Source organism: Lolium rigidum, chromosome 3 (genome assembly GCF_022539505.1).
Source record: "Lolium rigidum isolate FL_2022 chromosome 3, APGP_CSIRO_Lrig_0.1, whole genome shotgun sequence".
In the NCBI taxonomy this organism is placed as follows: Eukaryota; Viridiplantae; Streptophyta; class Magnoliopsida; order Poales; family Poaceae; genus Lolium; species Lolium rigidum.
This window is the reverse complement of record NC_061510.1, coordinates 17,364,305-17,436,393: the sequence shown is the minus strand read 5'-3', so window position 1 is coordinate 17,436,393 and position 72,089 is coordinate 17,364,305. Positions and strand designations below refer to the sequence as shown.

Here is a 72,089-nt window from a genome sequence, read left to right as displayed (position 1 = left end):
TTGTGGCAGCCCTCCAACCAAAGACTCGAATTTTCTGCGGGACATTTGCTTTCCAAATACTATCCCAAACAGGTCGATCACCCAAAGGATCAGAGCTAGATTGGCCTGATGCGAGGTGATTTAAACACGGATGCAAAGCCAATCGATATGCTGATATGACTGTAAAAAGTTCATTGTTTTCCATATTCCAGGTAATAAAATCGTCCGTGGGCCGCTGTGTGAGCTTGATTGCAAGGATCGCTTCTGCGTCATGTGGGTAGAAATATTTTTGGATTACATCTCCTCTCCATGTTCTCGTCACTGGGTCTATGAGGTCTGAAACCCATCTCAGCCTATTCTCCTTTTTCTTACCCGATACTTTTAGTGAGTCAGCTCTCGGAAGCCAATTGTCCCTCCAAATGCGGACTTGGGACCCTGTACCGATCCTCCAGATGGCACCCTTTTTCAGAAGCTCTAATCCATGTACAACACCCTGCCATGACGGTGAAGGGTTACGAATAAACGCAGTGTCTAATAAATTCCCATTTGGAAAGTATCTGGCTTTAAGAAATCTTGCACATAAACTATCCGGTTTTTCAATGAGTCTCCAAGCTTGGCGAGCTAGAAGGGCCTGATTAAAAAGGTGGAAATCACGGAACCCCATCCCTCCGTGTGCTTTAGGTCGCGTAACTTTCTCCCACGATATCCAATGTAAACGCCTCCTATTATGCTCATCGCCCCACCGTAAGTTTCGACAATTTGATTGAGCTCCTCAATGAGGCCACTAGGAAATCTGAACACCCCCATAGCATATGTGGGAAGTGATTGGAGAATTTCCTTTACCAAAATTTCTTTAGCGCCGCTGGACATATATTTTTCAATCCAATCACTAGCACGTTTCACAAACTTCTCCTTGATCGGTTGAAATTTACCATTCTTCATTCTGCCTTCAGGGACCGGCAATCCGAGATACTTCTCCTCAAAGCACTGTGTTTCATACTTCAGAATTTCTTGCATGGAATGTTGTGTATCTGCAAAACATTTATCACCAAAGAGGATGGAGCACTTGCCCAGACTGACAAGCTGACCAGTCCCTTTCTCATACTTATCAAGAATAGATTTAATCACCAAAGTTTGCTGCACATTGCCTTAAAAAAACAGAAGACAATCATCTGCAAAAAGGAGATGTGAAATACCAGGGCCTCTACGGCATATGTGAAGCTCCCGTAGGGAAGCACTTTCGATTTCCTGTCTTATCAGAGTAGATAGGCCATCCGCAACGAAGAGAAATGAATAGGGTGAAAGTGGATCACCTTGGTGCAGCCCATGTGATGGAGAAAAGGAGTCCAACAAATGACCATTGAAGCGAACCGAGTAGCGTACAGTGGTAACACACGTCATCACCCACCGTATCCATTTGCTATGAAAGCCCAATTTCGCTAAAACTCCCTCAAGAAAACTCCAGTCAACACGGTCATAAGCCTTGGCCATGTCCAATTTATAAGCGCAAAAATCTCCTCGAGATCCTGTCTGTATAGAATGAATACACTCGAAAGCAATGAGTGCATTATCAGTAATTAATCTTCCAAGAATAAAAACACTTTGATAAGGTCCAATAATATCCTGTAGCAGAGGACGCAAGCGATTGACCAAACACTTGGAAACAATTTTGAATAGAACATTGCACAGGCTTATTGGCCTATAATCCTTCAGTTCCTCTGGGTTATTTTTCTTTGGAATGAGCACTATAGATGTATCATTTACCTCATGTGGCATTATTCCTTCATCAAAGAAGCGTTGAACTGCAGACACTACATCATTTTTCAGTGTACCCCAATTCCTTTGAAGAAATCTAGTCGGGTAACCATCCGGGCCGGGAGCCTTTAATGGTCTAATTTGAAACAAAGCATCTCCAATCTCCTTTTCTGAAAATGGTGCCGTAAGATTCTCATTCATTTGATCATCAACTTTTGCTTGGAGATGATCAATGATAACAGACGCTGTCACACTTGCATCTTTTGTGAAAAGGTTCTGGAAAAAACATGTAGCTAGTTGCTCCATCTCCTCACAGTTAGTTGTTACTGTCCCATCTGGCCGTTTCAGATTACGAATTTTATTTTTTTGTTGTCTGCGCAACGCTCTACGGTGAAAGTACTGAGTATTGCGATCCCCGGCACGGAGCCAATCAACTCGAGACCGATGCAACCATGATAGTTCTTCTCTATACAACATTTCATCCATCTCCTCAGTCAACTTCTTTTTCAGCCTGATGCTTTTTTCATCGGTCAAATCAGCCAAAGTCTGTAGTTCTTTCCTTAGCTTCTCCAGTTCCCGAATCGATGGAAATTTCTTTGACTTCCAGCTGTACAGTGAACCCATCATGGAACCAAACGCTCCACTAATGGCCCCCAGACTTGGTCTATGCTCCTGTTCCACCCCACATGCGGTCGATCCATCCTGTTGGCCCTGACTAGGCCACATTGAAGACGCAACACGCCTGCTCCAAGCTTCCTCAATTGCCGCAGCAAGCGATGGTTCTCTCTCCCAGGCTAACTCATACCGCCGAATAGCCCTTCTCTCACGCACGGGCCTATCGTGGTCAGCAACAAGCAACAGGGGTGTGTGATCGGAGCGAGACGACTGTATATGTTGCACTCGCATCCCTGGGAATAAGGTATTCCACGCCGGTGATGCCACAGCCCGATCAAGACGAACACACGCATTACTATCTCCCTTCCTATGATTGTCGTATGTCCATGGGGTGCCCACAAAGCCGAGATCATGCAGATCACAGTGTGAAAGGACTTCACGAAATTTACTCATCAAGCGCTAAGACCTCCTCGAGCGGGAGAAGTGTTCTCCCTGCCACATCACCTCATTGAAGTCCCCAATCATTATTAACCAAGGATAAGAAGATCTAGGCATAATTCGTCGTAAGAGGGTCCACATAAGATGACGATCATATGGCTTTGGTTCCCCATATACAAAGGTACCCCGCCATCGTGTGTCATAAGGCCCTCCCTCAATATGGGCATCAATATGTTTGTGGCTGCAGGACAACACATTCACTGATACTTCCTCTGTCCAGTATAAAGCAATACCTCCTCCAGAGCCAGTTCCTGCACCAGGAACATGGTAGCAACTATTCATTCCAAGTCTAAATCTCAGATTCTTAGCTCTATCCGCACTCTGCCTCGTTTCACTGATGAAAACAAGGCTAGGCCTATGTGTCTGCACTAGGCAGACTAATTCCTGAACCGTCCGGGGCGTCCCAAGACCCCGGGGGTGACAAGGTATTAACTTGTCAATGCCTACAGATAGTAGACTAGGGTTTCGTTGGATGTAGAGGGCAAGCAGATCTCGAAGGTTTCAGCCGAAAAGTACTCGACGATGTAGAAACTAGGGTTTATGAGACAATGATTCGATGCTTTCTTTATCCCTCGACTCCCCCTTATATAGGAGGTAGAGCCGAGGGATTCGTATTGTACAAGTTACAGAGTCCGGGAGGGTTTCTAACTCATCCCGCAAGATTACAAACATCATTTCCTAATACAACTCTAGCTTTCCTTAATAACAACTTGGGCTTCCGATTCTTCTTATTCTTCGAGTCGTGGGCCTTCGAGAAACCCCCGGTACTATCTTCTGGCAGGCCCATTGGGGATGCCTATGTCAAGTAGCTCCCGAGATTTTGCTTGAATCGCAGAGTCGTGGAAAATCTCCACCGTTTATATTTACTCTACAACTTTAAACTTCTCTATATTTCTTCATATGAATTTCTATATTGTACAGGGATAATGGTAATTGGGGCTAGTTCATCTGACGGATCAGGTACTAGTTAACTGCTCTAGTGGCAATCCGCAAAAACCTACTTCAAGATCACGTCCCCAGACATGATCTCGGCATACTGGTGTAAACTTCGACAGGTGACATAGGCATCCCGAATGGGCCTGCCAAAGATGGTACCCGGGGTTTAATGAAGGCCCACTACCCGAAGAATAAGAAGGTTCGAGAGCCCAAGATATATTAAGGAAGGTAGAATTGTAATAGGAAGTGTTGATTGTAAATTTGGCGGGATGAGTTAGAAACCGTCCCGGACTCTGTAACTTGTACAAAACGAAACCCTCGGCTCCACCTCTTATATAAAGGGGGAGTCGAAGGACGAGGAAATCATCGAATCATTGTTCACAAACCCTAGTTTTCATAATCATCGAGTACTTTTCGGCTGAAACCTTCGAGATCTACTTACCCTCTACTTCTAACTAAACCCTAGCCTATCACCCGTAGGCATTGACAAGTTGATACCTTGTCAATTGGCGCCGTCTGTGGGGATTAGAGGCGTAAGGATCTGATCTCGATGGCACGTTCAAGATCTCCGACATCGTCAACCGCAAGCAACACTATGGATCGAGGTAAACAGATCGCTGCTGGTCTTGTTGATTTTGTTCCTCACCCACCCTCCCGTTTGGATGCATATGCGTATCTGGCGGAGCCTGCGGAGATGACGTTCGGAAGGTTTCACTTTCGCGTCGAGAAGGAAGGATCGTATCGTGTCGAAATTCCGATTTCGTCGGGATCGTCGGCGGTCGATTCCGATTTTTCAAGCTATGCATCGTCAACCGAGTCGGAGAAGGAGAAACTTCGGCAACACGTTACGTCAGCACCGAACAAGAGAGAAACTCGCCAAGATCTTCAGCGACACATCGTTTGAGTCATCTCGCGGACTCATATATAAGCGATGGCTCAAGCGATGTCGACAGCTTACGACTTCATCGACAAATCTATCACAATGGGCAAGGTCTTCATCAATCTCAACAATGATGTCACCAAACCCAACATAGATCCGAGAACAAAATATCATCAGATTTATGCTATCGAAAATCAGGAGGAAACATCGGAGGCTTTCGACGATTTGGGTAATCCCTATGTCGATCCCTCAGATCTAAGGAGAGGTATGGGCACTAAATATGTCGGGCCCACACCACGTGTCAGAGTTCAACTTCCACAAGCAGCCTGGGATAGAGCTGCAAAAGCTCTAGATGGTACGGAGCCAATGACGACAACAGCCACGGCTCAAGAACTGCAAGCTTATCAATATAGACTCGCACGAGCTGCCAGAGAAATAGAAAAACAGACAGCTGAGTTGAACAGGAGAAAGGAGGCAGCTTCTGCATCCAGCAGGAGAAGGGCAGACCTAAGTCGACAATCTAGAACTTCGGGTGACAGCCACAGGGAGTCTCGGAACAGAGGAAGATCAAGATTACAACACATACCCGAAGCAGAAAGAGAGCACTTGATCCAAAACCTCGACATGTCCTTTATGTCGATAGATACAAGAGGAAACATTATCCCTAAGACACCAGAAGCTGGGTATATGGCGACACAAGCTTACATCCTCGCATCTAGGCCACCCCCAGGTGATCCAAGGGAAACATTATACAATATGGCGTTAGCAGGGGTTGGAGCTATGGGGACAGCGTTTGTATCAACGCCTCCCGAAGGAGCGGCAAGGCAAAATAGTCCACGACCTGCAGCAGCAACGGCGGCAGCCCCTGAAGGACCAAGCGGAGCAAGGGACACAGCAGCACATGCAAGGGTCGATAGAGCGCGGCAAAGCAGAAGGGATCATCGGCAGTCCCCAGAGCTTAACGATGAGGATATGTGCGGTCTACCATGCTTCACGAGGAGAGTACGAAAAACTCGAGTCCCTTCGGGATTTAAGTTGCCTGATCACTTCAAAAAATTCGACGGCTTGCAAGATCCAGAGGATTGGCTAATTGATTACCTCGAGACGGTGAAGTTAACTGGAGGAACTAGAGCAACAGCCATGCAAAGTATTCAGGTGCACTTAAGTGGAGCCGCACGATCTTGGATCAAAAAGCTTCCGCCAGGATCTATCGACAGCTGGGAAAGTTTCGAGGATATATTCGTCAAGAACTTCATGTCCACGTGCAAAAACCCGCGTCGTTAGAAGAGCTGAGGGCATGTCGACAAAAGCCGGATGAGTCAATGAGAAAATACATCCAAAGGTGGAACATCATAAAAAACTCTGCCAGAAAATATATCTGACGAGAGAGCAATAGATGCGTTTGTTGCAGGAATTAGGCGTGGAGATTTTGTCGAGGACTTGGGAAGGACCAATCCAAAAACAGTATCCGCGTTGATGGAGATAGCAAATAGATGGGCAGATGGAGAAGACGCTGTCCACAATAAACGACACAGGTCGCCAGAGGAGGACCGTAGTCGAAATTATCAATCGAGGCGACGTTTTCCTCGGCAGTATCCGAACTATGACGCCCCAGGCCAAATTTCGGCAGGATTTCGGGCAAACACAGGAGGAAACAACAGAGATGATTATCAGAGAAGCAATGAGCAGCGAAGCGATAATAGAGACGACTCCCGCAATAGACAAAATAGTAGGCCAAGGTTTCCAAGACCTTTCGTGTCCCCCGAAGAAATGCTAAACGGACCGTGCCAGATGCACTTTTTCCTCGACAGCAACGGGAAAAGACAGTCAGGGCACCTGCAGAAAGACCGTCGAAATTTTCGTGCAATGTTCGAGTACGCAGAAAATGCTCATGCTCGAGCAAAGCACGAGAAACCCTCGGGAGCCTAGGAGCGAAGTTCATCTACCACCACCTCCCGCGATTACGTACGACAATCGGCATCAGCTCGGAATAGCGGCAGCACCTCCACCACCACCTTATGTTGATCCTAATTCAAATGGAGCGGTGTCGATGATTCGAAGGGAAGGCCATCCAACGAACTCAAAAAGTAATCTCGAGACAGGTGTTCATGGCAGTAGAAAATGCCTCCACCAACAAGCTGAGTACCTCAATTGGTCGGGGCAAGACATCGGCTTCACCATAGCGGATCACCCGCAGCAAGTTCCTCGACCAGAGGCGGCCAGCACTTATTCCGCTGCCAGCTATTGCGGGTTTTGATGTTTCTCGAGTATTCATAGATGGTGGCAGCAGCTTAAACCTTATGTATGCGGATACATTGAGGAAGATGAACATATCCTTAGCAAACCGAAGCCAACGGACACAAGGTTCCACGGCATCACGCCGGAGAAACCAAGTTACCCATTGGGAAAGATCAACCTCGACGTTCGCCTTGGAACCCGAGAAAATTATAGAATCGAGAAACCGGAGTTTGAAGTCGTGGATTTTCCATCGCAAGCACCACGCTTTGTTGGGACGACCAGCATATGCTAGATTTATGGCAGTACCACACTATACATACCTGTTGTGGAGATTGCCTGGACCCAAGGGACCAATCACGGTCAAAGGGAGTTTCGCCTTAGCCGATAAGTGCGACAAGGATTTCCATCGGTTATCGAAACTTTCGGGATGCAAGCCGAGTATTTGGCGTCAAAAAGCATGACCGATTACGACGTACCGCCGTACGTTGGAAGGCCAAATAAAGAATCTACTTTCAATACGAGAGAAAAATTCTAAGGAGGTGCAGATTCACCCGACAGTACCCGAAAAAGACGACATCTATTGCAAACAACATGGATATCGCATAGGAAAGCGCGCTCGTCGAGTTCCTCCGTGAGAACTGGAAAATCTTCGCATGGTGTCCAGCCGACATGCCAGGAGTACCCAGGGACCTTGCCGAGCACCACCTAAATTTGGATCCATCACCGAGACCAATCAAACAACCTTTGCGGCGTTTTTCGGAACCAAACCGCAAAGCTATGCTGTCAGAAATCAATCGACTACAAGAAGCTGGTTTTATCAAAGAGATATTCACAGAAGCCACATGGGTAGCAAATCCCGTGATGGTGCCGAAGAAACACACGACAGTCCTTCGCATGTGCGTCGACTTTACGTGTCTCAATAAACATTGTCCTAAGGATCACTTTCCCCTCCCAAGGATCGATCAAATCATCGACTCCACGGCAGGATGCGAACGTCTTTCCTTCCTGGATGCATACTCTGGTTATAACCAGATCAGATTGAAAGAAGATGACGAAGCCAAAACAGCGTTCATCACACCGTATGGTGTATTCTGCTATAAAACAATGCCTTTCGGGTTGAAAAACGCGGGAGCAACATATCAACGGATGATGCAGAAGTGCTTGGCAACACAGATTGGGAAAAATGTGCAAGTATACATCGACGACGTCGTCATCACATCAAAAAAGGGGGCAACATTAATTGAGGACTTGAAGGAAACCTTCGACAACCTCGACAAATTCTGCCTCAAGCTCAACCCGACGAAATGCTCTTTTGGCGTTCCAGCAGGAGAACTTCTTGGGTTCCTAGTTTCAGCAAGAGGGATTGAAGCAAATCCCGACAAAATACAAGCTATCGTAACAATGAGAAAGCCAACAAAGTTGAAAGAGATACAACAGCTAACTGGGCGGGTCGCCGCTTTGAGCAGATTCGTCGCCAGTCGGGAGAAAAAGCGTTACCATTTTACGCCCTGATAAAGCAAGGAGACAAATTCCAGTGGAACGAGGAGGCCGATAGAGCTTTCGAAGATTTGAAGCGCAAAATCTCGACACCACCAATTTTGGTGGCGCCGAAAGACAAGGAACCTCTCCTGTTATATATCGCAGCCACGCCCCAAGTGGTGAGCACGGTGCTAGTTGTCGAAAGAGAAGAAGAAGGAAAACTCCATGGAGTACAGAGGCCAGTATACTTCGTCAGCGAAGTTTTATCGCCATCAAAACAAAGGTACCCTCAGTACCAAAAGCTAGCATATGGAGTATTCACAACAGCACGAAAATTGCGCCACTATTTTTCGGCACACCCGATCATAGTGGTCAATGAAGCTCCTTTGTCAAATATACTAAACAACCCGTAAGCTACGGGTCGTGTCTCCCTTTGGGGAATAGAACTTTCCCTCGGGACATCACGTATGAAAAAAGAAAAGCAATCAAGTCGCAAGTTTTACCGGACTTCATCGCGAGAATGGATGGAGCCGCAAAACACAGGACCCCGGACTTGTCGAGAACCCGGACCATGAATTTCGACGGGTCAAAGAGAGTAGAAGGAGCTGGCGCGAGAGTAGTACTTATATCACCTGAAGGCGACAAATTGAAGTATATCCTTCGGATGACGTTCCCTAACGCATCTAACAATGAAGCAGAATATGAAGCCCTCATACACGGGATGAAGATGGCGAAAGCATGCGGTGCAACTCGACTAAAAATCTTTGGCGACTCACAATTGGTGGCCCAGCAAGTTATGAACCAATGTGATGCGATCAATGATAGCATGGTAGCATACAAGGAGGTGTACAATGAACTCGAGAAGCTATTTGATGGATGCGAGGTAAATCACATCGATAGATTAAGCAACGATGAAGCCGACGTCCTCGCAAACATCGGGTCGCGAAGTGCCTCCCGAGTCCCGCCAGGAGTGTTTTGGGAAGAAATATCGGAGAGATCTACAAAGCCGAAAAAGGCGCGAAAAAAGAAAAAACTTCGACACCCCTCACAGAAACCACGGAGGATGAAGAGGAGCAAGAGCTTGTGATGATGGTACAGGTTCCTTGGATGCAAGCATATATATCATACATCCTCAGGAAAGAAATACCCGACGATCCAGTTGAAGCAAGGCGAGTAATTCGACGATCTAAAGCTTTCACAGTGATCAAAGGAGAACTGTACAAGCGAAGTATTTCAGGCGTCCTGCAAAGGTGTGTAACACCCGAAGAAGGAAGAATAATTCTGAAGGATGTACACGAAGGAATATGCGGCCACCACGCAAGTAGTCGAGCCATCGCAGCCAAGGTTTTTCGGGCAGGATTCTACTGGTTGACAAAGCAATCGAGGACGCCAAAGAAATAGTAAGGACTTGCGATGCGTGTCAAAGGTTCGCCGCAAAACCTCACTCTCCAGCAGCAGAACTAGCACCAATACCTTTGTCATGGCCCTTTGCACAATGGGGACTCGATATGGTGGGCAAGTTACACAAATCATGGCCAGGAGGAAAGGAATACATGCTAGTAGCTGTTGACAAATTCACAAAGTGGATAGAAGCGAAGCCGATAAATTCGCCAGATGGAGCATCCGCAGTAAAATTCATAAAAGGCCTCGTCTTCAGATTTGGAGTGCCGCATAGCATCGTCACGGACAATGGCAGTAACTTTACATCCAACGAATTCAAAGATTACTGCAAAGAAGTGGGTATTAAGCTGCACTTTGCGTCAGTTGCACATCCTCAAACCAACGGGCAGGTCGAGAAAGCCAATGGTATTATCTGCAACGGCATCAAGAAACGCCTGGTGGGACCACTGGAAAAAGCTCGGCATACCTGGCCTGAAGAACTACCAAGTGTGTTGTGGAGCATCCGAACAACACCAAATACAGCGACACAGGAGACCCCGTTTTTTCTGGTCCATGGCGCGGAGGCAGTACTACCAATAGAAATAGAGCACGATTCCCCGAGAGTCACAACGATATGATGAAGAAGCTTCGAGGATAGCATTGGAAGACGACGTAGACGCACTCGACGAAGCTCGAGACGAAGTATTATCAAGGGTCACCAAATATCAACAGGACTTGAAGAATTACCACAGTCGACGTTTGCGGCCAAGATCCTTTCAAGTGGGAGACTTAGTTCTTCGGCTCACGCAAAAAAGTCATGAAAAACTCGAGTCACCATGGCTTGGTCCCTATATCGTCACAGAAGTAATCGGAGGAGGAGCATACAGGATAAAGGACAAGAAGACAGGGGTAGAGGAGCAAAACCCCTGGAACGTGGCGCAACTCAGGCGGTTCTACGCCTAGAGCTAAAATATAGTCCTTGTAAAACTTCAATGTACTGAAACGCCCGCGAGTTTTCAGACGCACTCTTTTCCTTTTTCGGGGCACCGAGTGGGGCCGGGAAAGGTTTTTAATGAGGCGGGCTCGTGGTGCTGCAATATAATAAAGATAGTGGAGATATACTTCTTACTTTTCGACACGCTCGGGGGCTCAACGCCTAAGTCTTAAAATACATACAATATAGACTCACTGAAATATTTCGCCTTGGTACATTAATACCTCGCCAAATATAAAAAACGGAAGCCAGTAATCATAAATATAGTGTACACATCAAAATCTTAAGTGCTTTGGTCTAAAAACCTCGCAATACAAAATATAGAATTTCGACATCAAAGGTACTCGAAGATTGGCAGTCCATCCAAGGGACAGGCAAGGACGTCTTATTACAACAGAAAAAATAGATTTCAAGGAGGAAAAAATAGTGCAACCTTCGCCCAGTCAGGCTCGGGGGCTTCAACAACATAGAGGACCTCAGCAACATACAATAAATTCCTTCGGAAATATAAAAAAGAGGAGGGAAAACAAAAAGAGTGAGATACAAGGTTTCCAATATAATACAAGTCAGTTAAATCCCAAGATAGTATCTACGGACAAACCCCTGGTTGTTTTATGCTCAGCATAAGAACCCTTGGTAAAGAACTCTGAGTCCATCCGAAGAAGTTCATCTATCATCGATTCGGCCACGGGAGCTACCATCGCATCGATTGAATCAATATCATTTTTCCGACGCGTTTTCTTGGCCAGGCAACCAGCAACAATCTTCGTCAGGTCCAACTTTGGATAACAGATGTTTATCATAATCATGGCAAATCTCGCTCCAGCAGTGAGTTGAGCCCGCACAAAGTTATGAATGCGGGGAGCATCTCTGAATACCTCTAATAATCCAGGAAGAGTTTTTGGAACCTCGTTTCGAGGAAATAAATTCCTATAGACAAGGGTTAATGTCGCCGTGCAAAAACTGAGAAAGTCGCGCACTTGGCAAGCACGATCTTGGAACCTAACAATTTGTCGGGTTCGTTCAGGAGTGGCCCAGAACAAACAGCCATGATTAAGGGAAAGATTGACAAGAAGATTTGTTCTCTCATTCACTCTCTGATCTTCGGCAGCAGAATCAAGAACTGAGCCTGTTAAAGCGACAGGGCAAGAAATTGGAAGAAAGGCACAGCAAAATAAAGAGAAGGCATCATAAGATCGCAAAAACGTACCTAACATGTCTGTGCTAGCTTCCAGCATTAGCTCGAGCATGCTATTTTCTCGGGTCGTGGCTTCCTTCGCTTCTAATACAGCAGCATCCTTAGCAGCCATAGCCTCTTTGGCTTGTTGAAGAGCAAGTTCTTCTCGTTCAGATGCTTTCCGAGATTGTTCCATCATGGCCAAAGTTTGTTTCTTCATAGAGTGAAGTTGTTGTCGAAGTTCTTGCAAATCTTCCGACAAATGTTTGCTTGACGAACTTTCGAGGGGATTATGGTCGATTAATACTTTCTTCGAGAAGGAAGATGCAGGTGAAGCAGCGGCAGAAGAAGGAGTGGTCGAGTAATTATCAAATATTAACTGGAAAAGAAAGGCCCAGGATCAATGATAAGCACGAAGAGGGATTTCATTACTTTCTAGAAAATTTACATGGACATTACAAAAGAAGTTCTCCAGAGGGACTAGCAGAGTAATTGTCGCCAAGGCTAAAATGGCGACAAGAGCAAAAGAAACAGAAAGAAAAAAAAAAGGAGGCATGCAACTAGACCTCCGGCCTCGATGAGCTAGGAGTTGAAGCTGGCTTGATCCCGAGATACGCCAAGATCTTCTTTGTGTTGGGCTTGGCCGCCTTAATCAGCGACTTCCATCTTGACTGCTCTATTTGATCGGTGTCGCCAACCTTCATCCAGTCAAGAGTCTGTTGGCTGTCAGCAACCAGGGCAACAGTATTTTCGACAGCCACCTTCATATTTTCATGACGCATCTTCAGTCCAAGGTCTTCCGATGAATTGAAAAGCTTGGCAAGGGCAAGGAAAGTCGAGGGTTCCTCTTTCTTCGGGAAGAAGTAGGGGAACAACGCCGACAAACCTCGCACGCGGCATTGGCCACGCCTTCACGAATTTCGCGCCCATGGAACTCCAGAAGAGAAAGTGCGTCAAGGAGAGGGTCATTGACGGGATTCTCTAGATCAAAATCTTGGTTTGTTTGGGCTGCCACACGAGACAAAAACATTAGTCGAAAACCAAGAAACAAGAAGTACAATAAAATAGAAGGGATTGATGATATTACTCAGCGTACGTCGACTTTGCGACTTCAAACGCTTGATGATCCCTTGCTCACGTGCAGCTTGTGCAGCTTTCTGCTCGTCTAAGGCAGATTCAGCATCTTTGAGCCTTTTCTGCAGTTCCTCGACACTAGCGGCCTTTGCTTTGGCATCATCAGCCTCAGCTCTAGCTTCACTAGCGGCAAGTTCGGCTTTCTCGCGAGCCGCCTCACTGTGCTCTAGTTTGTGAGCAAGTGCGTCGGCACGCTTATTGGCCTCTGCAAGTTTCTCTATCGAGATAAAAAAGAAGAAGGAAAAATCAAAAATCGCGACAAACAACAGGAGCAAAAGCCAGGAAGAACGGCAAATATAGAGGTTGTTACCTTCGGTTCTGCTGGCATACTCGCGGTACCCAATAAATTGGGACCCGATGCGGATAAGATCCTTGATCATGGGCTGTCAAAGAAGAAGAACGAAGGGGAAAACATCGGCATTAAAAAAAGTAAGGGTTTACAAAAGCAAAATAGAAGAAATATAGACATCGACAAACTTACATCATCCAAGAGCTGCGACGAAGAGCTGCTCAATTGAGGAGGAGGCTCAATGATCATTTCAACCCTTGCCCTTTTTGGTGAAGGGACAAGGGGGCTTGATGGTGGAGTAGTGGTGACGACGTTTTGTTGAGGAGGCGACGTTTCTTCTTCTTCAACTAGCGTGTCTGAGGCAAGTACAGTACGTGACGTGCTTGTCCGAGGAGCCACGTCAGTAACTGGTACTTCTTCCTCCTCATCACTGTTGACCAAAAAATCGACAGTATAAAAAGCAAGACAAGATAAATATTTCGAGTACAAAAATAGGGAGAGATAAAGACGACTTACGAGCTGACGAGGGATTCAACATAAGGATCGTAAGCTGCCTTCGGATGAGAAGGAACAACTTCTTCAGCCTTAGAGGTGCCAGAATCCTCGCCATCAGTCCTTTTCCTTTTGTTCCTTGGAGAAACAGCAGGAGGAAGGGATTGCGTCGATTCACTGGCCTCAGACTCAACTTCTTTTTCATGAGAAGCCGCAGATTTGTGAGAACCCGCGACTTCACTTCCAGGAATAGAAGAACCTTGAGTATCTTCGGCAACGATGGCCTGTTCTTCGACTTCTCCACCCTCAGGAAGAGGAGGAAGGGAAGTCATAGTAGGATGGTTCTGTAAAAAATAGAGACCACAGGAAAAGTAAAGAGATGACAATACAATGAGATGCAGAGAAAGTGCGGAACAAGATAAACATTCGGGAAGACAAAATACCTCGGGGAGTGGATTGGCGGAGCTGTATGGTTCCACGCGACAAGAGGAAGGAACTGGGTCCTTGCCTAGGCGAGAAAGTCTTCGAACCAACTTCTCCAAGTCCTTGGTGGAAAGATCACCGGAGATTCTGTTGGCGTCATTCTTACCAGAGTATGTCCAAAGGGGATTTTTGCGAGCCTGAAGAGGCTGCACTCTAATCCTAAGGAAGTAGGCAGTGATTTGAACACCAGACAGCTCCTTGCCTCGAGTGTTTTGAAGCTGACGAATGCGAGACATGAGTGCCTCTGTCGCCTTTTTCTCTTCCTCAGAAGCTTCGGCATCCCAGGAGCGGCGGCGCTGAATTTTTGCGTTTCCGTCGAAAGGGACTATGTTGTGTTCCACGGAATTGGCGCTTTCTTCGTGTATATAGAGCCACCTTTTGCGCCATCCTTGGACAGAATCAGGAAACTTGACGTCGAAATAGTCGACATCAGTACGAACACAGATAACAACGCCACCTATGTTATAAGTGACGTTGTGGGAGCCATTGCGGCGGAGGCAGAAAATGCGTTTCCACAGAGCCCAATTAGGAGGGACTCCAAGGAAGCATTCGCAAAGCGTGATAAAAATAGAAATATGAAGGATGGAATTGGGGGTCAGCTGATGCAGCTGAATCCCATAGACAAAGAGAAGACCGCGGAGGAAATCATGGATTGGGGTAGAAAGGCCGCGGATGAGATGATCAACGAAACTAACCCGGTACTCCATTGGAGGGTTGGGGTAGCTTTCTTCGCCGGGAAAGCGGATGGCGTCTTCCTTCTTCATCAGCCCGAGCCTCTTCAGCATATTGACATCTTGGTTCGAGATTTTGGATCTCTCCCACTCAAGATCCTCAGCGGCCATCTTGGATTCTGGAGTGCTGTGGCGAGTCAGACGCGCGCGTGGTGGCATCAACGGCAATGGGCGAGCAATGTATGCGAGTGCGGAAAATCAGAGAGAGTTGGGCGCAGGGGAAGTTTTGCGAAGAGGAACAGGTGAGCGGCGCAAGCGAGGGGATGACCGGAGGTTGAAGAAAGGTTTATATAAGAATCGGGTGAAGCAGTGTGCCGTTGGATGAAGAAATCGTGTGGTGAGAATAGATCTTCTAGATACAAGGGCAAAAAAGTATTTTTACTGAGATAGGCGTTACCGTACGTGCGCCAGAAAAAGCGGAGGACGTGTGTCCCCCACTTGCACGACGTGTCAACGTGGTGAAAGCAATGGACCCACAGGGAAGAAAAATCACGACTATTCGAGAAGGATGAAGTAAAATTGATTAAGAAAAATATGTCGACAAGAAAAATAAAAGGATAATGGCGACAGGAGAAGTTATTTGAATACTTCGGGAGCCTTTGGTCAGAAACAAGTTTTTGCCCAAATGCTCGGGGGCTACTTCGATAAAAGGAAAAATTTCGACTATGGCAAATATAGAAATTGTGGGAGCCTACAACCAAGCACAAGTTCTTGGCTGTAGCCTCGGGGATTACTCCCATCGGGAGCGCTGTTCGCGCACCCGAGATATAAAAAGAAGAAGAAAGAAAAAAGAGAATATCGGGAAATAATGGCAATATAGCGACATGATGGACTAAAATGTTGAGCCTACAACCAAGCACAAGTTCTTGGCTGTAGCCTCGGGGGCTACTCCCATCGGGAACGCTGTTCGCGTGCCCGATGAAATTTAAAAAGGAAAAAGAAAGAAAGATAGAAAAGCAAGAGAGTATATTTCGAGTTATAATTAACTCTGCATATACTCCCATCGGGAGATTAATATAAGTCATATTTGACTCGATAAAATGTGCCATTCCAACAGCCGGAAAAGCACTCGACAATATATTCTCGAACGCCAAAGTTGCGATCAATTTCTGAATGCCGCAAATTTGCGAAGGTAAGACCCCGCATCCATTCTCGCCGGGCGTGGCATCGCCGAAGACTGCGCTCTGCTACTTTTATCCGTATCAACAGATACGAAGAAAAATCCTAACGGACGCGTTAGGTACCCGATAAATTTGACTGGGACTCGACAGAATGGTAAGACCTTAAGCGGCACCTGTCGAAGTTTACACCAGTATCCCGAGATCATGTCCAGGGACGTGATCTTGAAGTAGGTTTTTGCGGATTGCCACTAGAGCAGTTAACTAGTACCCGATCCGTCAGATGAACTAGCCCCAACTACCAATATCCCTGTACAATATAGAAATTGATATAAAGAAATATAGAAAAGATTAAATTGTCGAATAAAATAAACAGTGGAGATTTTCCCTGACTCTACGATTCAAGCAAAATCTCGGGGCTATCGACATAGGCATCCCGAATGGGCCTGCCAAAGATGGTACCCGGGGTTTAATGAAGGCCCACTACCCGAAGAATAAGAAGGTTCGAGAGCCCAAGATATATTAAGGAAGGTAGAATTGTAATAGGAAGTGTTGATTGTAAATTTGGCGGGATGAGTTAGAAACCGTCCCGGACTCTGTAACTTGTACAAAACGAAACCCTCGGCTCCACCTCTTATATAAAGGGGGAGTCGAAGGACGAGGAAATCATCGAATCATTGTTCACAAACCCTAGCTTTCATAATCGTCGAGTACTTTTCGGCTGAAACCTTCGAGATCTACTTACCCTCTACTTCTAACTAAACCCTAGCCTATCACCCGTAGGCATTGACAAGTTAATACCTTGTCAACAGGTGCCGCTTAAGGTCTTACCATTCTGTCGAGTCCCAGTCATATTTATCGGGTACCTAACGCGTCCGTTAGGATTTTTCTTCGTATCTGTTGATACGGATAGAGGTAGCAAACCGACGTCAGAGACGGCGCCACGCCACTCGGAACGGATCCGGGGTCTTACCTTCGCAAAATTTTGCGGCATTCGAAATTGTTCGCAACTTTGGCGTTCTGAGAATATATTGTCGAGTGCTTATTCGGCTGTTGGAATAGCACATTTTATTGAGTCAACGGATGACTTATATTGCTCTCCCGATGGGAGTATATGTAGAGTTACCTTAACTCGAAATATACTCTCTTGTTCTTCTATCTTTCTTTTTTATAATTTCATCGGGCACGCGAACAGCGTTCCCGATGGGAGTAGCCCCCGAGGCTACAGCCAAGGACTTATATTTGGGTGTAGGCTCCACGCTTTATGCCGCTATATTTTCTTTCTCTCCCGAAATTTCCAAATCTCTCGGGTGCGCGAACAGCGCTCCCGATGGGAGTAGCCCCCGAGGCTATGAGCAAATATTTTGTATTTGATCATAGGCTCACACCATTTCTATTTTGTCTTTCTCAAACTTTTCATTTTTTCCAAAGTAGCCCCCGAGCATTTGGGCAAAAATTTGTATTTGATCAAAGGCTCTCGAAATAATCAACAATCTTCTGCTGTCGCCATTCTTACAAACCTTCGTAGCCGAAATTTTCTCTTGTCAAGGTGACATCATTGCTGACGATAGCCATGATCACTGTACCGAGAAAACGCGAGAACTTCTCTCCCTCTGTCTCATGGGCCCAAATTTTTACCACGTTGGCACGTCGTGCAAGTGGGGGACACACGTCCTCCGCTTTTCCTGGCGCACGTACTGTAACTCCCCCAGGGTGAAATTACTTTTTTATCCCTGTTCCACGTGTACATCATCTGCCGCACACTTTTTCCATCCAACGGTACGCCGCTTCGCCGCACCTCTATTTAAGGTCCCCTTCTTCTTCCTCCAGCACTTTCGCTCGCGCCGCTCCCCTGTTCTCCTCTTGCAAAAATCTCCTCTTGCGCCCCACAGTTCCCTGAGCTCAACTTCTCTCGAGCTGCACTCCTGCGCCATTGTTGATGCCACCGCGCGGTCGACCGAGCACCAGCACGCCGGAATCAACGATGGCTTCCACAGATCTGGGTAGCGCTGAGTGGGAGAGATCCAAAATCTCTGCCCAAGACATCAACCTCCTGAAGAAACTGGGGATCAGCAAGAAGCCGAAGGCGCTGTGCTTCCCCAGCGAAGAGAGCTACCCAACCCCTCCAATGGAGTATCGGGTTAGTTTCGTCGATCATCTCATCCGCGGCCTTTCCGCCCCCATTCACCCTTTTCTTCGGGGGTTGCTTTTTGTTTATGGACTGCAGCTTCATCACCTCACACCCAACTCTATCCTCCACATTTCCATTTTCATCACCCTTTGCGAGTCCTTCCTCGGCGTCCAGCCTAACTGGGCGTTGTGCAAGCGTATCTTTTTCTGTCGCCGCAATGGCTCTCCCAATGTCGCCTATAACATAGGCGGCGTTGTTATCTGCGTTCGCCCTGATGTCGAGTACTTCGACGTCAAATCCCTGACTCAGTTCAAGGATGGCGCAAAAAATGGCTGTACATTCATGAGGAAAACCATGGGTGTGTTGAAGACAACATCCCTCCTTTTGATGGTGCCGAGAAAATCTTCCGCCGCCGCTCCTGGGATGCAGAGGCTACCGACAAAGAAAAGACGGCGACGGAGGCATTGATGACCCGCATCCACGATCTGCAAAACACCCACGGCAAAGAACTGTCGGGTATCCAGATCACGGCATATTTCCTTAGAATCAGAGTGCAGCCTCTGCAGGCTCGCAAAAATCCCCTCTGGAAGTATACTGGCGACAATGATGTGGATCGTTTGTCGGTGGATTTATCGGTCAAGGATTTGGAAAAACTTGTCCGTAAAATCTCCTCCCTCAGCAAGAAAGATCCTGTCCCTTCTTCTTGTCGCGTAAAACCATATAGCGCCACCAATGCGCTTCCCAAGGTAACCTTTGTCGATTTTCTCATATTTGTTTGACATCCTTTCCATAACTCTTTTATTGACATCTCCCTTTGCTTATTATATATTTTTTTTTATAGAACCATCCAAGCCTTGTCTCTCTTCCCCCCCTTCCTGAGGGTGGAGAAGTCGAAGAATGAGCCGTTGTCACTGATGACAACCAAGATGCTCCTTCCTTTGAGAATGAACCCGCAGGTTCTCGAAAATCTGCGGGATCCTCTGAAAAGGAAGCTGCCTCTGAAGCTACCGCATCGGCACAGTCTCCTCCTCCTGCTGTTTCTCCAAAGAACAAAAGGAAGAGGACAGACGTCGAAGATTCCGGCACCTCCAAAGCCGAAGAAGCTGCTCCTTCACGTCGGAAGGCAGCTTTCGATCCATACCTTGACGCCCTCGTCAGTTCTTAAGTTACTCCTTGGCTCTCGTTGTTTTAATTCTTGAAAGTTTTCGTCTATCTAGCTTCTTATACTTCCGCAATTTAATTGTAGTGGTGACGAGGAAGAAATGCCAGCTATTGATGCGACTGCTCGAACGAGTACGTCGCATACTCTAGTTGTTTATGAAGTGCCTATTGAAGGAGAAGAATCTTCGCCTCCTCAACAAAACAACGACGCACCTACTCCTCCTGCAAGCCCTCTTGTCCCTTCACCAAAAAGGGCAAGGGTTGAAACAATCACGGAGCCTACCTTGCAATTGGGTAGCTCCTCGACTCCTCTTTTGGATGATGTAAGTCCTCAACTGCTTTCTGATGCTGTCGATGCTTTCTCTGTTTGCTTCTTTTTGATTTTGTGCTATCACACTTTTTTTCCCCTACCGACGCTTTCTTTCTCTATCTTTCTTTTAACAGCCTTTGATTAAGGAATTCATCCGCTTCGGTGCCAAATTCGTTGGGTACCGCGATTATGCTAGCAAAGCTGAAGGTAATGTCTTTCTGCTTCTCTTTACCCTTGCCTTCTCACTCCTTTCTTGTCGTGATTTTAACTAGATATAACTATCTTGGCGTGAAAATCGAGCGGAGGCCAACGAGCGTGCCAACACACTTGCTCAAAAATTAGAGCAAAGTGAGGAGGCTCGTAAGAAGGCCGAATCAGATGCTAGTAAGGCTAGGGCAGAGGCTGACAATGCCAAAGCTGACGCTGCTGGTGTCGAAGAACTTAGGAAGAGGCTTCACGACACCGAGACTTCGCTGAGCGAGCATATACCCGTACAATCTGCTCGCGAAGAGGCGATTATTAAACGTCTGAAGTCGCAAAACCGTCGCTTTGTCAGTGAGTACTTGAACCATTTTGTATTTTTTGGACTTGCTTTTCTGTACTCGTTTGTTGATTAATAAATTTCTGTCTCGACAGATACAACATCTCAGGAATTTGAACTTGAAGATCCCGACAATGATCCTCTTCTTGACGCACTTGCGTTCCTTGAGTTTCATGGAACAGAAACACGCGACGGCATTGGTCAGGCCAAGGAAGGACTGTCGCGGCTCTTCCCCTACTTCTTCCCGAAGAAAGAGGAACCCGCGACTTTTCTTGCTCTTGCCAAATGCTTTAATCCACCAGAAGATCTTGGACTGAAGCTGCGCCAAGAAAATATGAAGGTCGCTGTTGAAAGCATCGTCGCCCTGGTTGCCGACGACCAACAAAACATCGATCGGACCAAAGTTGGCGACACACAAGAGATGGAGACCACGAAGTGGCGATCGCCGATCAAGGCTGCGAAGCCCAACACAAAGAAGATCCTCGCTTATCTTGGATTCAAGCCTACTCCTGCCCCTAGCTCGTCAAAGCCGGAGGTCTAGTAGAATGCCTTATCTTTTTCTGTTTTTTATTTTCTTGTTCCTTCTGGAGTTGTCGCTACAGTAGCTTTAGCTATAACTGTTGTAGTAATTCTTTTGAAAACTCCTCCTGTAATATCTGTGTAAATGTCCCGAAGATCAATGGAATTCTATTTTGCGTGATCATTGATACTGAAATTTTCTTTTCCAGTTGATATTTGATAACTACTCCGCAAATCCTCATCCTGCCGACACTTTTCCTGTTTCCTCCTTCTCGAAGAAAATACTTGTCGCTGATGACCTTGTCGAAGGTTCTTCAAGTAAACACTCCCCGCAAGATTTGCAAGAACTTCGCCAACAACTTCAGTCCATGAAGAAACAAACACTTATGATGATGGATCAGTCCCAAAAGTCATCCGAAAGGGAGAAAATTGCCCTTCAACAGGCTCGAGATGCCATAGCTGCCAAAGAAGCTGCTCTAGCTGAAGCCGCGAAAGCTGCTTCTCGAGAAAACACCCTGCTTGAATTGATGATTGAGGCAAGCTCAGAAATGGTGGGTATACTTCTTGGGCTAATCCTTCTCTCCCTTTTTGTACTTTGCCTGTTTTCTGCCTTTAACTGATGTACTGTCACCAAGTAGGTCCCTTTTTGGATGCTGAGGCCGAGGATCAAAGAGTGGATACAAGATCAAATTTGCTTATTAACTTAGGTCTTGATCATGGCGTCCTCTTCTGGGCCACCCCTGAGCGCACCCGGCAAATTGTAAGATTCCAAGACCGCTCGTGCCAAGTTCGGGGATTTCTTGAGTTTTGTTCCAGCACTTTATCTAAGATTTTCAATGCTATGTTTCCTCGAAATGTTCAACCAAAATCTCTCCTTGAACTGATGGAGAAATTTAAGGATGTGCAGAAGATCCATGGCTTTGTAAAAGCTCAACTGGTAGCTGGTGCCAAGGTTACCCTTATTATGCTTCAAATCTACCACCCCAAACTTGATATGACAAAGGTGGTGGAGACTGTTCATACTAAGCTGAGGCACCGGCGAAGAGGTATTGATAAAATCAATGCACGGATCACCCCAGTAGCTGAGGAAATAATTGATGACCTTCTTCGGATGGACGCCGACTTTTTTTCAGACGGCCATTATGCCGATTTTTTGGGTGCTGCTCCCGAAGAAGCCAGAGTAAACATTGACGACTTGTTGGGTCGCAACTGAGTTTGCAGTTTGTCGATAAGAACTATATCTTTGCTGTATGTACATTGTAAGTTGTATATATTTTTCTTCCTTCAAGCCCCCGAGTGTTTCGGTGGTGAATCCTTGTGTTGTGTATGTGAGGTTTTAAACCAAAGCAACCAAGTTTTTATACTATATTTGCGGGTACTAGCCCCCGAGTGTTTTGTCTTTGATTGCTATCTTTTAACTTCATTTTATCTGGCGAGGTATTCGGTACCAAGGCGAGATAATTTTATCAGTTAAACTCATCTATATTGTAACTTCAAGGCGTAAGCCCCCGACCGTGTCGAAGAACAGATATATATTTCCACTATCTTTATTATATTGCAGCACCGCGAGCCCGCCTCATTAAAAACCTTTCCCGGCCCCACTCGGTGCCCCGAAAAAGGAAAAGAGTGCGTCTGAAAACTCACGGGCGTTTCAAGTACATTGTATTTTTACAAGGAGGACTATATTTTGACACTAAGCGTAAAACGCCTTAGCCGTGCCACGTTCCAGGGGTTTTTCTCGGGAGTCCCCGTCTTCTTGTCCTTAATCCCGTACGCTCCTCCTTCTATGACTTCTGTAACGACGTAAGGGCCAAGCCATGGCGACTCGAGTTTTTCGAATACGCTCTTGATTGAATCGCAAAACTAGGTCTCCAACTTGAAAGGATCTTGGTCGCAAACGTCGATCGTGGTAGTTTTTCAGGTCCCGCTGATATTTAGTTACCCTTGACAATACTTCGTCTCGAGCTTCGTCGAGTGCGTCGACGTCGTCTTCCAATGCTTTCCTGGAAACTTCTTCGTTGTACTCTGTGACTCTGGGGGAGTCGTGCTCTATTTCTATCGGCAGTACTGCCTCTGCTCCATGGACCAGGAAGAACGGAGTCTCCTGTGTCGCTGTATTTGGTGTTGTTCGGATGCTCCATAACACACTTGGTAACTCTTCTGGCCAGGTATGTCGAGCTTTTTCCAGTGGCCCTAACAAGTGTTTCTTGATGCCATTGCAGATGATACCATTGGCCTTCTCGACTTGACCATTGGTTTGACGATGTGCGACTGACGCGAAGTGCAATTTGATGCCTACCTCTGCACAGTACGCCTTGAATTCTTTGGATGTGAAATTACTGCCATTATCCGTGACGATGCTGTGAGGTACGCCAAACCGAAAAACGATGCCCTTCACGAATTTTATTACTGATGCTGCATCTGATGAATTTATCGGCTTTGCTTCTATCCATTTGGTGAATTTGTCGACAGCAACCAACATGTACTCGTATCCTCCTGGCGAAGCCTTGTGTAACTTTCCCACCATGTTGAGACCCCACTGAGCAAAGGGCCAAGATAAGGGTATGGGCATCAATTCCGCCGCCGGAGAGTGGGGTTTTGCGGCAAATCTCTGGCATGCGTCACAAGTTCGCACTATCTCCTTCGCGTCCTCAATTGTTGTCAACCAGTAAAATCCAGCTCGAAAAACCTTGGCCGCGATAGCTCGACTACTTGCGTGATGGCCACATACTCCTTCGTGTACGTCCTTTAGGATTATCCTTCCTTCTTCGGGTGTGACGCACCTTTGTAACACACCCGAAATACTTCGTTTGTACATCTCCCCTTTGACCACCGTGAAAGCTTTGGATCGTCTAATAACTCGCCTTGCTTCAACTGGATCGTCAGGTATTGTCTTTCTTAGGATATATGATATGTACGCCTGCATCCATGGGATTTGCACCATCAGTACTAGATCCTGTTCCTCTTCTTCTTCTTCCAATGTTTCTTTCGTAGTCCCCGAGGGTTTCTCGTTCTTCTCCTTTTTTGCAGATTTTTTCGGCTTTGTGGATCTTTCTGTTATTTCCTCCCAGAACACACCTGGGGGATTGCGAGGCACTGCGACCCGATGTTTGCAAGAACGTCGGCTTCATCATTGCTCAACCTACTGATGTGGTTTACTTCGCATCCATCAAACAGCTTCTCCAGCTCATTATACATTTCCTTGTACGCCACCATGCTATCATTGACTGCATCACATTGGTTCATGACTTGCTGAGCCACCAATTGTGAGTCGCCAAATATTTTTAATCGAGTTGCGCCGCAGGCTTTCGCCATCTTCATCCCATGTATAAGAGCTTCATATTCTGCCTCATTGTTAGATGCGTTTGGGAACGTCATCCGTAAGACATATTTCAATTTGTCGCCTTCAGGTGATATGAGTATCACCCCTGCTCCAGCTCCTTCTAACCTTTTGGACCCGTCAAAGTTCATAGTCCAGGTTCTCGATAAATCTGGAGGTCCTGTGTTTTGCAACTCCATCCACTCTGCGATGAAGTCTGGTAGAATTTGCGACTTTATTGCCTTTCTTTTTTCATACGTGATGTCCCGAGGAGAAAGTTCTATTCCCCAAAGGGAGACACGGCCTGTAGCTTCTGGATTGTTGAGTATATTGGATAAAGGCGCCTCATTGACCACTATTATCGGATGCACCAAAAAATAGTGCCGCAATTTTCTTGCGGTTGTGAATACTCCATATGCTAGCTTTTGGTACTGCGGGTACCTCTGTTTTGAAGGCGATAATACTTCACTAATGAAATATACTGGCCTCTGCACTCCATGGAGTTTTCCTTCTTCTTCTCTTTCGACCACTAGCGCCGTGCTGACCACCTGGGGTGTAGCCGCAATGTATAGCAGGAGGGATTCCTTCTCTTTTGGCGCCACCAAGATCGGTGGTGTCGAGATTGCGCGTTTAAGATCCTCGAAAGCTCTATCTGCTTCTTCGTTCCACTGGAACTTATCTCCTTGTTTGATTAGGGCGTAGAACGGTAACGCCTTTTCTCCCGACTCGGCGACGAATCCGCTTAAAGCCGCGACTCGCCCGGCTTAGTCGTTGTATTTCTTTCAACTTTGTTGGCTTCCTCATTGTTACGATAGCTTGGATTTTTTCGGGATTAGCTTCGATCCCTCTTGCTGATACTAGGAACCCGAGAAGTTCTCCTGCAGGGACGCCGAAAGAACACTTCGTCGGATTCAACTTGAGACAAAATTTGTCGAGGTTGTCGAAGGTTTCCTTCAAGTCCTCGATTAATGTTGCCCCCTTTTTTGATGTGATGACAACGTCGTCGATGTACACTTGTACATTTTTCCCAATCTGTGTTGCTAAGCACTTCTGCATCATCCGTTGATATGTTGCTCCCGCGTTTTTCAACCCGAAAGGCATTGTCCTGTAACAAAATACGTCATACGGTGTAATGAACGATGTCTTGGCTTCGTCATCTTCTTTTAATCTGATCTGGTTATAACCAGAATATGCATCCAAGAAGGAAAGACATTCACATCCTGCCGTGGAGTCGATAATTTGATCGATCCTTGGGAGGGGAAAGTGATCCTTTGGACAATGTTTATTGAGGCACGTAAAGTCGACACACATGCAAAGGACTTTCGTGTTTTTCTTCGGCACCATCACTGGGTTAGCTACCCAAGTGGCCTCTGTGGATATCTCTTTAATGAAACCAACTTCTCTGAGTCGATCAATTTCTGACAGCATGGCTTTGCGGTTTGGTTCCGAAAAACGCCGCAAAGGTTGTTTGATTGGTCTTGCTATTGGATCCAAGTTTAGGTGGTGCTCGGCAAGTTCCCTGGGTACTCCTGGCATGTCAGCTGGACACCATGCGAAGATTTTCCAGTGCTCACGGAGGAACTCGACGAGCGCGCTTTCCTATGCGAGGTCCATGTTTGTTGCGATGGACATCGTTTTCTTCGGATCTGTCGGGTGAATCTGTACTTCCTTAGAATCTTTTGCGGTATTGAAAGTTGATTCCTTGTTGGGTCTCCCTACATCGCGGCAGCATCATAATCGAGTCATGAGCCTTGACGCCGCATACTCCGCTTGCATCCCGAAGGTTTCTGATAGTCGATGAAAGTCCTTGTCACATTTATCGGCTAGCGCGAAGCTTCCTTTGACTGTGATTGGCCCCTTGGGCCCAGGCAACCTCCAAAGCAGGTATGTGTAGTGTGGCACCGCCATAAACCTGGCATACGCTGGGCGTCCCAACAAAGCGTGATACTGCGACGGGAAATCGACAACTTCGAATTCCAACCTTTCTATCCTGTAATTTTCTCGGGTCCCAAACTGAACGTCGAGATTGATTCTCCCCAATGGGTAACTTGGCTTCTCTGGTGTGATGTCGTGGAAACGTGTGTCGGTTGGTTTCAAATTTGCTATGGAGATGTTCATCTTCCTTAGCGTATCTGCGTACATAAGGTTTAAACTGCTGCCGCCATCTATGAACACTCGAGATACGTCGAATCCCGCAATTACTGCTGGTAAGATAAGTGCTGATTGCCCCGGTCGAGGAACTTGTCTGCGGGTGATCCGCTATTGTGAAGCCAATGTCTTGTCCCGACCAATTTAGGTACTCAACCGTTGGTGGAGGCATCTTCTCTCGCCATAAACACTTGCCGCGAGATTACCTCTCGAGCCCTATTAGATGGCCTAGCTTTTTGAATCATCGAGACCGCACCATTATTGTTCGGATCAACATATAGAGGTGGTTGTGGTGTTGCCGCTATTCTGAGCTGATGTCGATTTTCGTCCGTGATCGCGGGAGGAGGTGTCAAGTGGATCTCACTCCTGGGCCCTTGGGGGTTTCTATTTGCTGCGTGAGCATTAGCCATCCCTGCGACCCGCAGCATTGCTTGGAAATTGCGGCGATCTTTCCGCAGATGTCCCGATTGTCTTTTCCCATTGCTGTCGAGATAAAAATGCATCTGGCACGGCCCGTTCATCATATCTTCGGGAGTTACGAAAGATCTCTGAAACCTTGATCCGCTATTTTGCCTGTTATCTCTATTGTCGCCTTGTTGTGCATTACTTCTTTGGTAGTTATCTCTATTGTTTCCTCCATTGTTTCCCCGAAAACCAGCCGATATTTGGCCAGGTGCGTCGTAACTTGAGAATTGTCGAGGAAATCGGCGTCTATTTTGAAAATTTCGACTGCGGTCCTCCTCTGGGGACCTATGTCATTTGTTATGTACCGCATCTTCACCATCCGCCCATCTGTTTGCTATTTCCATTAATGCTCGATACTGTCCTTGGGTTTGTCCTTCCCAAGTCCTCCACGAAATCTCCTCGGCGAACTCCTGCTACAAACGCATCTATCGCTCTCTCGTCAGATATATTTTCTGCCGAGTTTTTGATGATGTTCCACCTTTGGATGTATTTCCTCATTGATTCATCATGATTTGGTCGACATGACCTCAGCTCCTCTAGTGTCGCAGGTTGATCGGAAATTTTTGATAAACACATCCTCAAAACTTTCCCAGCTGTCGATGGAGCCTGGGGGAAGCTTCTTTATCCACGATCTGGCGGCTCCGCTCAGATGTATTTGAATGCTCTGCATGGCTGTTGCTCTTGTTCCGCCTATCAATTTTACTGTCTCGAGGTAGTCGACTAGCCAATCCTCGGGATCTTGCAGGCCATCAAATTTCTTGAAACTATCGGGTAGCTTGAATCCTGATGGAACTCGAGTTTTTCGGACCCGTCGTGTGAAACACGGGAGTCCACACATATCTTCTTCAGCAAGTTCTGGTGAATGCCGACGTTCCCTTCTTTCTTGTCGCGCTCTATCCACTCTGGCCTGAGTCATTGTATCTCTGGTTCCACTCGCTCTCGGTGGATCTTGCACTGCTGCGGTAGGTCTCGGACTATTTTTCCTTGCAGTTCCTTCGGGAGGTGTAGCTGCGAACGCTGCTCCCATGGCGCCACATCCTGCCATGGCCATGTTATACAACGCTTCTCTTGGATCTCCGGGAGGTGGTCTGGACGCCAGGATGTAAGCTTGTGTCGCCATGTACCCTGCTTCCGGTGTTTTTGGGATAATATTCCCCCTCGTGTCGATTGACATGAAGGACATGTCGAGGTTTTGGATTAGAGTCTCTCTTTCAGCCTCCGGTATGTTTTGCAGCCGAGATCTTGCTCTCCTCCGAGCTTCTCTGTGACTATCTCCCGAAGTTCCTGACTGTCGACTTAACTCCGCTCTTCGCCTGCTTGACGCGGAAGCTGCCTCCCTTCTTCTATTCAGAGCAGCTGTCTGTTTTTCCAATTCTCTTCCTGCTCTAGCGAGTTGATGTCTATGGGAGCTTCTATTCTTGTAGACAGTGTTGGGCCTCCAAGAGCAGAGGTTTGTAGAACAGCAGCAAGTTTCCCTTAAGTGGATCACCCAAGGTTTATCGAACTCAGGGAGGAAGAGGTCAAAGATATCCCTCTCATGCAACCCTGCAACCACAAAGCAAGAAGTCTCTTGTGTCCCCAACACACCTAATAGGTGCACTAGTTCGGCGAAGAGATAGTGAAATACAGGTGGTATGAATAAGTATGAGCAGTAGTAACGCAGCAGTAGTAACGCATCGAAACAAGTAAACAAGCGACGATAGCGATATTTAGGAACAAGGCCTAGGGAATAGACTTTCACTAGTGGACACTCTCAACTTTGATCACATAACAAAATAGATAGATGCATACTCTACACTCTTTTGTTGGATGATGAACACCATTGTGTAGGATTACACGAACCCTCAATGCCGGAGTTAACAAGCTCCACAATTCAATGTTCATATTTAAATAACCTTAGAGTGCATGAAAGATCAACACGACTAAACCAAGTACTAACACAGCATGCACACTTGTCACCTTCACACTATGTAGGAGGAATAGATCACATCAATACCATCATAGCAATAGTTAACTTCACAATCTACAAGAGATCATAATCATAGCCTACGCCAAGTACTAACACGGATGCACACACTCGTCACCATTACACCGTGCGGGAGGAATAAAACTACTTTAATAACATCACTAGAGTAGCACATAGATAAATTGTGATACAAAACACATTGCAATCATAAAGAGATATAAATAAGCACTTCACTATGCCATTCATAACGAGTGAATAAGTATTCTGTGAAATATAGCCTAAGAGACCCACACGGTGCACACACTTGTCACCTTTACACACGTGGGACAAGGAGTCTCCGGAGATCACATAAGTAAAACCCACTTGACTAGCATAATGACATCTAGATTACAAGCATCATCATATGAATCTCAATCATGTAAGGCAGCTCATGAGATTATTGTATTGAAGCACATAGGAGAGAGATTAACCACATAGCTACCGGTACAGCCCTTAGCCTCGATGGAGAACTACTCCTCCTCATGGGAGACAAGCAGCGTTGATGGAGATGGCGGTGGTGTCGATGGAGGAGCCTTCCGGGGCACTTCCCCGTCCCGGCGGCGTGCCGGAACGGAGACTCCTGTCCCCCGGATCTTGGCTTTGCGATGGCGGCGGCTCCGGAAGGTTTCTCGTACCGTGGCTTTTCGTATCGAAGTTTTAGGTCCGGGACCTTTATATAGGCGAAGAGGCGGCGTCGGAGGGTCGAAGGGGCGACGACACCATAGGGGGCGCGGCCCGGGCCACGGCCGCGCCACCCTGTCGTCCAGGGCCCACAAGGCCCTCCTCCGGCGGCTCTCGGGTGTTCCGGATGCTTCCGGGCAAAATAGGAACCCGGGCGTTGATTTCGTCCGATTCCGAGAATATTTCCTTACTAGGATTTCCGGAACCAAAAACAGCAGAAAACAGCAATCGGCCTTTCGGCATCTCGTCAATAGGTTAGTTCAGAAAACGCATAAATATGACATAAAATGTGCATATAACATGTAGATATCATCAATAATGTGGCATGGAACATAAGAAATTATCGATACGTCGGAGACGTATCAGCATCCCCAAGCTTAGTTTCTGCTCGTCCCAAGCAGGTAAACGATAAACAAAGATAATTTCTAGAGTGACATGCCATCATAAACTTGATCATATTGTAAACATATGTAATGAATGCAGCGATCAAAACAATGGTAATGACATGAGTAAACAACTGAATCATAAAGCAATGACTTTTCATGAATAGCACTTTCAAGACAGGCATCAATAAGTCTTGCATAAGAGTTAACTCATAAAGCAATATATCAAAGTAGAGGTATTGAAGCAACACAATGGAAGATTAAGTTTCAGCGGTTGCTTTCAACTTGTAACATGTATATCTCATGGATAATTGTCAACATAGAGTAATATAACAAGTGCAATATGCAAGTATGTAGGAATCAATGCACAGTTCACACAAGTGTTTGCTTCTTGAGGTGGAGAGAAATAGGTGAACTGACTCAACATAAAAGTAAAAGAATGGTCCTTCAAAGAGGAAAGCATCGATTGCTATATTTGTGCTAGAGCTTTGGTTTTGAAAACATGAAACAATTTTGTCAACGGTAGTAATAAAGCATATGAGTTATGTAAATTATATCTTACAAGTTGCAAGCCTCATGCATAGTATACTAATAGTGCCCGCACCTTGTCCTAATTAGCTTGGACTACCGGATCATCGCAATACACATGTTTTAACCAAGTGTCACAAAGGGGTACCTCCATGCCGCCTGTACAAAGGTCTAAGGAGAAAGCTCGCATTTTGGATTTCTCGCTTTTGATTATTCTCAACTTAGACATCCATACCGGGACAACATGGACAACAGATAATGGACTCCTCTTTAATGCATAAGCATGTGGCAACAATTAGTGTTCTCATATGAGATTGAGGATATATGTCCAAAACTGAAACTTCCACCATGATTCATGGCTTTAGTTAGCGGCCCAATGTTCTTCTCTAACAATATGCATGCTCCAACCATTAAGGTGGTAGATCTCTCTTACTTCAGACAAGACGGACATGCATAGCAACTCACATGATATTCAACAAAGAGTTGATGGCGTCCCCAGGAACATGGTTATCGCACAACAAGCAACTTACTTTGGAATGGCGGAGAAATACCATGTAGTAGGTAGGTATGGTGGACACAAATGGCATAGTGGTTGGCTCAAGGATTTTGGATGCATGAGAAGTATTCCCTCTCGATACAAGGTTTAGGCTAGCAAGGCTATTTTGAAACAAACACAAGGATGAACGGTGCAGCAAAACTCACATAAAAGACATATTGTAAACATTATAAGACTCTACACCATCTTCCTTGTTGTTCAAAACTCAATACTAGAAATTATCTAGACTTTAAAGAGACCAAATATGCAAACCAAATTTTAGCAAGCTCTATGTATTTCTTCATTAATGGGTGCAAAGTATATGATGCAAGAGCTTAAACATGAGCACAACAATTGCCAAGTATCACATTACCCAAGACATTTTACCAATTACTACATGTAGCATTTTCCGTTTCCAACCATATAACAATGAATGAAGCAGTTTCAACCTTCGCCATGAACATTAAAAGCTAAGAACACATGTGTTCATACGAACCAGTGGAGCGTGTCTCTCTCCCACACAAGCATTTATTCAAACAAAAACACAAACAAAAGCACACGGACGCTCCAAGTAAAGTACATAAGATGTGACCGAATAAAAATATAGTTTCAAGAGAAGGAACCTGATAAGTTGTCGATGAAGAAGGGGATGCCTTGGGCATCCCCAAGCTTAGATGCTTGAGTCTTCTTGAAATATGCAGGGGTGAACCACCGGGGCATCCCCAAGCTTAGACTTTTCACTCTTCTTGATCATAGTATATCATCCTCCTCTCTTGACCCTTGAAAACTTCCTCCACACCAAACTCGAAACAAACTCATTAGAGGGTCAGTGCATAATCAAAAACTCACATGTTCAGAGGTGACACAATCATTCTTAACACTTCTGGACATTGCTCAAAGCTACTGGAAGGTAATGGAACAAAGAAATCCACCCAACACAGCGAAAGAAGCAATGCGAAATAAAAGGTAGAATCTGTCAAAACAGAACAGTCCGTAAAGACAAATTTTAAAAGGGCACCAGACTTGCTCAAATGAAAATGCTCAAATTGAATGAAAGTTGCGTACATATCGAGGATCACTCACGTAAATTGGCATAATTTTCTGAGTTACCTACAGAGAATTAGGCCCAGATTCGTGACGACAAAGAAATCTGTTTCTGCGTGAGTAATCCAAATCTAGTATTAACCTTACTATCAAAGACTTTACTTGGCACAACAATGCGATAAAAATAAGATAAGGAGAGGTTGCTACGAGTAGTAAACAACTTCCAAGACACAAATATAAAACAAAGTACTGTAGCAAAATAACACATGGGTTATCTCCCAAGAAGTTCTTTCTTTATAGCCATTAAGATGGGCTCAGCAGTTTTAATGATCCATTCGCAGGAAATAGTATTTGAAGCAAAAAGGGAGTATCAAGAGGCAATTCAAAACACATTTAAGCCTAACATGCTTCCTATGCAGAAGAATCTTATACACAAATGAATTCATGAAGAGCAAAGTGACAAGCATAAGAGGATAAAACACGAGTAGCTTCAAAAATTTCAGCACATAGAGAGGCATTTTAGTAACATGAAAATTTCTACAACCATATTTTCCTCTCTCATAATAACTTTCAGTAGCAACATGAGCAAACTCAATAATATAACTATCACATAAAGCATTCTTATCATGAGTCTCATGCATAAAATTATTACTCTCCACATAAGCATAATCAATTTTATTAGTTGTAGTGGGAGCAAATTCAACAAACTAGCTATCATTATTATTCTCATCAAGTGTAGGAGGCATAGTATAATCACAACAAAATTTACTCTCCATAGTAGGTGGCAACAAAAGACCACTATCATTATAATCATCATAAATAGGAGGCAAAGTATCATCAAAGAAAATTTTCTCCTCAATGCTTGGGGGACTAAAAAGATCATGAAAACCAGCTTCCCCAAGCTTAGAACTTTCTATATCATTATCAACAATGGTGTTCAAAGCGTTCATACTAATATTACTACCCAGCATGCAAATAAGATTTCATAGGTTTTTTAATTTTCGCATCAAACAATCCATGTCTTAAATCAGGAAATAGAATAAGAAGCTCATTGTCGTCCATTATGCCAAACTAGTGTAAACAAGAAACAAAAAGATGCAATTGCAGGATCTAAAGGAAATAACTTCGAGTACTTACAACAGCGAAAATAGCTTAGTAGCCGAGATCCGGAGTGTGAGTACCTTTTACCTTTCCTCCCTGACAACGGCGCCGAGAAAAGTGCTTGATGTCTACGGGAGCTTCTATTCTTGTAGACAGTGTTGGGCCTCCAAGAGCAGAGGTTTGTAGAACGGCAGCAAGTTTCCCTTAAGTGGATCACCCAAGGTTTATCGAACTCGGGGAGGAAGAGGTCAAAGATATCCCTCTCATGCAACCCTGCAACCACAAAGCAAGAAGTCTCTTGTGTCCCCAACACACCTAATAGGTGCACTAGTTCGGCGAAGACATAGTGAAATACGAGGTGGTATGAATAAATATGAGCAGTAGTAACTGCAGCAGATGAGTAACGCGATAGAAACAAGTAAACAAGCAGCGATAGCGTATTTAGGAACAAGGCCTAGGGAATAGACTTTCACTAGTGGACACTCTCAACTTTGATCACATAACAGAATAGATAGATGCATACTCTACACTCTTTTGTTGGATGATGAACACCATTGCGTAGGATTACACGAACCCTCAATGCCGGAGTTAACAAGCTCCACAATTCAATGTTCATATTTAAATAACCTTAGAGTGCATGAAAGATCAACACGACTAAACCAAGTACTAACACAGCATGCACACTCGTCACCTTCACACTATGTAGGAGGAATAGATCACATCAATACCATCATAGCAATAGTTAACTTCACAATCTACAAGAGATCATAATCATAGCCTACGCCAAGTACTAACACGGATGCACACACTCGTCACCATTACACCGTGCAGGAGGAATAAAACTACTTTAATAACATCACTAGAGTAGCACATAGATAAATTGTGATACAAAACACATTGCAATCATAAAGAGATATAAATAAGCACTTCACTATGCCATTCATAACGGTGAATAAGTATTCTGTGAAATATAGCCTAAGAGACCCACACGGTGCACACACTTGTCACCTTTACACACGTGGGACAAGGAGTCTCCGGAGATCACATAAGTAAAACCCACTTGACTAGCATAATGACATCTAGATTACAAGCATCATCATATGAATCTCAATCATGTAAGGCAGCTCATGAGATTATTGTATTGAAGCACATAGGAGAGAGATTAACCACATAGCTACCGGTACGGCCCTTAGCCTCGATGGAGAACTACTCCCTCCTCATGGGAGACAACAGCGTTGATGGAGATGGCGGTGGTGTCGATGGAGGAGCCTTCCGGGGGCACTTCCCGTCCCGGCGGCGTGCCGGAACGGAGACTCCTGTCCCCCGGATCTTGGCTTCGCGATGGCGGCGGCTCCGGGAAGGTTTCTCGTACCGTGGCTTTTTCGTATCGAAGTTTTAGGTCTGGGACCTTTATATAGGCGAAGAGGCGGCGTCAGAAGGTCGAAGGGGCGACGACACCATAGGGGGGCGCGGCCAAGGCCTGGGCCGCGCCACCCTGTCGTCTGGGGCCCACAAGGCCCTCCTCTGGCGGCTCTCGGGTGTTCTGGATGCTTCCGGGCAAAATAGGAACCTGGGCGTTGATTTCGTCCGATTCCGAGAATATTTCCTTACTAGGATTTCTGGAACCAAAAACAGCAGAAAACAGCAACTGGCCTTTCGGCATCTCGTCAATAGGTTAGTTCCAGAAAACGCATAAATATGACATAAAATGTGCATATAACATGTAGATATCATCAATAATGTGGCATGGAACATAAGAAATTATCGATACGTCGGAGACGTATCACGAGCCTATATTGATATGCTTGCAGTTCTTCTACCGTGGCGGTTGTCTCCATTGGTTCAGAGCCATCCAAAGCTTTCGCAGCTCTATCCCATGCTGCTTGTGGAAGTTGAACTCTGACGTGTGGTGTGGGCCCGACATATTTAGTGCCCAAACCTCTCCTTAGATCTGAGGGATCGACATAGGGATTTCCCAAATCGTCGAAAGCCTCTGATGTTTCCTCTTGATCGCGACTTGCTTCTCCAATGGCATAAACTTGATGATATTTTGGAGTTTTCACTTTGCTTGGTTTGGTGACACCATCATAGAGATTGGTGAAGACCTTTTCAATAGATATGGATTTGTCAATGAAGTCGAAGCTGTCGGTGTCGCTCGAATCATCGCTTATATAGGAGTCCGCAGATGACTCGAAGGACATGTCGCTGAAGATCTTGGCGAGTTTTTCGCTTGCCTTGCTGCCGATGAAGCGTGGCGACGAAATTTCCTCGTCGCTTGACTCGATGGATGATGCTGAGCTTGAGAAGTCAGGATCAACCGCCGATAATCCCGACGAGATCGGAACTTCGAGACGATACGCTCCTTTTTTCTCGACGCGGAAGTGGAACTTTCCAAACGTCATCTCCATGGGCTCCTCCAAATACGCATATGCATCCAAACGGGAGGGTGGGTGAGGTACAAAATCAACTAGACCAGTTTCGATCTGTTTACCTCTATCCATGATGTTGCTTGCCACCGATGAAGTCGACGATCTTGAACGTGCCATCGAGATCAGCTCCTTGTCGCCTCTAGATCCCACAGACGGCGCCAATTGACAAGGTATTAACTTGTCAATGCCTACAGATAGTAGACTAGGGTTTCGTTGGATGTAGAGGGCAAGTAGATCTCGAAGGTTTCAGCCGAAAAAGTACTCGACGATGTAGAAACTAGGGTTTGTGAGACAATGATTTGATGCTTTCTTTGTCCCTCGACTCCCCCTTATATAGGAGGTGGAGCCGAGGGATTCGTATTGTTCAAGTTACAGAGTCCGGGAGGGTTTCTAACTCATCCCGCAAGATTACAAACATCATTTCCTAATACAACTCTAGCTTTCCTTAATAACAACTTGGGCTTCCGATTCTTCTTATTCTTCGAGTCGTGGGCCTTCAGTAAACCCCGGGTACTATCTTCGGCAGGCCCATTGGGGATGCCTATGTCAGGGGGTTCCAAGCGAGGATACTCATTGCGCCCGGCGGTCACCCTCGAGGGGTGCCACCGATCCTGAGCTAGCACTGGATGTTGGAGTTCCATCCAATTTCTTTTGTCTCTTCTTGTCAGCACTCAAATCATTAGTCACCTTCTCCCCCTCATCACCGTAAACAACCATAGTGCCAGGTGGTAATTCCAAGCCAAGGCTCAAAGGGTCCTTCATGGCCTCCTCCGAAAAACCTAGCCTACGCTTGGCATTGGTCTCAGCATCTGTCATGACAGTATCATTGCGTTTGATTGGGCTCGTAGCAGTGTCTGCCAAATCCGGGTCTGAGACCACTTTACCATGCTGGTGTTCGGGGTGTTGTCGCCAGTCAACAAAAGCTCCTCTACCTCTACCTGTGCCAGTCCATTCGCCTCTACCACGGCCGCCGCCATCTCTCGAGAGATCACCACGACCTCCCGGGCTCATGAAATCAGAACGGCTGCCTCGAAGCCCACCACCTTGTCCTCCCAAACCACGCCCCCTACCAGTGGAATTTGCATGGATCCAGTCACCGAACTTCAGCTCTTTCTCCTCAAAAACGCCAATGCCGCATTCTTTGTATACATGTCCAATTCGGCCGCAGGCATTACAAATCATACCCAGCTTCTCATACTTGACAGCAAAGAGACACCTTTTCCCTCCTCGGGCTATGGATAAAAATCTTGTCAGAGGCTTCCTCACATCATGCTTCACCCTAGCACGGGCAAAGTCACCCTTAAAGCTTCCCGTAGGAGTCATCTCCACTGTAATTACCTCGCCAGCAGAGCGGGCAATCAGGGGTTTCACAATTTCCAGCTTCCTATATCCCTCTGGGATCTTATGCACTTGCAACCAGACAGGCATGAACTCCAGCTCCACCCGTGAAGGATCAGAGAAGCCATCGTAGGGAGCAAGCAGAAGCGCCCAATCACGGAATAACCAAGGTCCTCGTTCTGTAACCTTCTCCCAGTCCTCGAGACAAAAACACTGAATAACAAAAAGGTTCTCCCCCACAGCACGTATCTTGATTTCTCTTGCCGGATTCCAGGCAAATTGCATCTGTTGAAAAAATGCCTCATTGAAAGATCGAGATGTCGCCTAGAGGGGGGGGGGGTGAATAGGCAATTACAAACTCTTGCGGATTTGTCTTGTAAGAATGCGGAATTAAACTAATGTTTAACTTACAAGCACAAACCCTAAATATGCTAAGCTCAACTAAGTGTAACAATGGCAACTAGAGCTAAGCAAGATAGGCACAAGATATATGTAGCACAAGTGATAGCAAGATATATGTACTTCAAGCACGATGGCTATCACAAGGAAAGAGAGCTCGGGTATAGAAATAACCGAGGCACGCGGAGACGAGGATGTATTCCCGTGTTCCCTTGCTTTGCAACAAGGTACGTCACGTTTGGAGGAGTGGAGGTCCCACGAAGGATTCCCCGCGCCACGAAGGCTCACCCTATTCTCCGAACCACACACACGAAGGATAATGGCCCTTTCCTTATGGTTAGCTTTTCCTCCGCTCCGGAGATGGCAAGCTCCACAACCACTTCACAAGCTCCACGAAGGAGAAGCCCGGGCCTCTTCACAATCTTCTTGAAGAGATCACCGGAGCACCAACCGCCAAGCCAACTAGGAGGTTTCCCTCCAAGAGTAACAAGCTCACGGTCTCTCACTCGAACTAATCGTTGGTGGAGAGCTCAACACTATGCAATGATGCAAAGCAAGAACACTAGAGGTGTTCAAATCCTTCACTCTCAAATCCCACCCAAACAACAAATGCTAGGATGAGATTGGAGAGGAAGAACAATGGGGAAAGTCAACAAAAGACTCCAAGATCTAGATCCCAAGAGATTCCCTCACTTAGAGAAGAAATGGATTGGTGGAAGTGTAGATCTAGATCTCCTCTCTTAGATCCCTCAAGAATGAGCAAGAATGGTTGGAGGAATCAAAGGGGAGAGCAAGTTCTTCAAATGCAACAATGGAGGAGAGAGAATGGGAAGAACTCGTGAGGTCAAGGTGGAAGAAAGGTCTATTTATAGCATGGGAGCAAATATAACCGTTGGGGAAAAAGAACCATTAAAAACGCAGGAAAAACGGCCAGAAAAACGGCCCAGCCGGCTGCCAGGCCGGCCGACCGGATTTGGCGCTGAGGCGTCCGGTCGGCAGCCCGGTCGGTCCGGCCCGACAGCTCGGCGCCGAGCGCGCGCGCGTGGGCGGCGGTAGGCGTGGGGCGCGCGGGCTGCGCGCGTTGGGCCGAGCGGGGCGGTGAGGCCCAGCCGGCGGGGAGGCGGCCCGGTGGGGCCCCGGTCGGGCCGGGAGGTGCGCCGGGTGGGCCGGTCGACGGACCGGGCCAGCGGCCGGTCACGGGCCCAAGGCCACTGGATCTGGCCCGAATGGCACCAGCGCCGGACCCGGTCGCGGACCGGGTGGGCCGGTGTCTGGGCCGGTCGGCCGGCTGGACTCTCCCCCCTTTTTTCTTTTTCTCTTTTTATATTTCCTTTTTCCCTTTTCTTTAATAACTATTGCTCCCGAACTCCGATTCGCATGAAACCAATTTTGTTGGAAAGATAACGACGAATAGAACCCCAACAAACACTGGAAATATGGAGACTCCTCTCAGAACATTTTTAGATGATTTTAGAGAGGGAGTCTCCCACCGTCAAGAACCGGTGAAGACGTCCAAACTCGAAAACGCAATAGAAGATGCATGCGGATTCCGTTTTCGATGAACTTGGGCTTGTTGTAAAGCTAGCAACAAGCTCAAGAACCTCACACAGATAAACACCAAGAAGCAATAAGGATATGCAAAGTATGCAAAGGATTGAGCTCCCTAAGACGATGTGATCAAGTTACCCAACCGAAAGCCCCTCTTAATAGTGCGGCTATGTATCCTATAATCCGGTCTCCCATCAACCACCTTGAGACCGGTAAAAGGAAAACCTATCAAGATCATACCTTTGCCTTGCGCATCCCGCTTGATCTTGATGATAACTCTTCAAGCTCTACACAAGCCGGAATGCCTCACTTGATCAATGTTGCTTTGTGAAGACTCACAAATGCTCCCCCATACACTATGATGGGAAAGCTCCATTGATGCACATCTTCACATGTCCATTATCACCAAATGGACTGGCAAGCTTCAAGCATGTGATCCACTCAAGATGCTCATCTTGAACTTGCCCAACTCAACCTTGTATCTTCTCATACTCACATAAGATAGAGCATGGCTAATATTGAGTTCCACATAAGAACTCCATCTTCATTTCTTCTTCTTGATCATATCACATATATATCCTCATACCGATGATCTTGATGCCAATACACAAGATATACCTTTATCTTCATGGCATCCATACTTGAATCCAACACATGGAGTACAAGTAGTACCTATGGAATATTCCTTCATATAAACTCAATGAAAACATTAGTCCATAGGGGTTGTCATTAATTACCAAAACCACACATAGGGGCAATATACCCTTACACTCATGGCTGAAACGCTTCTCACAAAGAAATTCGTCCAATTGCTAGCCATCTGGTGCTATCTGCAATCACAGGGTCTTCCTCTGCAATAACAAATTCATCAAAATCCTCATCACCAAGATCCAATTGATCAAAGAGGTCATCTATGCCACCACTCCTAGCCCCTGCCGCTGTGGATGAGGAAGCACCCTGCTCCACCGGAGTCTTTTCCTGGTTCACCTGATTGCCATCTCCTTCCTTTCCACCGCCAGCCCCGCCGCCAATCATCGGTTTGCCGTCCGGCATCGCCGGTCCTTCAAACTAGCCTTTGGCGCACCAAGGCCCGAAAGCGGCGAGAGAGGATCCCGCCTAAACCCGACCAGGGCAAGTTCCTTTGGAGAAGATCACGAGATTCCGAACAGAAGGGGAGTTCTGGTCGGATCCGTTCGTCGGAGTAGATTGGATTCCTGGGACTCGCCGCCGCTGTCGCCACGGGAGGACAAAACCCTAGACGGAGAATGGCAACCTTGATCGTCATTCATGTTGCTTATGCAGTTATGTGGTACTACTTGGCTAGAAATGGAGAATGGCAACCTCGGATTGGCCAACATTTTATTGAATCAGCCGTTTGCCACTTAATTAAAGCCAGAAAGAATATACATCCATAAGGTTCCAATATTACTCAGAATAAAATATAAAAACAAAATGAACCCTAGCACTTCTTTTTTTACTATTACACAAAAAATAAAGATCCACACTCATGCCTATCATGTTGCAATGGCTACGGGAACAAGACTTTCAATGCAGGGAAGTACACCGATGTACATCGAGTTTTGACACGCATTGTTTATGGCGCATGATCCAGGTCCATCATACTTTAGGCCATCCAAGTGAGCCACATCCTCTGCTTTCTTACTTTGGAAATCGTATTGGAAGACTCGATGCAGATCCGCCAAAAGCACTCCACAGTGTGAGATCGATATGGCGAGGGAGGTATCAACATCAATGATGCATCGGCGATACCACTGCGGGTTCACGGCATCGCTCGTCATCCAGAGCACTGTTCGCTGAGAAGAGTCAAATTGCGCTAGGCACAACTCACCATCTAGCTCATTTAAGGCAAAGTCATCATGGTCAAGATCAGGGAATGGGTGCTGCATAGTTAAGCTAAACACTTCCTCTTTCAAGCAAAAATGAAGCAATCGGCTCCCTGGAGATTGTATGAGACCGGCCCCATGGAGGATCCAGAAAAGAGAACCCTGGAAGAATGTAGCGGTTTGCCAACCGCCAACAGGGTACGGCGGATCCACAGCACTGCGCCTCCAACCTCTGCCGGTTTCACCGATGGTACAAATCTCCATCCCCATCCGGGCCTCATTCGCTGAATAGTTAAAGAACCGAACGACCTTGTACTTGTTCGTACACGGATCAAGACCAAAACCAACAACGTTGCGGCATATGGAGGACGACTGCAGCACGCTGCGGATGCTCTCGGGCAGCGTAAGAAGTTCCCTGGTGGAGGGGTTGAGGACGTACATTTTGGTGTCCGTGGGAACCAGCACGACGTCCAAGCATGTACACTTGCACCGAAGCTCCTTGTAAATACGCACGGAGGGAGTACTCTGTACCAGTGGAGTACCGTGTCCGTGTACCCCGTTTGCCAGGATTTGACGCCACCATGCCGACATCCACCGTTTTCATCTAGTACTAGGCCGTACCCGCCAATATCCCCCAACAAAAGCCTGTTACAGGCCCATCATAGGTCCCGGCGTGGCCCACGAGCCCAAAATCCAGACGCTTCTCCCCGTCCTCTCCACAAATGGGGAAACGACCATTCCCCTCCCGAATATACGCGGTCCGTCACCAGCTGCGTGCTGAAACCCTCCTCTTCTTCCTCCTCCCTTTCTTGCCTCCCACGCCGACCGCGCCGCCGCCATGGCCGATCCGCGGCTGCACCCATCGGGATCCGCCCCGCGCCGCGACGAGCCCACCACGGACGGCACCGGCCGCCGGCTCTACAACCCGTACCAGGACCTCAACATCCCCTACAAGAACCTCTACGACCTGCCCACCTCCCCGGAGTTCCTCTTCCAGGAGGAGGCGCTCGTGCAGCGCCGCTCCTGGGGCGAGAACCTCACCTACTACACCGGCATCGGCTACCTCTCCGGCGCCCTCGCCGGCGCCGCCCTCGGCCTCCGCGAGGCCGCCGCCGGCGCCGAGCCGGCCGACACCGCCAAGATCCGCGCCAACCGCGTCCTCAACTCGTGCGGCGCCGCGGGCCGCCGCGTCGGCAACCGGCTCGGCGTCATCGGCCTCCTCTACGCCGGGATGGAGAGCGGCATGGTCGCCGCGCGCGACGGCCAGGACGACTGGGTCAACAGCGTCGTCGCGGGCCTCGGCACCGGCGCGCTCTTCAGGGCCGCCAACGGGACCCGCTCTGCCGCCGTCGCCGGCGCCGTCGGTGGGGTCCTCGCCGGCGCCGCCCTCGCAGCCAAGCAGGCCGCCAAGAGATACCAGTTCGCGCTCTGATCCCTCTACCCCCACTTCGGTACTACAGTATCACTTTCCTCTCCGCTGCTGCTGCTGCTGCTGTGATCGAATCACTCAGATCAGTTGGGGCCGAGGATGCCATTTCTTCTTTTGTTGCTCTACTACTAGTGGCGGTTAATTAATTATTTGGGAAGGGTCATCTTCTCGACACTATGGATGGTGCTTATTATGTTATATCATCTGTAACTAAACGATGCTGATCGGAGTCAGGTCAGCAATTTTTTGACATGGTTGCAGTGTGAAATCTTCTTCAGTAGTGCCCCTTAGTTAGCTAGCTGAGTGTCGACACAATAATACTTACATACGATTTGCATCATGCTGGCCAGTCCAGGACATTGTGGAATGTAATGTTCATTCTAGTGTAGTTTGCCTAGATTATTGTGGTGCTTGCTTCTCTTGTCATGAAATGGTTGTCGTGGAATGGTAGGTTAAGTAACTCTTCTTCTAATATTGCTGCCAATGCTATTTTTGCTGGAATGCTATAATGCTATTTGGAATATAAGTTGAATTCATGAACAAAATGAGCCTTTTTTGCATTCTCCCAATGTAACAGCGCGTTGTTGCTCACACTGGAATGCTGTACTGCTATTTCTGATAACTTGAATTTGTAATCAAGTTAAGCTATGGTTACTGCATGTTATTGTTAACTAGTCTTCCATCTTACTGCTATTTCACATTAACTTGAGTTCATGAAAAAGTTGAGCTTTTGGCGTCCTGGTATTGAACAGTACATTCTGAATCACACAAAACGCTGTGTTGCTATTTGGCGTAGCTTATATTTGTAAAAGGGTTGAGCTTTTACATTTTTTGGGTGTCAGCGATGTATTTGGACCACATGATGATTTTGCATTTCTCCCTGTATCCCAAGTAAGGTCATCATGCACATCTGGATTCTTGCAGCTCAGATGTATTTGCCTGTGCACCTTTAGTGTACATTAATACACTTCACAGGTAGTTAAGTCAGGTTTTATCCTTGTGTAGATGGTATTCTTGATGTACTGCTATTTGGAATTATTAAAGGTGAGCTTTTGAATTTTTCTTTTGAGCGATGCATTCGGTTCAAGTTTTGCGTTCTCCCTGTATCCCTTATACAAGCAGTATGATCCTTTTGCCCATTTAGATCCTGGTAGCTCACAAGTATTTGCTTATTTTCATCTGTAGCATAGACTAATACTCTCCAAGATAGCTAGATCATGTTTGCTCTATGCAACCATATACATTGATTTTCATTTTTGCGAGTTCTGCATCTGAATCTGACACCGCCATCTTATGTCACTGGGTATTATATTCTTGGTGTTACATGTGTCTAGTCTTAATTTTGAAGCTGCTGCTGTATATCGTCACTCCTGTTCGCTTGTTCTTGTGCAATGATTTCTCACTAGCTTGTTATGGAGTGTAATGAATCGTACTCACACTTTTTGCCGTGTCAAGTAGATTATATGCCTTGTGCCCATCATCACTGCTTATATTTTGCGACTGATTGTAGGCATTTGCTGCTTCCATTTTAGGCTTTGATCATTACAATGAGCAGCAGCTTCGGAGTTGTTTTATCTTTCATTTCGTGGTGTCAATATATAGGAACCTGAGTTTTTTTTCCCGCGCGGATGGTGGCCCCGACTTGTCAGCGACAGAGGCTAGTTGTCTTCCGCGCGCTTCAAAAGCCTGCCGCCGGTCAGACTTCGCCGGACGTGTAGCTTCCACGCGGCGTCCCCTCGGATTCACGCGCGGCTCCCTCTATTTATCGCGGAACCTACCGCGTCTGGCCGCATTCAGCACGTCGTCTCCCTCCTCTCCCCAGCCATGCCTTCTCTCCCCAATCCGCCTCCACCAGCGAGCAATGGTGGGCCACGGTGCGGCGAACAACGGCTTCGGCCATCGTTCCCTACACTAGTGGGAGGCGGGACTCCTGCACATGTCGGGCTCCCCGGCGCCGTCGGACTTCCGCCGCAGCACCATCTCCCCTCGCCTCCATGGCCGGCCGGAGAGGGTGTTGCAGCTCGGTACGCCGTCGCCGGAACAGCCGCTGATGTGCAAGCCTAGATCCCCCCGCCACCTCGGCCGGCCAGAGAGGGGAACACAGCAGAACCAAACTGTACCTGCAAGAGAAGACTTCCAGCGATATTATTCGACCGTGCAGTGGTCTCCGCCGCCGTTCCCAGCTCCGGCCAGGGGAGCTGAACCAAGGCGAGGAAGAACCCTAGCCTCCAGATCTCGCCGAACCAATCTGGAGCTGCACCTAAACTAAACCAACTACTGGCAACTTGCCAAAACCTAACCCTAATATCTACAGAGTGGAGCCTAGCGCCTCCTCTCCGCCTCTCTCGGCCGGCATCGCCGGCGAGGTCACCTTCGGTTTGGCCCGGCGAGGGGAAGTTCTCCCTTAGGAACTGTAGCGAGGTGAGAGAGGAGGAGGGGGGGGGGGGGATGAGAGCCCCGATGGCGTCCTATTGATAGACTCATATCCACAAAAGGGCCAAAATTCAAAGGACAGGGAAGATATGCACATGTAAAACCACCCTCTGTTTTAATATCTCATCATAGATTTCCCCCATCATAGAAAGCAGTTGTTTTTGCTTGTAACTTTGTTTCTGTAGTGTAGATCGATTTATTGTTAGGCGCGGGGATGATACGAAGCTGAGGAAGGATGAGCTATATGGGCAAAGATATGAGAGGTGGCATAGGATGTTCATCTTTAGATTCATCCGCATGGCATTATTTGTGTCTAAAACATATACTTCTTCATTGACGTAAATATTGCCTCGGATAAGAATTCGTGGGTGAACTGCAATGGATAAGTGTGCTCCTGCTATTTATAATTTCATGGAACAGTCAAGTTACTCAAAATGCAGGTCAGTACAAAATTCCAGTGGGGGTACAACCAGAATGAAATTTCTGAACCAAAAACATTTATTAACTAGTGCCACCCATGCATCTAGGTTCCAGTCTGTGGGAGTACTCAAGCTTCAACCAAGTTAAGCCAAGCTATTGTGAGTGTCATGGGATTCAAGGCGTGAACCACGCCGGCGGAGGCCAGCTCCAGTGCTTCCCTAGCCCGTCGACATCCCCCTCCGTGCCGTCCTTGAGGCAGAACACCCGGACGACACGCCGGTCTTTGCCGCAGCGACAGTTCCCCCAGAAACTCAGATCATCCTCCGTGTAGTAGACGTGGCCGGCCTTGAGATCCAGGTGCACCCTCGTCGACACGTAGAGAGACTCGTTGGCCCCGATGAAGAGCGCGCCCTCGCCGATGTCGTCCGTCTCCTTCCACTGCCCTCCCTCGAGGACCTGCACCTTGAATGAGCAGGTCCACCGGCCACTGTCGTCCTTGGTGTCCTTCCAGTCCTTGAGCACGAGCATCAGCTGCCCGCCCGGCGCCGCCACGATGTACTTGCGGTGGCACGTCGGGTCGCCGCCGTCGGCATTATTGTCAAGCCTCGGCGTGACAGCCTTACTCATGAACTCGCCGGTGTCCGCGTCGTGCTCCCACGCTTCCACGGCACCCGAGTACGTGACGGAGTAGAACCTGCCGTCGTGGTGGATGGCGTCCTCGACCCCGTCGCACGAGGGAGCCAGCCTCCACGCCGCCTCCTTCGCCGTCGCGAAGGCCGCGACGCCAAACTGCTGGCCCGTAATCAGCATGGCGGCGCCGTAGCCTCCACCGCCGGGGGAATCGGAGAGGACCACCTTACGGTAGAGGTAGCCACGCATGTGCTCTGCCTTCATCGTGAACGACCCGCACGGCTCGCGGCCGCCGGCGTACGGGCGCCCCCTGACGAAGGGTTTTAGCGGGAAGGCGAAGACCCCGTCATACTCCTCGAGGCCTGGGATGGTGGTGATGGCCGGGAGAGCTCGCTGCTCGCCGCTCACCGGGTTGACAAGGCTCATCCGGCCCCTGCCGTCGGCGGTGGCGAGCCAACCGTGGGAGGAGCCGATGACGGCGTGGCCGCGCAGCGCGGGTTCCGGGGCGTGCACGACGACGGAGCGCTGATCGACGAGTGAGAAGAGCGTCGCCTTCACTGGGGTGTTGCCGGGGAGGATGATCCACGGCGCCTCCAACGCTTCGCAGGACCTGCGGAAGACCGACGCGAAGGCGAGGCGGTCGAGGATGCGAAGGCGGCCGTGGATGTTCGCCAGCATGTCCGGCGAGAGCTTAACGCCGTCGCTGCCGGCGGCGCCGACGCCGGCGTTTCTTTTATCTCGCGGCATTGGATGGATCGATCGGGCGGGGTTGCGCGCGGCTGAGATCTCGGGAATCGATCGGGCTTTATTTAGGATGAACAAGGATCCTACTCTGATTCGTTCTTTGTATACTCCGAGTCTAGTACAGGTAGGATTGGGGTATAACTACTATATTAAACCTTAACAAACATCTTTTTTCTCCTAATTTTGGATTATTTTTCAGATTAACCTGCAGCTGACACCTAAGTTACTTTCTGATTGATTACCGCTGGTATTTTCCGGTATGCATCTTAGGTGCCGTGTGAGAATTTAAGAGGAGCTACCGATTTTTGTGCTGCCAGCGCGTGTGCGTTTTGGTCCCATCCCTTCGTCTCTGCTTTTGTCATGGGTTATATTGGTTCGTTTGCTGGCTTTTGCTGTTTAGATGATGGGCCAGCTGAGATCCATGCGTGATGGATTTGGTCCTTCAGAACCGCTTTGACCGGATGGATTTCTCTCCTTAGTTTTTTACGCGTGTCCCCGTTGGCTTCAGAAGTTTCCCATCAAGTTGGAAGCCCATCCTTCATCTTCCTCGAGAGCTCCACATCAATTACCCTCACCTCACCATCCTCTACTTCCACCATCTTCCCTTGCCTCAGATTCTTCTCCGCACCGGCCCTTCCATGCCCGAGTTCCTCCGTGGCCGCCGGCCTTGCGTGTTAGTCCTTCGATGCCGCTCCCGTCGTCCCCCGCCGCCGCCATAGCTCCTCTCCTAGATGGCGACGCTAGGCCCTGATGTCTGGTTCGCCAGGTCGGCACAGCGCGGCTAACAACGCCGGCGGCTGCTCCGAAATTCCGGATCGGGGTTGCCTTTCCTTTGGGCCGCACCGCCGCCACCGACAACTACGACGCCGTCGGCAAGGAGAAATCTAGCGGCAGGAGTGGGGAAGAGGCGCATGGACGGAGGGGCTCCCAGTAGCGGCGGCCCTCGCGGGTGCGCCCTGACGTCTATTCATCGTGCAATGACACGGGGATACAGTGGGAGAAGCGATGGGTAAAGGGGGCCAGGTGCTGACCCGCTGCCAGGGTCTCCTTCGTGGTCGTCGGCCGTGGCCTAGGCTGGGACCCCTCGGAGTGGTGGCCGTCACCGAGGCGCCCTACCTGCCCCCCGCTCTGCCTTTCCCACTGTAGCTCAGCATTTGGATGGCGGCCGCCGACCCTGCCGGACTGTCACCAGTGGGGAGTTGCTTCATCTGCGGGATTTGAGTCTGGACATGGCGCCGCCGTGTCGTTGAGGGGCACGGTCTTCATCCAAGCACTTGCTCCAGAACAACCATATCGGCCGCCTACGCGAGGATGGAGTCCACGGCAGATATCATGCTGCTGCCGCTCACTTTGTAGTACACCACCGCATTCCATCGCGCTCCCTGTCATCTGCACGCGTGAGAGTGTCTATTTCATCTTCCCACACAGCCGTTCTTCCGACGGATGCTACTACTGCAGGTACGTGCGTGCCGCGATGAGCAGCACCGAGCGTAGGCCGCGTCCAGCACTCCAGCAGCTGTTTTGGTCTTCTACCAGTGTCGTTGGTCCGTGGAGAGTTGATTGTTCTATGGAAGATTTACTCAAGGAGCACGTCTGGATTGCAGGTTCGGTAGTAGTGTGTTTTCCAGGTTCGCTGTCACATGTTCAATCTTGCAAAGGGAAAGCCTGAATTTTTTCCTACCTGTGATTTACTGTTTTGTTTAAAGTTTCTGAAATTTCTGAGACTGAAGATCTATTTTTCTTGCTGTTATAAGTCCAGTCATGTTTTATATTGTTCAGTACGTTTCAGCCCAATAGATCCAGAAGGAGAGCTGGTCATGGGATTCTGAAGGAAAAAGACTTGAATACAGTAAGTTTCCGTTACAGTTCATGTAGACTGTTATGTTAGGTAAACAAATTGCATTGACATGTCCTAATTTATGCCTGCAACCATCTATTTGTTTTGTTCGACTCTTTGTCTGATATACTAATATGCAAGTTAGACTCAGATGATATTTCTTCCATGAGTGCTTAAAATATATATTTGAAGTGAGCAATTTGTTGATCATACATATATCTCATGTATTTTGTTTCAGCTATTTGACTGTACTGACGGTTGGCTTCCACAAACTTTTATAGTTACTTGCTCCAACAAATTAATTCAACTCTTGCTTAGCTTCCATTCATAAGTATTGTTACCAGATACATATGAGTTTCCATTACAACTTGAAATGATTTTCTTTGATAGTTTGATTATCATAATTATAGTACTACTTCTGATCTTAAGATATATTTTGTGTATGGATGGAGACACAAATATAGATAGACGGTAGTACTTTTCCAGTATTCACATATGCTTTTAACATCTTTTATTCAATGCTTATTATTAATAACTAAAATATTGGAACTGCATTTCAATTTTATTTTCCTGATATTTATATTATGTTTTACAACATTATAGGATATAGTGTTATCATAGAGTTACAAGGTTGATGTTGGCTTCAGGATTGTCTCATGTATTTCCGATGTGACTCAAACAAATGGATGCATGATGCATCGTTACACAATGAAAATGATAATGTATATTCATAAAGCCTGTTATGTCTCATATCTGAACACCAACTTCCTTATGCTACAACTTTGTATGACGGAGATGAAAAACACAAAGTATGCATTGTTGGTTTAGGTTTGTAGTAGGTAGCCAAGCTATAAATAGATAATAAGATATGTGTCTTTTAAGATAAGCTCTACAAATGATTACTCCCTCCGATCCATAATAAGTGTCGCAGATTTTTATACTAAGTGGACCGGAGGAAGTACTAATGATGAGTTTTAAGGGCAGGTTATTACTTTAGAGTCGATATTTTTATAATCAGTGGTCAGTAATCTTCCTGACCCACATTTGAATGCCAATGAACCAAGCTGTCAAGCAAGCAATACAGCGATAATTTTTTCTTGGTTAGTGTCTCATACTTTTCTAAATCACTAATAAACTGGACAAGGCCCCTCGAAGACTTCCTTCATCTGAATTTTCTGACAACCACTCGCCGCCTAGGATTAACCCTTCAGTCCGATTTCACAATCTGTGCGCCATCTACTACCCATGTTATTCCTTCTGGTGCCACTGCCATTGTCTGTGGCCATAGGAGTTTGATAGTTCCCCTCCTCCCTTCTTTAAATATTAAAATTCAGTTATGTCCATTTTCTTTCTATATTTTCTGTACAAAAAAGGTTGAACCGGTCCTAAATTCCTCATAGTAATTTCTTCGGATGGCAATTCGTCACAATGGTTACAGCAGGAATTTCGTGTATACATCCAATTTACAATGCAACAAAGCAATATCGAGATTAGAAGCATTTGTATTTTTTTGCTTTCAAACTTGGAGCTCCGGTTCGGAGCATTGATACATGTGTTGATATTTTTGTGCCGGGGCCATATTAGCGTTTTCGTACAATACTTCGGCTATCTATTTTCTCTTCAATTTCTAGATTTCCAGTTTAGATCATGATCTTTGCATGTCTTCTTTTATAACTTCTCAAACACGTTAATGTTTGAAGGAAGAGCATCAGGTTTTAGAAATATGGAAGGAAGGTACTATGGTCATGTTAATCTTACAAGGAGGAGCATCAGGTCTTACAACTGATCATATTACTGTTGAAGTATTGTTATTTTTTTCTTCTTATACTTACTATATTCAGGTAGTCGGCTAAGTTTTGTGATATTTGTTACATAAAGAAACTTCGTATAGATCTTTGACAGTTACATACACTTCATCTCAAAGAGGGTGTAAGAAATGCTCACTACCAACTATGAGCTGCTGCAATAATATTGTAGAATATAGCTGTAGTAAATGTCATTTTACTTTATTTTCTGTTCTTAACTTCCGAAAGAGCCCTTTTTGGATACATGGTACACAATTTTCATATCTATAACTGCAATCAAAATTCCGTGCTGCAGTTTTATATTCTTGTGGTTTATATAGCTGCAGTGCTGCATCCCTATATTGTAGAGTATAGCTACAGTTTTCATATCTGACAGTTTTATATACATGGTACGGCTGATACGGTTGCCTAATAGTATTGACATATACACCTAATATTTAATATATGTATTCAGCTTATTTCCGCACTGCTCCTGAGGAGTTCTCTGTCAGTGTTTTCAATTCCTATTTGGTTCAGATTTCTAAAGAATGATTAATACTTCAACTATAAATGAGAGGGAGATAGATTTTATATGGAACATTCTGACCAACATCCCATCCCTATTTTGAACCATGACACTACACTAACTCAAGCAAAATCCCATTCTGCTTTTTTGTAAATATATTCTGTCTAATTAACCACAGGGACTTCAATTTTCCTCATATTAATAGGAACACGAACATCATCACCTACCATTTTTTTCATTTATTTATCGAGGTGCTAACAGGTTAGCAGATTCTATGGAACTAAACTGTGCATTTTGAATTTCTCCTTCTATCTACCTTGGGTTAGAAAATTACGGAACAGAAATGTGCATTTTGAATTGCTTCTTCCATCTACCTTGGTCTATATAAGTTCAATGATATTTGTAAAGAACACGATCCTGAAGATTATGTGATAGCAAGTCAACTTTTCTCTCAAAATTGATAAAAAAAAATTAACGTTGTGTATTCCCTGATTTTCTGCATAACCCCAGCATCGTCTTCGTAATGTACGATAGAAACATCTATGATTCTTACACCCACGGGTGCCACAAGGGCGCGGCGTGCCGCCGTGCCTGTCCTTGCTACTTTCCTTAATACTGTGGTGCCCAGGAACCTTATATATGTTGCTTGCTTATATCTCTGAACTGGTTCAATTATATTCTGAAAAAGAGATCATTTTCTTTTGTATAGCGTTCTTATATATATATATATCCCTTAATATTGCACACTCCTTATTTTGAAAGAATGACTTCACTTTCTTCCTTTTTTAAGTGGCGTTTTTTGAAACATATGTCAAAGGGAGTATTATTCTATTAATGCATTTCTGGGGTCTTAGGTATATATTAGGGATTATCAGTTGGAAACTAATTTTATTATATTCCTTTCAAGATATGTTGTCCTTACTATTCTTTAACTCATGTAAGCATCTTCCAGAAAAGTACACCAGTCAAATATAAATGCACCTACCTACAAGACATTACTGAGACCGGTGTATGCTTCCAAGTACTTTAGACGAGCAGTTCAGTACTAAAAAAAACTACCAGTTATTTACAGATAACAAATGTGTCGTCGGTTACTTGTGCTATTGGTTTAAGGTATCCCTGTATTCGACATATATGTTTTAGTTTTAGAAAGGCAGTGTCGATTATGGTCCCTTATTTTCTAGGTGTTATTGAATAAAAAACTGAAATAGGTGTAAATATTTAAAAGTGGTTGTAACAGGAAAATTCCACTGTATGGAAAAGGGATTAACATGGATGGATATTATTTAGTTATTTGCTCTAATACATCTTTGTGGCTTTCCTGAATTTATGTACTACATGTCAACTCTGTCCGCTAAGACCTCAGGGTGCAGAGCAAAGCCACACTTTTTGAGCTGATTTTGTTCCAACCTGTTGCTACATTTACACATGCTACCATACTGTAATCATACCATAGAGTATAAAATATTTTATTTATTTTCCCAACCCCAAATATTCTTTCTCTGGGCCTGAATGCAGGTGGAGAAATTGCAAGGAAGAAAGAAAAAGTGTAGGCCCTCCCACAGAGTAAGCAGGAACGGAAATCGGTGAAAAGGCAAAGAGGTGGAGTTGAGCTAGAATGATCACATACCCTACACTTGCTGGATGATCACCAGAGAAAGATGGTTCTCCGTAAATTCCATGCAGGTAGTTTTTGTACTTAACAAAAAACATTATTTCTTGGAAAATTTCCAATGCTTATTAGATTCCCACTATCTGTTATTGTGATTCATTCTAATCTTTCTTAGTACTATGATGAACTTCAACAGTTGGTGGAATGTGTACCATAGGCGGTTGAGGTTGTTTTTAATCCAAGGTTGTCACTTGTATGCCAATTTTGATACATAGAAATCTTTGAACCCCAACTGTAACCACAAAGTTAGCTACTAAGTTGTGTACTTCAAATTGATGCCAATCATTCATCTTGAGAGTTGAGATCTGGTTAATTGGTTTGTTAATACACACATAGCCTGCAATTATTATTGCGTACATCTTTTTCTTGACATAGATATGAATCATTCCAAATAAATATCCATACTACCATCACATTGTCGATGTCCATTTCTTTCTGTATGTCTCATCATGAAGCGACGGACTAGCAATCGTGCGGGAGGGGTACAGAGAGACATACCCAAGTAACATCTAGGAGAGAAAGACCCCACTGCATCTGATGGTTTCCCTACAAATGAGTGTTGCCATGTAGAAATATTTTGCATAGTTGGAGCTGAACGATGGTTTGATCTTACCCATTACTTGCACAATTTCAGTGGCAAATTTGATTAGCGTTCTGTAGGTTTACTACTGCATGTGCACGTGTGCACGTGTATATGAGCAGATCTAACACTTCATTCAAAATACTGCTTGATGTTCCTCCAGAATTATAAATCTAACAATACAATTGGTAAGGAGAACAAGGGATGCATACATATTGAGCAAAGACCATTGTTTAGCTGATTAACCAATACCCATACATAGTGATATGTTACCCTTCACACATTTTGCATATTCGTATTCAGATGAGGCACATGTTTTGCATATTCGTATTCAGAGGAGTCGAATGCACCATTCCATTTGTTATTGTCGGAAAATTGGTCTCAAACTATTATATGCAACCAGATAGAAGGATGAAGGCAACAGCTCAATCTCCAAGCTTTCATTTGGTCCCAAAAGACTGCTGTCATGATCAGATCAACTCATTTGCGCCTTCCAAAAGATCACCATTGGAATCAGGTGATCTTTCTCATGTATTTCTTTACATTTATGTTGTACTAAATATTAGCTTGGCCCAACAACGTTTTGTTGGCCACAATCAATACTGCATTGTGTGACAAAATCCATTCTTGAGGTTTATGTATTGTTCTGAAGAACTGCTGCTTTCTGTGACACGAAATCCCTCACCAGTAAAACACGCACCACATGTTGACCTTTTTTTTAGCTTACCGTTACATCAATCTTTATTTTCTTTACATAATTAAGTCTATAGATTATGCATTTTTCCGTACTTAAGACACAATCCTGCTCTCTGTAATAAAATTGTGTTCCCTCCTCTATAATGCATAAGCTGTTCATCGTCAAAAAACTTTGTTTTTTTTTATGACTATACATGTGACATGACATGAAGATAAGTGCCCAAAACTGATGTTTCTAAATGATTAGCATTGCTTAGGCGGGGGATAAAATGGGTATATTGATTTGGCTGACCATGAGAAAAACAGTGCTTGGCACCTATTTCCTTGCCTTTTCAATTCTCAAAAGATGAACGAGTTCGTTTGATAACTAATACACCAATGATTTGACTGATATTGCATTTATAGAGGCTCTTTTTAAAGCAGGGCGAGTAGAGACCTCTAACTGCTACAAATAAGAAGTTAACAGTTCCAATGCATAATGTCATGTTTAAAGTGGCCTGTTCTATTCTGCAGATGGAGGAGGCCACATTTGGAGAGAGAATTGTTCAAGGGGAAATGAATCCTCGCTGGCGCTTAAGCAATCTGCCCGCCATACTCATTTCATGCTGCGTCAATTGAAGCTGCTTCCAATGATATTGCTAAGAGCGTGCAAGCCGTCATAATAACCAAGTTTGTAACAGTATGTAAGCTGCTCATAATAGTTCTAAGAGCGTGCAAGCCATCATAATAGTGCATTTTAAGATGATTGGTAATGGATATTTATAAGCTGCTCCTTAGTAAATAGTTTAAACAAGAAAATATTTATCAATTCAAGTATGGCTTTAAATTATTACCACCATCATATTACACAGTCGGCGCGGCGTGCCGCCGCGCCCTTCCATGCTAGTTACTATAATGACAAGACAAAGCATGTATGTGAGTACTAAAGATTGTGCTGTCGCAACATTATCTGCAGAGATATTCACATGGTTCTCGTGCTAATGATTGTCCCGATCTAAGCAAATTCTTCTACTCCCTCCGTTCTATGAAAATTGTGTGAGTTTTATACAAATTAGATTGTATCTAGACACTAAATGGTATTAGATACATCTAAATTTTGACAAATTTCAAACAAGTTTCGTTAGACGGAGGGAGTACAAATAATAGGACCATTTTGTTTTTGTGAAAATAGATAATTTTTAATTTTTATCATCATGTACGTGCTAATGTAATTTATCATTGATGCAGACGGTACAACAGTAAGATAATGATTGTTACAACCCGATCTCAGCAAATTCTTCTACAGATAATAGGACCACTTTGTTTTCTGATAGAGTCGAAAATCATTTTTCGAACTGGGTAAGCATGACACTTTATGCACACCTTTTGTATTTCAAGGGTAAGCAAAACGACAAGTATATCAGATAAACCTAGTACGTCAAATATATCATGAAGTTCTCTTTTCTAGACTCGAGTCAAAAAGACTTGGAGTAAATCAAAGCCAGTTGTTATCGATTTTTTGGCAGAAGAGACCACGTTGCCCAATTTATTGATAAAAAGGACCACCTCTAAATCAAATTAGCAAAAAAGATCACCTATGGCATGGCGGTAGGGCCCCCAGGCGACAAGTGGCATCATGCCACCGGGGAAGCTGGCAGCAGGGTATGCCGCCGATGGCGTTGGCGGCGCGTTAGCTCATAGAGATCATCGTCCGCCGCCGTTTATCGATGTGGGCCATGCCACCGGAGGATGGGGCGGCAGGCCAACATGGCACTTGCCGCCACATGCGTTGGAGGTAGGCCTGTATGCCTTGAGCGGGAGAATCTGCCCCGGCAGGCCGGCAGTCTGACGACATTGATTTTAATGATGTGGTGCTGATTTTGATGCTGCGATGCGACGTGAGTGTGTGCTTTATCTGAGATTAGCCTAAAACATGAGAGCATTTGTACATTTGTACATGATTAATTGTGTGTTATTTAGTACCTATCTTTATTTTCTTGTTACATGAAGTATGAGTTTGTTACAGGAGGAGTACATACAATGATGGCATACTCTTATGTTTGTGTTGTTTTTCTTTTTTTAAGAAACACCTACAAACGCAGGTGTCCACATACACGTGCATACACTCATCCTATGAACGCATAGATGCACCTATCCCTATGAGCATCTTCGAAAGACTGAGTCGGCGGGTTGGATCTTGAAATTGACGAAGTCATCACAGGCACCTCGCTGTCGACAGGAACTTTCATCTCCCACTTATTAAATATAATCCATCCTCAAATGTTTTGTGTTCTAGGTTCGGTCAAAGTCAAACTTTATAGACTTCGATTAAATATTTATGGAAAAATGAATATCTACAACTTAAAATCAATAGTATTAGAATTGTCACAAAATATATTTGGTCTTACGAATATGAATACTTTTCTTATATTTTAGTCCAACGTTGCAAATTTTAACTTTAAATGTACCAGAACGCCGAACTGAATAAAAAACGGAGGGACTAGTACCCGATCCCAATTCAGAGTAGGATCATCCCAAATAGAGTTGTGCCAATTTTCTACAGGCAGAGACGATAAAGCCAGATCGGTTTCCGAGTTGTCGGCCGCAACACGATCGATCGGTCGGTCTAATGTCGCGCGACCAAACAGACGCCCGCGTCGGCGCCGCCGGCCGCCAAGACGTTGTCAAGCTCTCGCCGGACATGCTGGCGAACATCCACGGCCGCCTGAGCTTCGTCGACCGCCTCGCCTTCGCGTCGGTTTTCCGCGAGTCCGCCGACGCGTTCAAGCCCGAGGCGCCATGGCTCGTCCTGCCCGGCGGGACCCCGGAGACCGCCATGCTCTTCTCCCTCGCTGACCAGCGCTCCGTCGTGGTGCACGCCCCGGAACCCGCGCTGCGCGGCCACGCCATCATCGGCTCCTCCCATGGGTGGCTCGCCACCGCCGACGGCAGGGGCCGGATGAGCCTTGTCAACCCGGTCAGCGGCGAGCAGCGCGCTCTCCCGGCCATCACCACCATCCCAGGCCTCGAGGAGTATGACGGGGTCTTCGCCTTCCCGCTAAAACCCTTGGTCAGGGGGCCCCCGTACGCCGGCGGCAGCGAGCCGCGCGGGACGTTCACGCTGAAGGCCGAGCAGATGGGCAGCTACCTCTACCGCAAGGTCGTCCTCTCGGACGGTTGCCATGGCGCCGCCATGCTGATCACGGGCGCAATGTTCGGCGTGGCGGCCTTCGCGGCTGCCAAAGACGCCGCGTGGAGGCTGGCGCCCTCACGCGACGGCGTCGAGGACGCCATACACTACGACGGCAGGTTCTATTCCGTCACGTACACCGGCGCCGTGGAAGTGTGGGAACATGACCCCTACGCTGGCGTGTTCACGAGCGCCGTGGTCACGCCGAGGCTGGACGACGTGGCCGGCGATCCGCGGTACCGCCGCAAGTACCTCGTTGCGGCGCCAGGCGGGCGGCTGATGGTCGTGCTCAAGGACTGGAAGGAGACCAAGGACAAGCTTAACAAGATCCGGTGGACATGCTCATTCAAGGTGCAGTTCCTCGACGGAGGGCAGTGGAAGAAGACGGACGACATCGGCGACGCCGCACTGTTCATCGGGGCCAACGAGTCTTTGTGCGTGTCGACGAGGGTGCACCCGAAGCTCAAGGCCGGCCACGTCTACTACATCGAGGACGATCTGAGTCAGAAGGGTCGCAGCCGCTACGACGACCGGTGTGTCGTCCGGGTGTTCTGCCTCAAGGACGGCAGGGAGGAGAATGTCGAGGGGCTAGGGCCGCACTGGAGCTGGCCACCGCCGGCGTGGTTCACACCATCCATCCCATGATATGATACTTGGACACATACGAAGTTCGTACTGTCATTTTGAGTAAACTTTGAGTTCATTCATAAAATAGATGTGCTGACTGCTGAGCTTCATGAATCCTATTGCGCTGAGTTCCAAAGATCATCTAGACTCAGGAATTACTCCCTTTGTATTGTACCAGCACACGAGTGAGACATTATATAGTTTTGCATTGTAGAGCATTCAGATATTGTTATCTGATGATGTAATTATCCCCTATATAAAGGATGTACAATTTAGAGCGCTCACAGCAATCCTGGTACTGTAGAAAGGTGATTTTGCTACAGTAGCATCTACTTTGACCGACGTGGCACACTGGTGTCCACACACCTATCTGGACTTCAGTGGGCTTCCCTAGACCCTGCAAAGCCTTATCAAAACCCTGAAAAACTCGGTTTGACTGGCCCACTAGACCCTGTTTGACTCAAAAAGCTGACAGTCCACTCTAGGTGAACCACCGGGGTCTCCCGGTTCCATCTCATCTACCCGGTCACTTTTGGCTTACCGGTTGCCCTGATGCTTCTTTCTCTCTCCTTACTTTATGCTAAAGCAGTGGTACCACTAGCCCATGTGAGGTACTGCCATGTCTTTTTTATGACAAACAATTACTGGCCCTGCTCCCATCCAGTCCATGTGAGATATTTAAACATCTATCTGGCTTGCAGCTTGCGTCGATTTTCCTTCACTTTCACCTGCTGATGCATCATAAAAGATAATGATAAAAGAAGGTATAATTTGCTTTTGTTAAGTTCCAAAGAAAACTAGGAAATAACAACTTGGGTGCTAAACAATGTATTAAGTTACTAACAAATCGTCATATGCTTACAAAATCATGTTATACTGTTGCCTTCTTTTTAATACCATCTTATGTTCCTAGGTACTTAGGATGACCATTGGTCTACCATGTGCATCAGAAACCCAACTAGCATGTTTCCTCTCTTATGCATCAACCAGGTCATTCGCCAAGCAGCTTGGTGCAACTAAATAGCAAAGATTGTCACAGGCGCACCACATAAACACACATTTTCTAGATCAAGTACCAAATCTAGATAAAGCATGTGATTTAGAAAATAGTAGTTCGTGAAAGGGTTTCTACCTATAAACATTTGCAGGAGGCTGCCGCCGACAACTTGGCCTTTACCGCACCATATGTTCCCGCTTGACCTTGGCCCTGCTGTAGGAGGGCATCAGATATTCAGATTTAACCCTGGGCCTCACATGGTCAGAAGCAGCAATGCCAGTAGCTTCCTATCCCGGCTGCCGTTCCACCAGGCCGGCGGCTTCTAAGCCACTACTGGCAATTATCGATGATGTTTAACGCCCTGCTACCTCCACAAACACGCGTCTCTAGGCGCTAACCTCCACGACTACGCTGCCTCTCTATGCTGGTCGTCAGACATAAAGTAGCTACCTTCGACAGCCCCGTTGGCCACTCCTTGCCACGGTCTCTCCAGTTGCCCCTTCCTTTGACTGTTGCCTCCTGCAACCAAGAGAACGATTTCTCATCCATCTCCAGTAGGCTCCACTTCTTTCCGGTTTTTCTTCTCAAGAGCGAGACCACCGAAACCAACCTGCATTATAATTCATTGTATTAAATCTCATAACCATGCCTAACATAAAACTAGAAAACATGAAACACCTAATTAAGTAAGAAATCTAAGCGATCATGACGATGATGTTTTTTAGGCTAAAATTGACTGCGATAGTTCTCGCGAGATGCTTTGTTTTCGATAAAAACTGAATCATGTGAAGTACAAAATAAATAACAATCCGTAGGGAAGTTTAAAGATTTTTAAGTTTTTCATAATTTACATAGATATCGATGCTATTAGCAGTGCATCCTAATTGCTACAACCATATTCATTCATGTTGTCAAATAGTCAAACACAAGAAGCAAAAGAAACTCTGGCCACAACTCACTTACATTTAAGGAGACTAAAACACGAAGCGTGAACGCCGTGGATATCTATGGGACCAGAGTTTCCTGCAATGACTGTACCCCACGACCCATGGACTATCTCTCCCATAGGACCTTCTGCCTGCCGCCTTGAGCATCTCAGTGCTGATGGGTGCCATCAGATTAGCCGGCGCACGAACTGCCGTGTTGTCCGTTCATGTTAGTTGTCGTGCACTTCACCGCAGGTGGGCACGCTGCACTGCCTATAACAAACATCAGACGAAATCTTAATAATGGTAACCTTTTGACTCATTTTCATCACTAATTTTCGTGGCCAAGCTCAAGGTATCCAATTCACTTACTTTTGGACGGAGGGAGTACATAAAAATACAATCATACACTGTATAATCTTCCCGTACATACTTAGATCAAAAAATCAGTTATGCTTATGTTTTAAACTCTTAGCATTTATCTCCGACACAAAATAAGTAGACAACAAATGCCAACAAACATGGGACACTTAACACGTCCATGCAACAGTAGTATTTGGAACTTGTTGGCCAGAGAAATGTTCACAGAGTTGGAGTAGATACATTGCAATACAAGACCACACGAGTGATGTGATGCAAACAAAAATATGATGACCCTTCTCTACATACTGCAGCTCGGCTTGCACACAGGAGAGTCAACATGGAGATAATTGCAAAAAAAAGACAGCAATAGTGGAAGAAAAGATGAGCAGTCGCACTACTTATTAGAGAGGCAATACTTATGGTGTGAGGTTGTAATGGTGTTTTACATGAGCTTAAGAAGTTTTGCGCTCCTCTGAACCAATGAAAACGATGTGTATTGATGGAAAAGGTTTCTTCAGTTTGAATCAGAAGTATATACCTCAAAGTAAAGGAAGAAGTGCACCAGCAGATGCAAAAAAAAGCAAAGCATGCCAAGAGAACAATTATGGGCACCACACCAGGGTACAATTTGTACAGGCAAGACGTACACATCGATTCATCCTTCCCGTGATAGAAAAAATTGTCAAATAAAGGGCACCACACCAGGCATACTCCAGAATGTTTATGTGAATTTACAAGTTGTAGAAGGCTGAACAAACAAATTGTCAAATAAAGGGAGGAGAAAAGCATAGCAGCGTCGAAAGCTCTAACTGACGATGCTGCTACATAATCTTGAACACAAACACGTGTAGGTGAGCAGTAACATGAGGATGACAATGTACCTTAAAATTGTTCTGGCCGACGAGGAACATAAATAGATGTAGACGAGGCTGATGCCGGTGCTTGCACTCACTGAATCTGATACGAATAACGCTTGGCACCATTTTCCCATCGTTCCCGTTCCATAGGGCATGTGCCAGCGCCGTCGCTGGAGTGCTTCCACCATCTGGTCCTAATACCTCCACAACCGCACCACTTCTAGCCCTTCCCGCCGGAACAGCGTGCTGAGCTAGCCAGCGCACCGCCGCATGATCTTTCTTCATTGCCTGCCGCTGCCAACCCAAACGGCAGCACACCCGTAAGCGCGGATAGAGTTAGCCGCTGGGGGGTGCGTACGGAGGGAGGGATATGCAGAGGAAGCTAAAGGAAAACTCCACACATGAGCTGCTGCGCGAGAGATAGCTGGAATCGAGCAGCTTAGCATCCGGCAAAAGGGGATCGACGGAGAGGTCAACGGGGATGAAGAAGAGGGAGAAGGAATCGTGAGATGCAGCAGTGGTGTTTTCTATTCCTTTTTTTTCTTCCTAAGATAAGAGGGGAGATGGAACGGAGGGATACAATGGAAGGCTGACCTAGCCCGTTATAGGCCCATTCTGCTAAGGCATGCATCCATGCCCTGACCTCACCCGGTTTATGATTTCCCCCTAACAAAAACTGATGATTTGTGATTTCACGGGTATGAAATTTCTTTGACCCTTCCAACTCAACTCAAATCTTGAATGTGAGCTATAATTTATGACCTACGTAAAAAAAACCCACCAATTTGTAAGCTCGGTAGCTTTACAAGTGTTAAAAAATTATTTGGAAAGTAATGTCGTATTGAATATATCCACATAAAAGCGTATTGATAATTCAAGGGAAATTGCAATCTAATTTGATTTATTTGGCATACATTCATGGGAGTCATATGTACATAGAATTTTCAGGAGCATAAAATACACAGACATATATATTGCCTCCTTTTTAAAATCAATTGCAACTTTTTAAAGTGGAAATTTATGAAGTTTGATCAACATTGTTGGAACCAAATTTTCAGCCCACGGGCATGGCGTGCGCCGCGCCACTGCCTCCTAGTATAGCTTCAATGAACACACTCCAGCGATTTAAACGCAAATAATGCCATGTGATGAATGACAACATGAATAGCCTATACCACCAATTCACTCCGAAACTTTTCTTATCTCAGCTATGTATCGTGCTCGCACCTAACAATCATCGATCTGCACTACATAAACGAAGTTACAAGAAAAAAACATTCCCCTCCAGGCTTTTCTCACTTTCATCTTATTCAGCCGCCAGGTGGAGAAGACACAGGAGTATGAACAGATGGCATCTCGATTCTCTTGGCCTTTCAAGGATTTAGTGGTTCGTCTTCCCCAGTCATCTCTTGTGCTTCTGCAGTATAGTTAGCAGTTAGGTTAACTGAATTGATATGTCTATCGGAAAGAAGAATGCCGTTTTCATCTCTGCTGGAATAGATCAAAAAGAGAACATACTTGTTGATAGTTTGTGTAGGTCAGCAACAACCATTAGCCGTCTCTGCAAGATTGCTGCCATGAAGAGGAAGATGGAGCACATGCCAAACATGACGGTGATAGGGAACGCGTTCACCTGCAAGGTAATGTTCATAAGTAACCGTTCTCAAACAAAACTTCTTGTGCCGTGCTTGCCAAATAATCCCGACAGATCACGATCAATTAATACGGGTAAAAGGAAAATATTGTACTTACATTGTACAGCACCACGCAGACAAACAGGTTCAGCGGTATGCGGAAGAAATTCATGATCGTGCTTCTTGCCTCCTCAGGAATATATTGAGACCTCATTTTCATGATAGATGGCCAGAAAATGCCGACACATGACTCAAAGGTACAGAAACCAAGCAGCTGTAGTGAGCCTGCAAACGAGATGCCGTTTCCTTTCAGTGAAGCTGGCACTAGGAGCTGTTGGACATTAGAAGAATGATATCAGATAACTTAGAATGGACTTGAATTTTAAAAGCGAACAGCAGCGAATCGTGGTCTTACGCTGGTGGCAACAGGAAGGAAAAGGGTGACTGCTGATACTGAAAACACTATCTGCATATAACCTTCGACCTTCATTTTCCGGGCCAATAAGCGTGAAGCAATGGAGCTACCCAACATAGATGAGAGCATGAACGTCGCAAATATAAAGCCATGAGGAATGTCTTCGTCATTTGGGCTCAATGCTGGAGTCCAGAGGAAGACAAAGGTGTACATTGAGCCCTCGAACAACGACTGTATGGCTCCCAGCAAGGCAATCTTTTCATCTGATGATTCATAGATCGTGTTAGAATACCAATTCTAAGTCCTAGTACACAACTGATGTTTTGTTGCAGGCCAATAATGCGCTAAGCATACCTGAAGCAATTGCCTTAGCCGCACCCTTGAACTGAGCGATCAAGTCCTTGCCTTCAGATGAATCTCCATAGTTTTCGCTCCACGAGGACATTATGATAGCCATGCCTATTGCCAGGAAGCATGCCGCCGCATCAAAAGGAGCCACGGGACCAAAGCCCAGGTTATCAGCAAGCAGGTTCGCAAACAGCCCAGCGATGATGGCAATCAGGCCATTTCCCAGAAATATAGCCTTGGAAAACGTGATGGACAGCCACTGCGGATCATAGCCTCTCTGTGAAGGGAAACATGAAGGTGAATATCCACACTGCCAGTGCCAACCAACAAGGCAATAAGATAATGCATAATTTGTAAGTGACAAGGATCAGATACTGGGGTAGATCACGGGCAGAAGGCCACTAAATCGCGCGTCACATGCTGCTGATACTGTGCTGGACCCTTGGATTCTTAGGATGATTGCGCGGGTACACTATTAATACCGGCAGCACATGGCCGAATAAAAGGACAAAATCCCAGTGAGGCCATCGTAAAGAGGTTTATTAAACTGGGCCATGCCTGTTAAATGGCCAGCCTCCTGCCAATGGCAAGTCGGCAACCACCTGACCTGATCCACCGACACAAGGACAGGTGATGATTGAACGAAGACAGAACATGGTGGGTTTAAGCTTGTGCAGCCAGCAAGACTTGAGTCTTGTTCAGATCCTGACAAAGGTGCCGTTTTCCTGGGCAATGTCCTAATCAAAGGGACAGACCAGATCTTCAGTTTTATACTACTAACACATAGCTCAATTTTAATATGTGGCCTGGAGCATTACTAGTCAAACATCCACCCTATTATATAGTAGTAATTTATTCTAACAACAAAGCTAAGGAATACTAGTATGCAGCATCAAGTAGGATAGACACAATCCTAAGATGACCATTCTAGTACATGCCTGGTAGGTTGAGGAACATCAAAAAAATGGATTAAGCTTTGGGTTAAAGTTGAAGGCAGTCCATCCCAAAAGCGACAGTGGTGGGAGAGTGGACGTTGAAAGAGACAGTAGTGGTGAGCGAGCAGATCTGAGTTGCAGTCAGTAACCAGTTTAGTAGTACCTTGTTGTGCTCTGCGACGAGCCATGACTCGAAGGCGGAGAAGAGCAGCGAGGTGGCGACGCCGCCGAGGATGCGGCCGATCATGAGCACCCGGTACTGCGGCGAGTGCTTGGTGATGCAGCTGAGGATGTAGGTGATGCAGTAGGTGATGCAGGCCCGCTTGCGGCCCCTGCGAACGAACGAAGGATTGTTTGTTTGTTAGGGCTTACTCGAATTGGGGATCTGCATTGCGGGAGGTGGGGGAGGAGGAGGAGAGGAGGACGCGCGTACTGCTTGTCTGCGAGTGAGCCTACGATGGTGCCGAAGAGCATGGATGAGCCGAAGCCGGCGATGAAGAGGCGGCCGATGTCGCCCTTGTCGAAGCCGTACTGGCTGTAGAGGTAGTAGACGTAGGGGCCCTGCAGCCAGTCCCCGGCTGCACGCACCATGAATCCGTTCAGAAAAAAACAAAGGTACAGTAAAACGCGATGTCAGTCGGGATTAAACCCTCGGCGGGCGGGCGGCATTGCGGCGCCGCCGGTTCCAGATCTGAACCCGGCGGCGGGCGGGCGGGCGCACGCAGGAACGGAATTGGGGAAGGAAGGGGGGAATCGAAGGAGGGAGGGGCGTACACATCATGAGTGAGTAGACGAGGACGTAGTTGTTCTTGAAGGCGTTGAAGGCGGTGGGCGTGGCGACGCGGTCCTTGCCGCTCTTGCCGAGCTCGAGCCCCGCCACCACGGCGGAGAGCGCGCCGAAGACGACGTAGTAGAAGGCCTCCATGGCCGCTGCGCTGAGCCCGCCCTGGGAGGGGAGAGATGGGGGGATCGGCAAGGGGTTGGAGGGGATTGGGCGCCGCGCTGCGTCGTGGTTAGCGACTACGGGCCGAGATTTATACGCGCCTTGCTATCTCGGGGAACGAATTACTCTGCTCTCAGGGTTCGGCCCGCTCGCACGCACGCCTGGGTGGTGCGGTGCGTGGTTGGGTTGGGGGAGTGGAGTGGAGTCGCAGTGTGGTGGTGGAGGCGCGAGTGTGCGTGCGCCGAACCTTTGGCAGAGTCGCACTCTTCTTCAGACCAAATGCCCAACCCAACAATGGTGGTAGGTCCGGTTCCTCCAGGATACAAAGCAATGGTTCAAGCCATTATTTTGATCCTTACGGTACCATGCCATTTGCTATTATTGCCAAGTAAAAAAGATAATCAAACAACATCGATACGTTCCTCGCCGAGGCACCAGGGTTCGCCTTCTCCGAACCATGTGACGGGACGAACAAAACCGAGCACATGTGATCGTCTGAGCTTCGCGCGCGGCACAGAGATCCTGCCTCCCCACATCCGCATGTCCTTACCGAGAACAGTCGCTCGAGAAGATACTAGTGGCGTGTCAAGGGAACCTTTGCTAACTCTTTACTTGTGGTGGAAGAAAATATTGACACCTTGACGACATCGGAACAAGGCAACAACAGATAGCGAATGGTGCTAGATGGGGTTGCGAGGTCTAGAGGGCATGATTATTCCCAACCCAACACCATGTTACTAGGGGATCGTATCAGGTGCAAATGCACTGCTTTCTACAAATCGTAACCAGGAACGTTAGATTGTGTTCCAAGGGCTGATATCTCACCGACCGACCCTCGTAACTTGGATCGACCTCGAGAGTAAAGACCCACCTAGCCATCTCCCAATCTGTCCCAAGATGCCATTCGTGGAGCTAAAGTTGGCATGCACATGACTCTGGTTGATGTGTAATTGGACACCAAAGCTTTAGCAAGCCCCTTGTCTGGTCCTGCCAGGTGAGTCCACCGCAACTAAAGCTGGCATGGTTTCTTGAGACGCGAAACAAACATACCCTAAAACTTTAGGAAACGATAAGCTATAGTTGTGGTCGAGCAAGGTTTCAAAATGTCTCTTTCTTCTCGACACTAAACATCCATGAAAATCGAGGCCGGCCATCCAACAGGCTCCAGCGGAATCCGTTTTCTCAAGCTTTTGCTCCAGCGGATTCCTTTTTTTTCTTTTGTATTTTCTCATTCGAGCACCGAGCCATAAGATTGGACTCAAACTTCAACATCTTTAATTTGCATGATTCCAATAAAACTAAAAAAGGGGGAACACATAATTGCAATAGCATGGTATTTGAATCCTTGGGGGTTGGTTTGTTTGATTTTATCTTCTTCTTTTTTTGAAATGGGAGCTTGTTTGATTTTATCATGGAATAAGCAGAATATTTCTTCTCCAAGAGGTCTAAATAGATTCCGAGTTCCCTGTCGAATGTAATAAAAACAGCTAGTATTACAAAAGGTTTTTGTATGAACCAATCATGCAGATCAAATGGCGCATCTTTTCAAGGATTCTAATCCTCCGAATTGCTACAGGGATCATTTGGATCGGACAGGGCCCCTAAGATGTAGATGTGGATCGATCAGTCGCCTTGGCACTATTTTCTCTTCCTTGGGGAACAGAGACTTGCTAGTTTCTACTGTACTCCGGGAGGAACCCATCACATGAGTAGGAGAGTGTAAACCCTGCCCTCTGGGCCGCTACTACCCATCTGCCGCCGTGCGACAGGGGGCATGCACAGGATTAATGGATCACACCCACCTAGCTTGTGCGCCGTACGCGGCCGGGCCGGCCGGGAGGCGGGAGCGTCGGTGTGTCTGTCGGTGTAGCTAGCGATCGACGACGGAGCAGGACCACTAAACCGTCGGCGCCGCTCCGATCTACCGTCCCTCCAGGCTCCAGCTTGCATGGAGACAAGGCTCGAAGCCGAAGCTGCGACGCGAGGCTGGCTGGCAGGTTGCTTGCTGCACTGTGTGATCGCGTGATCGGATCGCGGTTGCCCTCGCAAGTTGGCCGCCCTCGGTCCCCAGATGTTCATCTCTGAAGAATCTCAGGTTACCGGCGCCGGTGCTCAAATAGCTAGGACTCTATGAGGGACTGGTCGATCGGTCGTGTGTTTCCCGATGTTGATCTATTTTCCATGCTGGTGTCTGCAACTTGCTAGGTACTATTCACTGAGCAGTCATAAGGAGCGCCTGCTGCTCTCTTATATTTTCCCGTTCTCTTCATTGTGGAAGAATTTGATCGATCAAAGAATGGTTCAATGTTGAGGATTGGACGGTCAGAGAGTGAATGGGCTGAAAGATCTACATCCCGTGTCAGTGTCAAGCCCAAATATCCTTACGCAGATCAAGGCCCTTGTCGTCCGGCCCCAGCTTTGGCCAGCATACATTAGAGTGATTTTGGAACACGCCCACTGAAAACAAAAAACTGTTGTTTGGATTCTCGGAGTGGGTCTGCGTTGTGGACGCGGGTCTTAAAGCACTCCCGGCCGGAAGGAACGTCTGAATCGGCAGTTTTTCCAGGGCCCGCCATGAAAATCGATAAAGCCACGTGCGCGGGAGCTTGGTATGAGATGGCATGAGATGGCGGGAGAAGGCGAAATTCCAGTGGCGTTGCGCGGCAAAGCTAGGGGGGTCACCTCTTGTTTTCTGTTACCTCCTCCATTATCTCCCACCCAAGATCCCGTCCCCCCCCCCTTTAGACACCGGCGGAGAGACGCAGATTTACCACTCCGGCAGATTCCTTGTAATCTCGCACCTACCCTCGTCGCCCTTTTGGAGGAGGAACTTGTCTTTTTGGTCTCGCCTGATCTCCTTCCTCCTCCTCTCCATCGTCTACCATGGCGAAGGTATACCACACTATTTTACTCTAATGTCTGGCCTCATGGTACATCCATTTACCTAGAACTCCGTAGGGTTGATTTGGTTGTTCCTAATCGTAGATCGATTTGATTAGTATGACCACATCCAGCTTCTACATCACGGCACAATACTCATCGCTGTCATTCAGGCATGGATCATGCTACTGTACAAGAGAGCAGTCATGTGTGTTGCCTTTCCTCATCTCACCTACAATACAATGTTACCATGAGATCATGAGGGGATGGTAAATCTGAACTACGTCGATATCTGCAACGATGTAGAGGCTAGACAAATGATTCGGATGAGATTATCCCCTTTCTATGCACTTGGTAAAACGTAGGGAGATAGACTACTTCAATATAGCTCCCACACCTTCGTGCAAGAACAAGTTGTCATGTTTCTTCATGTTGTGGGTCACAATCAAATGTTTAGAGTGATCCATAGGAAATCAGTGGAAACTATGTATTGCTACTTCGAGCAGGTGTTGTTTCACTGGGAAAGCTAAGAGGTGAAATGATCAAGCCACAATCCAAGAACACGCCTCCCAAGATCAAGAACAGCTACAGATGGTGGCCATATTTCAGAGTGAGCACTAATTATGTTCATTCGTTTCATCATCCAAGTGCCATGGTCAGTAACATGACTACATCTTCGTTGCTTTCACGGGATTGTACTCGATAAAATATAACTGGAATTCGGCTCATGGTAAAACCTTAAGCGGCGCATGTCGAATTACGCCAGTATATCGAGGTCGAGTCCAGGGACTTGACCTTGAAGTAGGTTTTTGTGGGTTTGCTACGAGAGCAGTTAACTGGTACCTGGTCCGTTCGATGAACCAGCCCCATCTACCATTATCCCTGCACAAAATATAAATACCTTGGGCAAAGTGTTCTGGTAATCCGAAGAATTTATGGATTGACTTTACGGCGGAGATTTTACTCGACTCTATGATTCAAGCAAAATCTCAGGGGCTACTGACATAGGCATCGCGAATGGGCGTGCCGAATAATGTACCCGAGGATGGCTGAAAGCCCACGACCCGAAGTTTACGAAGTTTGGAAGCCCACTAAGCATCGATATGGTAAATAGAGAAATATTAGGAATAAAGGGTCTTGTAATAATACGGGGAGGACTCAAACAGTCTCCCGGACTTTGTAACTTGTACGATACGAAAGCCTCAGCTCCACCTCCTATATAAAGGGGAGTCGAGGGAGAAAGAAGGGATCGAATCATTGTCAACACAAACCCTAGTTTTTTATAGTCGAGCACATTTTCGGCTGAACCTTCGATATCTACTTGCCCTCTACTTTCTGAGAAACCCTAGTCTACAACTTGTAGGCATTGATAAGTTAAACCCTGTCAATGACCATAGTAAATAAAAGGACTGCTGAGATACTCATTGTCTGTTTGTTTTGTCATTTTGGCATGGGATTGCTCCTAGGCAGGAGTACTTCCATATCATGGGGCAGGAGGTACCCCGTCGGCGTTCTCAATGATACATGTATACTTACAATGACAATAACTTATTTGGGACCTAAATTGAGCAGCATGAGGTTTAGGTACTCGTATTCAAGGGGCACGAGATTTTCAACTTGTGATTTGTCTCAATTGCTCTGTTCCTGATTTGGATCTATGGCTCAAGGAACGACAGATGGTTACTGAACTTCTGAAACAGAACCTGCATCGAGCGCAACAACTGGATCCCTTCAGCTCGCTGTCCCTGCCTATCCTGCCACAGGGATTGAACCATCTGGCAATCCGAGCACCGTAGGGAAGAAGAAGAACGACTTCGAGGCGTCCGGTAGCGGCACCAAGAAGGGGAGGCGCACACAGAGGGTTGATACGTCTCCAACGTATCTATAATTTTTTATGTTCCATGCTAGTTTTATGACAATATCTACATGATTTATTCATACTTTATATCATTTTGATGCTTTTTTCGGCACTAACCTGAGTTCTGGAAGGATCTCACTGGGTGAATCTCGATTTGGCCTCCGTGGCGACTGGCGATATGCCGTTTTCCTCCCTCTTTCTTCTTCCTTCCACTTTCCTTTGACTAGATCTGGCTTGAATCCCCTGTCATTCAGCCAATCTACCCATGGATCTTGCAGTCCATCGCTCCCTCACTCCTTGTAATGTTTCCTTTAGCCAATCAGGATTTCAATCCCCTCCCGTAGCTTGCTTTCCCTCTACTTTTTCAGCACATGCATCACCCTGCTTCTGTAATCCGAATCAAGAGAATAGTCGAGCACATGCATCACCCCGCTTCTGTAATCCGAATCAAGAGAATCGTCGAGGTACGAAATACCATATCCAGAGTATTGGTTGCTCTGGTGCTGGTTCTGGAAATCCCGGCATCCGACCTCAACTGACTCAAGATCCCAGGAGGCGTTCTGGCCGCTGGGAGCGTGCAGCAGCTCTTCCGGGTTTCTTTCAACGAGGAGGTGATACTCCTCCAATTTATACCAACACGAGAATTGACGGCAGCAACACTAGACTTCAAGGAGCCATAGGAACCATGAATTTCATATCTTGGAACTGCCAAGGAGCGGGCAAGAATCTTGACAGTAATAAGATGGAGTACCTTGCCAAGCTAATCTCATCGACACGCGCCAAGGTAATTTTTGTTTGTGAAACATTAGCTTCTAAATATTCTCCTATCGATCTAGTTAATCGCTTCCCGATTGAAGATAGTTTTGTTGTCCCCGCTAAAGAACGTGCCGGTGGTCTTTGGATCATGTGGTCTGATGAGATGCAGGTTACTATAAATTCAGCTAATCAAAATGTTATTTTAGCATCGGTTGTTAACACTAGTAATAGCTTCTGTTTTTTGTTGGTCTGTGTTTATGGTGACCCCCATCATCGTACGACTAGGGAAATCGGGAGCAGATTAAAGCTTTTATTGATTCTTCTCCTGGAAAGCCGGTTCATCGCATGGGCGACCTCAATGATATTATGTTTCCGTTTGAGACAACTAGCTCTCATAAAGCTAACCGTCATCGTATGGCCCAATTCTGTCATCTTGTAAAACAATGTGGTTTGATAGATATGGGGTATCACGGACCTGCGTATACTTGGTGTAACAAGCGTTACTCCTCTGTTCCTACTTATGAGCGCCTTGATCGTTGTTTAGCGAATGCTAAATGGTGCAATTTTTACCCTAATACATCTGTTTACAATCTTCCTATTATTATCGGTGATCATGCTCCAATTCTTACTTTGTCACAACCAACTATTGTGAAAACTAAGAATTCCTTTAAGTTCGAAAATTGGTGGTTGATGGAAAATGATTTTCAGGAAACCGCTTATAATGCTTGGATAAATTCTCGTCCATCGTCCTTTCCATGCCCGTATCGCTAACTCAGCGGGTTCTCTAAAGAGGTGGTGCAAAAAGAAAAGGCCTTTACAGGCATCGGCTAGATGATATACATGCTGAAATTGAGGCGATTCAAACCCAACCGGTTCATATGCGGGACCATTCGAAGGAAGCAAATCTTATCGAACAATACGAGCAGACCCTTACCAAACTCACCGATTTTTATAGGCAGCGAGAAAAAAAACATTGGGCACAACATGGTGACAGGAACACTACTTTCTTCCACAATGCAGTACTTAAAAGAAGAAGGAAGAACAGAATCTCTGTTGTTAAGGATTCTGATAATAATATGCTTACTAACCCTGAAGATATGGCTAACTGTTTATCAATTACTTTTCCAATATCTTCACCTCTCAAAATCCAGATTTGCAGCTTGCAGGCACTCCTATTGTGGACGAACAGATGGATGATACCTTCCTTAATTCAATACCAGATAAAAATGAGATTTTGCAGGTCCTAAAGGAAATGAAAAGGAATGCATCTCCTGGACCAGACGGGTTAAATGTTGCATTCTACATCGCTGCTTGGAAATGGATTGGAGATGACGTTACTCGAGTCATACAAAGTTTCTACACACTTGGTAAGCTCCCGCCCAAGCTCAATGAAACTTTCATTACTCTTGTTCCCAAAAAGCTCAATGCTTCGTGACTCCACAAGATTTTAGACCCATTAGCCTGTGCAATGTGATTTATAAAATTGTTGCTAAAACTTTGGCCAACAGGCTCAAGAATGTTTTGCCCACTCATATTCATGAAACACAACAAGCTTTTATCCATGGACGTAGAATTTCTAATAATATCACCATTGCTCAGGAAATTACTCATTCTTTTCAGTTATCATCTTGGAAAGAGCATGCCTTTATGTTAAAAGTTGATCTTGCTAAGGCTTTTGACAGAATTGAATGGAATTTCATAGCCAGGGCTCTTGCGCGGAAAGGGCTACCCAATCATTTTATAAATTTGATTTACGAATGCATCTCCACTGCCACCTTTTCTGTTAACATTAATGGACAACCTTTTGGTCGCTTTTGTGCTAGTCGAGGTATCAGACAAGGATGTCCTTTATCGTCGTATCTCTTTGTCCTTGCTGTTAACGAATTATCGCTTTCTCTTCAAGATGCTTTGTTGACTAATAATTTAAGGGGGATACAATTGGGCCCTGCTTGTCCTCCTATCCACTCGTTAATGTTTGCAGATGATTTAATTGTTTGTGGATCGGCCTCAAACAATGATGCTC

General features: G+C 46.3%; 2 protein-coding genes and 2 long non-coding RNA genes across 4 annotated transcripts; 2 read left to right on the top strand and 2 right to left on the bottom strand.

Annotated features, from left to right (window-relative positions):
* Positions 1–41,445: 41,445 nt before the first annotated feature.
* LOC124694858 (mitochondrial import inner membrane translocase subunit TIM23-1-like) lies at positions 41,446–42,424 on the top strand. The gene has a single exon (XM_047227790.1). It carries the CDS (start codon positions 41,446–41,448, stop codon positions 42,037–42,039), a length of 594 nt encoding a protein of 197 aa, XP_047083746.1. The 3' UTR covers positions 42,040–42,424.
* A 4,375-nt stretch (positions 42,425–46,799) lies between these two features.
* LOC124701230 lies at positions 46,800–54,112 on the top strand. Its single transcript, XR_007001960.1, has 4 exons — positions 46,800–48,112; positions 51,929–52,096; positions 53,066–53,179; positions 53,872–54,112. It is a non-coding gene; the product is annotated as an uncharacterized LOC124701230 (long non-coding RNA).
* Positions 54,113–57,404: 3,292 nt separating this feature from the next.
* LOC124694855 lies at positions 57,405–60,820 on the bottom strand. Its single transcript, XR_007000500.1, has 3 exons — positions 60,322–60,820; positions 59,115–59,350; positions 57,405–58,761 (listed from the first exon to the last, which is right to left on the bottom strand). It is a non-coding gene; the product is annotated as an uncharacterized LOC124694855 (long non-coding RNA).
* A 626-nt stretch (positions 60,821–61,446) lies between these two features.
* Positions 61,447–64,569, bottom strand: LOC124694854 (molybdate-anion transporter-like). The gene is made up of 8 exons (XM_047227787.1): positions 64,404–64,569; positions 64,063–64,207; positions 63,793–63,961; positions 62,701–62,971; positions 62,347–62,609; positions 62,050–62,262; positions 61,816–61,930; positions 61,447–61,714 (listed from the first exon to the last, which is right to left on the bottom strand). The coding sequence occupies exons 1-8, from the start codon at positions 64,552–64,554 to the stop codon at positions 61,671–61,673; spliced, it is 1,371 nt and encodes a 456-aa protein (XP_047083743.1). The 5' UTR covers positions 64,555–64,569; the 3' UTR covers positions 61,447–61,670.
* Between the last annotated feature and the right edge of the window lie 7,520 nt (positions 64,570–72,089).

What these genes read in the sequence shown, in the direction of transcription:
- LOC124694858 (XM_047227790.1), top strand. Translation starts at nt 41,446, where the DNA reads ATGGCCGATCCGCGGCTGCACCCATCGGGATCCGCCCCGCGCCGCGAC.
- LOC124694854 (XM_047227787.1), bottom strand. Translation starts at nt 64,554, where the DNA reads ATGGAGGCCTTCTACTACGTCGTCTTCGGCGCGCTCTCCGCCGTGGTG. An exon ending in GGCTCACTCGCAGACAAGCA is followed by an intron (nt 63,962 to 64,062) that starts GTACGCGCGTCC and finishes GTTCGTTCGCAG; the next exon opens with GGGCCGCAAGCGGGCCTGCA. An exon ending in TCTGCGTGGTGCTGTACAAT is followed by an intron (nt 61,931 to 62,049) that starts GTAAGTACAATA and finishes ATTACCTTGCAG; the next exon opens with GTGAACGCGTTCCCTATCAC.